This window comes from Eubalaena glacialis, chromosome 1 (assembly GCF_028564815.1).
Source record: "Eubalaena glacialis isolate mEubGla1 chromosome 1, mEubGla1.1.hap2.+ XY, whole genome shotgun sequence".
In the NCBI taxonomy this organism is placed as follows: domain Eukaryota; kingdom Metazoa; phylum Chordata; class Mammalia; order Artiodactyla; family Balaenidae; genus Eubalaena; species Eubalaena glacialis.
Genome location: NC_083716.1, coordinates 175668525 through 175740613, shown reverse-complemented (window position 1 = coordinate 175740613; position 72089 = coordinate 175668525). Strand labels below are relative to the sequence as shown.

At 38.3% G+C, this 72089-nt stretch overlaps 1 pseudogene; it reads right to left on the bottom strand.

Moving 5' to 3' along the window:
* Positions 1-29652: 29652 nt before the first annotated feature.
* LOC133091510 (coiled-coil domain-containing protein 117-like) lies at positions 29653-30506 on the bottom strand (annotated as a pseudogene).
* Between the last annotated feature and the right edge of the window lie 41583 nt (positions 30507-72089).

Below are 72089 nucleotides of genomic sequence, written 5' to 3'. Positions count from 1 at the left end.
AGTCAGAATCTCTGGGACCGGGAATGAGCTTATATATGTACTGGGCCCAAGCTCTCCAGGTGTTTCTAATTGCAGCCAGGGCTGAGAATCACTCATTTCTACAAAGAGATAATGCTTACTTTAAGTACTTGCTGGGTTGTAGGTGAGAATCATGGTCTCTAAGAAATAGACAGGAGGTTTTGACATACTAGCAGAGAATGTGAAGTTATTTTGTATATATATGCATATATGTACACATAATTTTGTACACTCCTCCAATACATCACTTCTCATACTCAATCATTAAAAAAAAAAGAAATATTAGCAGATACTTTTATATCACCAAAAGGGAAGTTATAAAACAGTACATCCTTGATATTTGTTATAAACATTCCATATTCCAAAATGCCACTCTGTGCTCATATATGTGATAAAGGAATGAAGATACACATTTAATTATTATATTTATTATGACCTGCCGCTTAACTTACTTCAAGTTACCATGTAACTTACTAAAATATTATAACATAGAGAGAAGATTAAAAACAGAAGGAAGTTCTTTCTGGCAATAACCTAAGGTCACATTATTAAATAAGACCTGAACAAGGGTAGTAAGAATGCAGCCAACTACCAAATAAACACATTAACTACCAAAGCACCATTCCTTTAAAGAGAATCAAATAATGCTGTAGAGCTTCATTACCATTTCCCCATATTTATTTAATTTGATCCTTATAACCTTTCTGTAAGGCAAGTGATGTTGTAACTCCTGTGTAACAGATGAGGAACCCGAGATTCTGTGTGTGAACAACTAACTCAAGGTGGAACTGACAGCTAGGTTTCCTGGCTGAAAATTGTCCTCTTCCCATTAGTCTGCACTAACAGGAGTGATCTAGATTCATTCAGAGTAAGAGGCAGACCTGCCATTTGCAACTGTGTTGATTTAATAGCTATAGTGATTCAGAAAAGCTGACTAGTGGGAATGACTGGAAATGAGCAGTGGAAATTGCTTTCAATGTATCACTCATGAATCAATGGTTCTTGCTGATTTGAACAGTTGGAAAAAGTTTACTGATATGAAATAGGAAAGGCAGTTGTAGAAAAGCCCTAAGGCTGAACAGAGCTTTGTCAGCTTTCACAGAGGGTTTTTATCTTCTCATTTGACTTCATGAACAGTGAGTAGAGTGAAAATGGATGTCGTCCCCTAAATGAGAACTCAGCAGCAAGATGAAATCTGAGGTTTGGCCCCTGAATTCATAAGGAAATCTTTACATGAATAATTCTAGATCCAAGCACTCCTGTTAAATGCTCAGTGAAGCATGACATTCAAGGATCTTATGCATTTTGTTCCAATTAGCTAGTTGATTTATTTCAGCAATAGGAAATAAAATATTTCTAATAATATTACATAAACGAGTGCACTGTAGTGTTCATCAATGAAAATTACACTATTTATTTGAAAGTCAGCATTCACATGACTTCTTAACTGCAACACAGTTGAGAACCTGATTGGAATGGCACGTGAACTCTTTCTAGAAACCTAAGAGAAGTCCTGTCCAAGGGGGGAGAGCTGTGTCACTATCATCTGAAATCTGAAAACAAGGACTAAGGAGAATAAAAGCTGCACTGGGATGATAGCCTGCAACATAAAGCCCTTTTCGGAATCAGCTTCTCTGATGATTCTCTATTCCAGGCTGTGCATCTGGTGGTTTTCACTCTGTGCTATGCTCCTATGATCCCGACCATTTTCCCAAAGAACCCTCACCTCTGCTTTTTACAGATCTGGTCTTCTGGCTCAGATTCTTCCTTTGTTTTATTATTCAGCTATGGAATTCTTGACTCTGACTTATACCAAGTGGTGTTCATTACTTAAAGCAAAGTTAGCACTTGCTTTTAGGTAAGGCCAATTGTATACTATTTTAATGCACTGACTTCCCCAGGGCCACAAATTTATGTTGATCTTGTGGTATAAGTCAGAAGTGCACATCAAATGAACAGGCAGACTAACACATGTGGTTGGTTTCAATGCTTTTTACACCACGGGAATAAATACTATCTTTAAGTGTTGTATTTTAAAACAGCTTTACAGTTTTATGTTTAAAAAAAAAAAAAAATGAACCCTAAACTACCATAAAAACACAAAGTCCTCATTCACTCCAAGCACTAGTTAGATATGAGAGGGTGGCCTCTTCTCTTGTTACCATTGTTCACATGTGGTTTTCACATTGTCATAGTAACATTTTGTCCTACTGTGCTTGGAATACTGTGTGCTCTCCTTTTAAATATGCATCGTTTTACATAGGCTTTCTAAATACTTACACAGTTCAGATAGTCATAATTTTTGCTGTCACAGAGTTTATCACCATATTAAAGTTCCAAAGTTTGTTTCATCACTCCTAATTGTGGAGCATTTGGGTTGTTTCCAGTTATGTGCTATTACAAATAAGGGGGTTATAAACGTTTTTGAACAAGTAAGCTTAAAAGCTACTTTCCTTAGATAATTCTCCAAGGTGGGGATACTAGCTCAAAGGTCATGACCATTTCACTTAGCTCTTGCAGTGCCTGAATGCTCTCTAAAAATAACATGCTAATTAGCAGTGCCACTATCAATGAAAGAAGGCACGTGGACAACCCTATCCTTTTTTACCTCCATGAATGTTTATACTGTCATGAAAAAAACCGATGTGGCTTCCAAGCTCTGCAAAAACAATAGGCTATGGACACTGTCTGCAGCTACGCGTGCCCACAGGACTCCTCAGAGGTGCATAAATCTCCTTGCGGTTGGCCACCAACCTGCCGGCCCAGTGACAGGGGCCACCGTGTATGCTAATCACAGCCTGTGCACTTGGTGTAGTTGAGCTGGCCTGCTGGAATTCAGTACTCTGGGGACAGCTTGGGGAACAGAGTCAGGGAGCAATACGTTGGAGTTTGAGAAGGAAACAGGCTAGATAAGGTGGCTTGGAATTCTCCCATTAGTCCCAGCTTGGAATTCCTCATGCCATCTCTGTCATACCCATTTACCATTGGTGGTTACTCCCCAGGCCGACCCTCCCCTGTTGCCATGGCTAATGGTCATGCTTATTTCTGCTCTATGCAATCACCAGCCCTGGCTTCTGCCAGAGGTTACTGGCCTGGAAAAACTGCTTTTAAATCAAATGAGATGGGGGGGGTGACCTTAAGACAGAGGAAGTTAATGACCACAGAAACTTTGCTGAATTTCATTTCACCTGCCTGCAGGACTTGGCATTTGAAACCAAGATTAGCTAGAAGGGCACATTGTCTCTTTGACCTCTATCCCTGCCCTCCGCAGAATCTCTGGGGAGCCATCTACACAGGATCAGAAGGTTTCTTCCCCATCTCCTCCACCCCATGCTAAGCAGTCACCTCACCCTTCCTTATTATTTGCTCTTAAAGGCATCAGCTCTGTTGGGGATAAAGAAATAAATTCCCAACTAGCTTCATGGTAAGAAAATGTGTGGAAAATGATTAAACTTTTTTTTTTTTCTTTCAGATTCCAGAAAAATACCTCCCACTCTGCTGGTGGAAGCATCACATAGTGTCTCAGAGTCAGGCATTAGGGGGAGGTGTGAAGGGAGTATGATGGCTCTCGCACCTCACTTGCCTCAAGGAAATAATAATCGCATGGACTCTCAGCTTTTACCATCTTTTCTCACCACCATCAGATGTAGTTAACACGAAGATACATAGAAAAATATCCCCTGGTGGGCCACTAACATTTGACATTGTTTTCCTCTGAGTAGTTGAGTTCAATGATTAAACCTCGTTGAAAAAGGTATTACATTTTTTGGACCCACTTTATTCTTTCTAATCACTTTTCCTTTTCTTTCAAACTTTACTTGTTTCGTATGAGATTGGTGGGGGGCATAACAGAAGGCAGAAATAGTAACTTTAAAATTATCTACCTTATTCCCCGTGAGTGCCAACCTGCAGCACACAGCCTGTTTCGTGTTCTCTGCCAACCACCACAAATCAAATGTCCCACCAGACTCTATGCCCATACATGAGGGAGAACTCTCCAGTAATCAAAAGAATCATATAGTCAGAAGCTGTCTATTATTTAATCTAAAATGTTTCTTTCTTAAATGTATTCTTATTATTCTCTTTATTCTTACTAATAAGATAATTTCATTATCTTGTAAACATAGCTTTCGAAGGGACTTGGATAGATAATATAATTAGACTCACCTATTTAGGAAGGTTTCACAAATGATTCCAGCTTTCAGAAATTATATTTAGAAAAATACTTGCATACTTTTCTACTGAGAATCTTTTTTTTATATGTATTGATTTTAGGTCTTTCTTATTTTCTAATATGGATTTTTTAAAAAATTTATTTTAGGCTGTATTGGGTCTTCGTTGCTGTGTGCGGGCTTTCTCTAGTTGCGGCGAGCAGGGGCTACTCTTTGTTGTGGTGTGCAGGCGTCTCATTGAGGGGGCTTCTCTTGTTGCAGAGCATGGGCTCTAGGCGTGTGGGCTTCAGTAGTTGCAGTACGTGGGGCTCAGCAGTTGTGGCGCACGGGCTTAGTTGCTCCTCGGCATGTGGGATCTTCCCGGACCAGGGCTCGAACCCGTGTCCCCTGCATTGGCAGGCTGATTCTTAACTTCTGCACCAGGGAAGCTCTCTACTGAGAATCTTAAAGCACATACTCTGTTAAAATAACTTTCCCTCCAGGAGTCAGGAATGGTGTATAATTACTTATTTTATTTATGGAATAATTGAGATAACACACTACATTCACTCAGAGGAGCTGATTCTTTCATTGTGTTGTTGTTTTATCTAATATTGCAGTTCTCTGATTCTGAATGTGTACTTTCAATTTTTCTTAACTGGGGTGAAATTCACATAAGAGAAAATTAACCATTTTAAAGTGAACAATGCAGTGGCATTCAGGACATTTACCACATTGTGCACCACCACCTCTACTGACTTCCAAAATCTTTTCATCACCCCAAAAGGAAACCCTGTACCCATTAAGCAGTCACTCTCCATGCTCCCCACCCTCCAGCCCTTGGAACCACCAAGAACTTTCTGTTTCTATGGATTTACCTATTCTAGAAATTACATATAAGTGGAATTATATGTGACCATCTGTGTCTGGCTTCTTTCACTTAGCATAGTGATGTCAAGGTTGGTCCGTGTTGTAGCATGTATCAGTACTTCATTCCCATGTGTTTTTAACAGCATGCGACTCTAATGCTTTCCAGTCTCTAGTGCTTTCAAGCTAATGTTGGCTTGAAAAATAAATGCAAAGATAACAAATCCATGGGGTTATATTTCATTTTCAACTTCTAGAAAGCCAAAGTATTGTGGAACACACAGATTTACCCAAGAGCTGCAGGATGCCTCCCTCCATCGCGTGGCATCCCCATTTATTGGGCCATTCCTAGCGTTACTGAAAGAAATGAATAGCCTATAGCCTGTTGGAGATCTTCAACTTTGAAATGCCTTTAAAAAAAATTTTTTTTTATTTGAAAGAACTTTCTTCCATGGTCTTCAGCCGTGTGATTTACACACAAGAACATCACAGCTTTTGTAGTTAACTCTGAAAAGCCTTTCCCTGGTCCCTTTTGGTGCATTCTGTCAATGACCATAGAGTGACACCTCCACACTATCTCAGGCTGCCTGTCAGGTATGATAACACCTGCAGAGCTGAAATAGAGTTGAAGTCCATCACTGAAACTTCAGCAGGGATCACTTCTCTGCTTTCAGAAAAGTGGCATTTTGGTAGTGGCAGGCAACAATTCCAGGGGACAACTATGGTTCTAAAGTATAGCAATTTAGTCAATAAGTCAGGCTTTATCGACGAAGTGTGCATCTGTAAGAGTGTGTCAAGATGTACTAACAAAAAGATGTGAAAGAGTCCCTGGGAGCTTTATGGGCAGAGAACTACTGTGGGAATTGACTATTCATTGAAAGTGCTTAACAACAGACAGCTGTGTAGAGATGTCATCATAATAGATGCCTTCTCTTTGTTAGTGAGTTATTACAATTTTAGTGGGCCTTTCAGAGTACAGAATGTCTTCCATAGAGCATGATTACTAAAGTTGATTGTTGAAAGCAGAGCTCTCAACCTTTTCTTTGCCAATACACATACAGGAAAAGATATTACAGCAGCACATCGGGGTCAATGGTCAAAGCTGATCACGTCTGGAGATGACTGGACCAGGGGTTCTGGTCCCTCCAGGCCCCATGAGCCATCCCTAGGGCTCAGAGTTCAGTATTTCAGCACACCAGCTTGGAGGCGCTGATCTAAACCATTGTGTGCAATGCAATATTATCCATAAACATTTGTCATTCGAGACTCTTTTCGCACAAGAAGTCTCTGTTTGCAAAAACTGCTTTGCAAACTTGATTCGCTGTCTTGAGGTACTGTCTTGAATATGGTGGATGTAACACAGCAAAGATAAAAAATGAACTCTTGTGTGATGTTTTCTTGAGTCTCTTTGAAACTTGCTTGAGATCTGTGATCCATTCAGTGAGACAGACCTTGGCAGTTAGCAAGCAAATAATTGTCCTCACATTCACATTGACATTTTGATATACATTTTAAAAAGCTGAATGTTTTTAGGATGTGTGATATTAAGTGGAAGGGATTACATATGTGTAAATTCTTTTAATAGTTTTCCACAATTCTCTGAACAGATGGATCAAACTCTCTCATCCAGTGATGACTCTGAAATTAATAAGTTATGAGTTTGAGTGGCACTGTGAGAACAATACAATATGTGATGCTCTGGTTCTTACTGTTCTTTTTGATGGCTGTTTGCATAAACTGACATTCATATTTGGCCCTGCCTGCTGGGCACTGAACCACAGAGCCCCTGGACACATGAAATGACCAGTACCTACAAATTAGTGAGAGGCACCAATAGCCTCTCTGAGCATGCATACCAAGGGATTTGTATTTCAACAGTCATTCTCGTAGTAGCTATGATCAATAAATACTAAAAAATGAAAAAAAAGCATATTGATCAGGGCTAACTGCATCAGAAAAACAGGAAATCACTGTGGATATATTTTATGCAAGTCAGAGCCTTTCCACAATAGAAAGAAAATGGACCTATCATAGCAGGTAACTTAAAGAAATCTGTTGGTCTTAAAATATCTACCAGACTGAAATACTTCTACTACCTTCCTGATGTCTGCCATTCCCTTCTCATCATGCAAACCATTAAATTCTGATAATCTACACACGACAAGCAATTCCAAGTGGCTCCAAATGTCCTTCTTCTGCTATGTGGCCTGTTTAAAGACTGAAGAAATGTGAGGAGAGAAAGAGAAAAAAAAAAAAAACCTGGACATTGTTGTCCAAATACTTCACTTATGTCTGGCATCTAGTTACATTCAATGAAGAGATGAAAAAAGTGAATGAATGAAAAAAGATGCATTTCTGCTTGGGTAAGTCCCTCTTGAGGCTCTTCTGGACTCTCAGGTGATAGTACACCTGCAGAGATCTAGCCTCCTCCCAATTCTGTGACCAAAATCTTTGCATTTGATGTCTTTGTTAATTGATAGGTGTCTCATCAGGAGATAAAGATGGGTGTAAGAATCAGCCCAGGTACCCTGACTTTCCAAGGAGGTACTAGGGAGTCGCTCTGACTGGCCCACCCCTCATTCTAGCAGAACGGGATAAGTCAGAGAAAATGGTTTGCTTTAACATTTTAATCAATCCCTAAGAATTTCACTCCAAATTTCACCCCTCCCATTTGTGCAGGTTGATACTCCTTTATAAGTTCTCTTTTCCTTGTGAAAATGTGGTCCACAAGAAACCACAAGGTTCTGCTTATTGAAAGGACATAAATACGTAAGTTACTTTCAATGCCAAAGTTGTCTCCAAATCCTAAGGAGGGAAAAAACAAAATATTGAAGTAGCTGTTGGGTCTCTATTTTACCTGCTAATGGAGGAAGCATACAGACTCTTCTCCTTGTGTCCACTATACATAAAACTTAGTTGTGTGTTTCCACACAATTTATGCATTGATGAGAAAGAATGTTCAAGCACTTCAATCTTAGAGGAAAGAAAAAAAAGGATAGGAAGATGAAAAGTATAGGAGAGGAAAGGTGTAGCATGGGTCATAGGGAAACAGAGGAAGAAAATGGACACAGAGTTGATGGAAGGGAGAAGCAGGGAAAGGAAAAGGAGAAAAAAATGCAGAGGAGACAATAGAAGTAAAGTAGAACACAAGAGAGGTGAAGCAAGTAAATGGTGAACTGATTCAGAGTTAAGGAGGAAAAGCTGTTTCCTAGTTTATTATTCAACTACAAATGTACATCCACCAAACGTCTACACTTTTTGTCGTACCTAGCACTGGTATTCAAAACACATGGATTGGATGAATGGATATGTTACAGATCATCCCTAAATTCATGCTTGTTCTAGGCCAGTGGTTTTCAACTTCGGAACTATTGACAATTTGGGCTAGATAATTCTTTGTTGTGGGGACTGACTTGTGCGTTGTAGGATGTTTAGTGGCATCTCTGGTCTCTAGCCACTACATGCTCCCAGTCAGTTGTGACACAGGAAAATGTCTTCTGTCATTGCCAAATATCCCCTGAGGGCAAAATCACCCCTGGTTGAGGACCATTGTTCTAGGCATATGGACCCAATGGAGTAAACCCACTCAGTGCTTGAAATATACTTGGCAATTAATGACAATACACTGTAGAGACATCAAGGTACAAATATGTCATATTGTTTTAAATGTTCTCAGGAGACTGTATATGTCCTCCTTTGGAGGAATGCTATAACAATATCATAGGAGGTTTTGTTTTTCCTAAAGTGTTTAGTTGGTAGATACGATGATTCATAATGATCATTAGCAATTGATATACTAATAAATGTCAACAAGTGTCATGTCCATATATGTCGTTTGTTTACTTGTTCATTTTACATCTCTGTTATTACAAAAACTCTATTATAAACTCTATTTTCCCCAAACTCTACTAAACAGTGGGACTATATATTTTTAGTTCCAAGTTAAATCTGGTATGTGCCTGATACTCAGAAAAATTCAATGTGATTTTAATTGTCTCTTACTCTTCTCTCCAGTAGTCACTGGGAAGTTACTACAGTCTACTTTTACTCCATATGAGAAGATCATTACTTGATCTTAAAAAACAAAACAAACCAAAAACAAAACAAAAATACCTTAGCACGTACACAGAGAAGAAACACATATAAGTGGAGACCAGAACTGAAAGACAGAATTCTAAGCATTTTTTTCAAAGACAAAACAAAGCCAAATAATACCAAACTCAAGGTGTACAACGGCAAGAAGAATTCAGAAAGTTTTTCTAAATGTTACTCCCAATTGTCTTATGATCTAAATCATAGTTGTCACTGTAGACCCTCAGATGTTTAGAAAGCAGAAATTGAAGTTATACAATGTCCCATTTCACAGACTAGGAAACCAAGGCAGGGAGCCGATGAAAATAAAATAAATTCTTGTGACATGTTTGTCAAAGAGTATGTCTGATACAGAGAAGCACTGCTGGTTAATCCACATCCAGGCTCTGAATCCAATTTCAACTAAGCTTATCGAGTGCCTTTGATGGGGTCATTGCTGCACCACCTCATTCACCTGTGTTCTCTAATTTACTGCTCAGAAAACCGTGTGTCATCAGTTCTGTCATTCACACTTTAGAGGAGATAGGTTTAGTAAGGTAATGTAATTTTCCTATGTTCAAGAAACTCAGTGAGTGTCAGAATTGGGATGTGGACAGGGTCTTCTAATTCCAAGGTTACGGATTTTCCTCTATACCATGTTAATTTCCATGAAGGGATGGTTGGGGGAAAATGGGGTGGAATTTTCCCCACAAAACACCCCCTCACATGGTTTACATGGCCAGAATCCCTCATTATTCACATCTATGTTCTAGTCATGTGAGTGACATAATCCCTAAGATGGGAGAGAGAACATCCAGGTCTGGAGGTGCTGAGGGTGACTACAAACGTCAGAAACATCTCTGTGGAGGTGGGAAAGCATCCTGGATACCTGTCATTGTGTGTGTGTGTGTGTGTGTGTGTGTGTGTGCGCGTGTGCCCATAGTTACATAACCATCTCTTTGTACAGTTGCCTAACACATTTTCTGATGTTCTTTTTGTACTCTGGTTTCTTTCATTTGGTTACAGACCCCTGAAGGGTAAGGACTCTATTGATTGTTTCTCTTGGGTCTTTTGACAGTACCTAGAGCAGAGCTCTGCCTGTAATAAAAGCACATTTCCTATTATTGTCTGATTTATATAAAGACATTGCTGGTTACACAAAGTAATCAGCTGTGTAGAAATTGGTAATACACATAGTATTATTTCTTCATGTATTTGGGTATGGAAGCATCTCTTTTTAAGTTTCCTAAGATCCCTGTGAATACTATTAAATTTAAAAAAAATCCAATGTTGCATAATCTTATTTATAGTCTAAATAGCAGGAAACTTGGGGAATGCGCGAAATAACACTATTTAAAAATTCCTTTTGTTAAACAGTGCTTTAACCAGAGTTAAAATCACTCACTAGGAGAGGAGACCTTAAAAATTATAAAATAATTGTGCTTAATACTGTACCTCACAGTCTTCCTTTGAATTTGATTATCCTCCTACTTTCGTGTTTTGGTAATCTTACACTCCATGTCACTCATTTATATAATGCTGGGGTCTCATGAGCTAATTAAAAATAATTATTTTCCAAGTATATGTGTTATAAGTTGAGGGTACGAAATCCAGAAATTATAGAAAAGTGTAAGAAAGAAAAGAGTATCATCTGTAGCTCAGGGATAACCACTATATCCCTGGTTTTGGATGGTCTGCCTTTGAGTCTGGTTTCCATATACACATGCATATACAATCCCTCTCCCCTCGCCCACGTGTGTGTGTGTGTGTGTGTGTGTGTGTGTGTGTGCACGTGTCTTTGTCTCTCTCTGTGTATGTGTGTATACTTTAAAAAGTAAACTGGAATTATACTCTTTACAGTTTATATTTTTATGTAACATTATATCATGAGCATTTCATCATTTTTTGTAAACACACCTTTTACTGGATAGAAAATATGCCATCATTTGTATATAGTATAATGTAACTAATTTCATACTGTGAACATTTAACTGGCTTAAAATTTTTGTCTCAAATAACAGCATAAAGAATTTCCTTATTCCCAAATCTTTATCTGCATTTATATTTATCTTCCTTCTTATAGAGTTCTAGAACTCACGTTATTGGTTAAAAAGGCAGAAACATTAGGTTTTCCAGGAAGGTTAAATTTCCTACTACAAATTGCACATGGGAAGGATTATCTAAAGTAACCTCATCAGCATTAAACAGTATCATTTAAAAATTAGTGCTTTTGCTCTGAGAGGCAAATGATAATATCCTATTGCTACTTTAATTTGCATTCTTTTGATTGTTAGTGAGTTTGATTTTTAATAAGTTTATTAATGTAATTAAGAAAACCCAGTTCATTAGCTTCAGTTCAAGTTTTAAGAATAAACACAGGGGAGCTACAGAAGCAAATATCCGAAGGATAATGGTTTCTCCAGTTTCATATAGAAAAATAAAACTCTGGGAATGACAACGGCAAGGAAAATGGTTCTTCTATCTTTTCAGTAATATTCTCATTTTGATAGGTGCTTGCTGGGATCAAGGTGTAAGAAAGGTAGGGGACTTTGGCTCTTTAATCCATGTTTATTGTAACGCTAACAGTAAATATTCAAATGATGATTGTTAGAAAATTTGAACATACTAGGTCACATAGTTGGTTTACTGTAACATGGGATTCTTGAACAAATGAGAAATTACTTTTTCAGTGATTTTATTATCACCTGCTTAATAGCCACATGATGGTTCAACAAATAAACAAATGAACACAAAGTTATGAAAAAAATGTCCTGTAAGTCGAGGCATAAACAATAGTCTTTCAATAGTTGAAAAAATGGGACACCATTTCAATTTCAATCTGAAGCATGGATCTTTAAATTGAGTATTCAGAATAGCTAGCTATCTATCAGTTTAACCTTTCAATAAGCTGATTAACCATACTTCCAGGAGTGGGTTTGGACCTTTTTAGGTCAGAAGAATAAGTCTCCTCCAGATTAGTAGATTGGCAAGAATAAATGACCACTTGGACTTAGTTATGGTTTCCCCCAAGTTGTTTTACTTTGGAATCAGCTAATAAGTATGCAAAAGAGTGATGAAAAATCAAAAAAATATATATAATTGGATGTGGTTCCCACTGCCTTTGAAATTCTTTCCAGAAATCCTGAAGTACAGTAGTTAGCAGCCTATGTGGAGCGAGAAATCTGCCAAAGGAGTCTAGAATTTTGTGCTCACTGAATTTTGTAACTTTCACTTAGGGAAGTTCATGTAGAATTGGAGAGTCCGACTGCTACCATATAGGCAATGTCTTGCTTTTCTGCAGATAATTTCTTCCTCCTTCTATTTTTCACTTATCATTTGGCCTATATAAGGCCCCAAACCTAACATATGTCTGCTGCTTGTGAGTTCTATCATTTCATGCATCTTTTATGCAGTTCTTTGCAGAGCTGATCTAGTTTATAGTAAACCATTTTAAAGTGCCAGTCATAGAGACATATCCATGAGCTATAAATTTAATATCATGAAAATGCATAGTAAATTAGGGCAAGGTAAATTTGATACTAATGTTTTCCTTAAAAATATACATATGTACCATAAATATATATATGTAAATATTATATATTTGTGTTTATACCTTCAAACATAATATATATAGTATCAAAAGTTGCTTCTAAATTATCTTGTTCTAAAATTCATTCTAAGTGGGCAAAGCTATTGCTCTATGAGCTAAAATTTGTAAATAGATGAATTCATTAATTGATTTGTTCATCCTAAAAATATTGAGTTAAAATTTGCCAACTGCCGCATTCATTCACTCATTCATTCATTCATACCTCAATACAACAAACATTAATTGATTCTCTCCTTAAATCAATGCACTATACCACAGTGAATAGGATATTGTCCTTTCACTAAGAAACTCAGAGGAATTTTTGCTAAAAGTGATAGTAGAGGCTCCAGATTTTCTCTGCCTAAGGGGTTAAGGGAATGTTTTCTTTTGGCTGGGGAAATTCTGCATTTAGGAAATTAGGAAACATTTGGACAGCTCTATTAAATGATAATTACCTCTTGACAGGTATCAATAAAATTTAATCAGTAACACTGAATATGTTTAGATGAGCTTGAGAAGAGTAACATACTTGGTATGATATGCATTTGTAAGTGCTAAAATGTTTAGGATATTAATAAGGAAACATAAAACTAGAGTGACCTTTAATCTTGTAATTGCAAATGGAAATACATATGCACCTAATCAAAAGGGCTTGTGCTGCGTATCTAAAAGTTAGGTACATTACTGACTCACTGGGTCTTCAAAATTGAGATTCTATGCCTTAGAGAGCATTTCTATCCATACATCCACAAGTTGTAAGCCATGCAGGATAAGGTGATAATGGACAGCAGTTAACAAGAGGGCTTTCCAGTTACACAGACTTGAGTTCAAATTCTGAGTTAGTCATTTATTAGTAGTGTGACCTAGGGCAGATATTTAACCTCAGCCTGCAATTTCCTTGTTCATAAAATAATAACAGCCACTTCACAGGGTTGTTATAATAATTAAATGAGATAATGTACAAAAAGCTTCAATGACATTTCCTGGCACTGAGCAAATGCTTAATGCATAGCACTATTATTAGACAAAATATCATCATGATTTTCTTTTCAGGTCAATTCTCAAAATAACCAATTTCAAGAGCACCTAAAGATATTGCATTGGTCTGTGCTTTTAAACTAACTAATCTGGGGGCTTACTTTGTAGCCTGTCAATCAAGCAAAATGATTCTGATTATCCAGTTTACCAACCTAATATCTGGGACTAGAAACTATGCTAGCCTTTTTGATCCCCTCAGTCATCCACTAATGAGCTATTTTACATAGAAAAATCCTTTTCGTTTAATAAAGAGTTGCGATATTAATAAAAGGTAGCATAACTTACATGCACTAAGTTATTGGTAATGATCTGATAAGCAAATCCTAAGCAGAACCATTTTTCTCCCATTTGTATTTAATTATTAGTTAACTTATTGATTGCCAGGTGCTGATTTAAACTGCCCAGCCAAATTCCAAACATGAGTGAGATGGGGACTCTCCCATGAACGCTACACTCCCGGGTTTTCCTTCTGACTACTCCCCATTTTAACTTGGCTCCTTTTCATTCCCTCTACTTGTGTACAGTAAAAGAGTTATTCTAAGAAGAAAACCTGTTGAAAATGGCCACGTGGAACCATCTTAGTCATCTTTGCTAAAAATTCATGCGTACATGAAAGAATATATTCAAACTGCAGATGTGGAGTATATTGATTCATAGCATGTTGGAGATTTCAGTTATTCAGAACAGGAGCTATTTGACTGTAAACATAGACATATTTAGGACTGGATGGAAAAAGAAAAAAGGGAGAAAATAACTCTTTATGGAGTTTCTAGTATATGCCAGGCACTACGAAGACACTTTCACATGTTACCACACTTAATTCTCACAAAGACCTTGTAATGTATTATTAGTCCATATTTTTAAGTCAGAAAACTCATCACAAAGAACTAAAGTAAAATTCTTTCCCAAGATCATAGAGCCAGAAAGGCATGGGGCTATAATTTGAACTTAGAACTGGTTGAAAGCCTATCCTTCTTGTACTACACGATGCTGAAATAATAGGTTTGCTTCTCCAAGAGGATTTATCAGTTCTTAATAAGTGTTTATTGGACACCTAGCTGCTGACAAGGATGGGGCTAGGGTGAGGCACAGTGATGTCACTGGGAGATGTAGCCTTTGACTCAAGGAGCTAAAAATCTAATTGGGCATTTAAAAATTTCTCTGACATCTTAAATTTTCTATGTCCATTTACAACACTCAGAATTCACAGAGTACTTAATGGCCTAATTAAAAGGGACACTGATATAAAAAACGATACACTTTTTAGTTTAAAATGTAAGAGAAAATCTTTGTGACCTTGGGTTAGGTAAAGATTTCTTAGATTTAGTACTAATAGCATGATCAATGAAAGACAAAAACTGATAAATTGGATTTTATCAAGATAAAATTTTTGCTCTGAGAAAGACACTAAGAGGATGAAAAGACCAGCCATACACGGGGAGAAAATATCTCCAAACCACAAACCTGACAAACAACTGATATCCAGAATATCTAAAGAACTCTCAAAACTCAACAATAAACAACTCAATTAAAAATGAACAAAAGATTTGAACGGACATTTGGCCAAAGAGGATATACAAATGGAAAATAAGTACATGAAAAAATACACAATCTCATTAGTCTTTAGGGAAATGCAAATTAAACCCGCCATGACGTATCATTGTATCCCTATTAGAATGGCTAAAATAAAAACTAAACTAAACAAACAAGCAAAAAGAAAAAAAAAAAAAAAAAGGCTGACAATACCATATGCAAAGGAGGATGTAGATCAAGTGGAACTTTCATGAATTGCTGGTGTAAATGCCAAATCGTACAGCCATTCTGCAAAACAGTTTAGCAGTTTCCCACAAAGTTAAACATATACTTGTCATATGACCCCTGAAATTCTACTCCTAGGTATTTCAGATGAAATGAAAATCCATGTTCACACAAAACCCTGAATGTATTGTTCATATTTGCCCAAATCTGGCAACAACCCAATGTCCCTCAGCTGAGGAATAGATGGAACTGTGGTACATCCATATAGTGGAATACTACTCAGCAATAAAAAGGAATAAACTATTGATACATGCAAGAACATCCATCTATCTATCTGTCTGTCTATCTTTCATATATACTGCATTTGAATGAATCGCAAATGCATTATGGTCAGCAAAAGAAGACAGACTCAAAGGCTGTATACTGTATGATTCCACTCATGCAATATTCTGGAAATGTCAAAACTATAGAGAATAATTCTGTTCTCTGTTAAGGATGGGGAATGAGTTCAACTACAAAGGGGTAGCATAATACGGGTAGAAGGATGGAACTATTCTGTATCTTAATCGTGGTGGTGGTTATATGACTCTGCATTTGTCAAAACTCATAAAAATATATACCAGAGAGTGAATCTTACTGCATATAACGTTTTAAAAGATGAAAATTAAAATTCAAAACAGAGAAAAAAGAAGGCACTGAGATTTAGGAAATTCAGCAACCGATTCTATTCTTTCTTACTTAGTCTTGGAGGAGAGCGGAAGGCACCTGCAGGGGCTGGGGTCTCGATCTAGGCTTATTTCTTGAAGTATATCACATCTGTACTCTCCAGGATTTGTGCAGGCTAAAGTGACAGTTTACAAGGTCTCGGAGCTCAGAGGCTTTTTTTGCCTCTACTGGGGTTGGCCTGGGATTCCCAGAGCTGCTAGACTGCCTATCCATGGGCAGCAGGTACCCTCAGGAGAATCCAACTAATTCAGTGCAATTCCAAATACAATTTTTTTTTCTACTGCCACCTAGCTCTTTAAAGATAGATTCAACAGAAAAAGTTCTTATATTAGCTAATCCTTTGAAGGTGAGAAAATTAGGTAATTCTGGAAGTATATTACCTTTCTAAGCTGACTAGGGTCCTGTTAAGCAACAATTTCCTAAATGGAATAGCAAATGTAACAAGACTCTAATTTACGATCAAGGCATTAGTAAAAGCAAATAGGATCCAAAGGCACCTTGGCTATTGTTAGAATCTCCCCACAATCACTATCAACTGCTTCCAAACCTTGCAATTTCCAAATGTCTCTCATATACTTCAGGTAACCTTAAGTGCATTTTAAAAGCAGGGAAATTTTAGGTGTCCGGGAGAGTTGCTGGTGACAACACTAAGAAAAAGATGCATTTTATGAATTTATCAGAGGCAAATATCTACCATACACACTGGGAAAAACCTTTATTTTTCCAGGTGTCAGCTTGAGTATCTAACATTTTAATTTACGTTCTGATATCTTTGAGAATAAATGTGTTCCTGTCATCAAAATAATTGCCTTTCCTATGAGTGGAATTTGTAATTGCGCCATCATTCCATATCCTCTAACCTAGAGTGGATATGCCACGCAAGTTAGCAGGCTTTCATCAGAGGGTAACGTCGTAAATCCTGAGTGGGGAGGTCTTTTGCCCACCAATTTTCAGACCATGATGATGATTTCATTTAAGGAAAACAAAACAAAACAAAACAAAACACCTCCAGCCAGATGCAAAGAAACCCAATCCTACTATTCAGAATAAAGATTTTGGTTTCTGGAAAACATGGAGTGAATATGTTACTACAGTGTCTACAAGTTTCTTCATATATTTAGCAAATACCTTCCTCATTAGAGCCATAAAGATTAATAAACTTCTCTCATACAAAAAAAGTATCTTTGAAAAGATACTTTAAATGAAATTTACCTAATTAAGGCCACGAATTGCTCGTTTTTCTCCTTAACCTGGCAAGTTAGCAAGTATCCAAAGAGACAGCCCAAACGACTATAATATCCCTACTTGCTTTTTCTGGTCTTTGTAACGCTCAGACTACCAAGGCTTCCCTTGGGGACACCCAAGCAGTCAGTCCACCAGCATGGATCAAGATCTGTGTAGAAAGCCATTACTTATTTTCATATATTCATGTTCTAATAAATCTGGGGCTGAAGGAAAGCAATATGTGGAGTCTTTCCTTATTTGCATTCATTATTTGCTTTGTTATGTTTTGGGCCCTTTAGCTAATTTGGAATGAATCAAGGAATAATTATTTTTCTTTTTTTTTCAAAAGTATGTTTATCCAGGAATAGAATTATAAAATACATTAAACTCTCAAAATATGTTCATTTTACATATTTATAAAAGCATATTCAAGATGCATAAATAAAAATGAATGCTTTTTTTGTATTTATGCCAACCTAATTTAGACCTTTATAAAACAATAACAGGGTAGGATTATTTCTGAGACTAACCCAATCATGTCTTTGGGTTTCACTATGCATCTGCATGCCTATGCCTGGGTATGCACTTCCTCCTCAGCTTTGCAGGCAAATGCTACCCAATATTTTAATATTATTAATAACTCTAGTGAAAAGTATAAACTATACTGTAGAATTAAAAGGGAAAATGAGAAGCCAACTTTGAAGTATTATAATCTATTTAGGATTAATTTATGAATATAATAATGGGGACTAATTCTGGTACCCCAATGAAGATTATTTGGAATTCAGTGACTTAAATAAACCAGAGGAGTTTTGTGAAGGAAAGGAGCACTGGACATTTAATGTAGACTACAGTGCTATTTGGAGCTCTTACACCTAAAAAAGGAAACTTTTCCATTGCAACAAGTCTTGCTGTTGAAAACTGAGGTAATAGTATGTATAAATGCAAGGTATCTCTTCCCATAACACTTAAAAATTGAGTCTTTTATTTTCTATAACTTTTAAGCTAGAATGATTTCATTTCAAAAGCAACTCTTCTACTTCCATGTAAATGACTCTTGGCTGCGTTCTATCCCAAACCTTTGGTCTTGTATGAAAACTCATCAGGACATTGTCTTCAAGGATGTGCTTGCAGCTCATATTTTCCTTTGTTTCTCTTAAGACTGTTTAGTAACTTTCTTTAGGGGCTAGAGATGAATCCAGTGATCAAAAGCCTTTCTTTCTTGTCTTTATTTTTTCCTTTAACACAAATACACTAGCTTCTATTTTCATACCTGAATAGTTTACTAGAGTTCTCAAAATGCCTCTTTTGGACATAGACTATTGAGAAGGAAGAACAGACCATAATTTGTCTTCTCTCTTGTCTCAACAGATGCTGTCTACTTTGTTTAAAACATGGAGCTGTTATGTACATTACAAAATGTTTACTTACTTTTTTATTGATAAGCTTATTAAACCAAAGTTGTTCCTTTATGCCCTTCCTATCACTAATAATAGAAAAAGGCAACCAAAAGTAGAAAGAAAATATTAGTTTCCCCGATCTTTACTTTCATGAATATTTTCAGCATTTATTTTATATTTCAAGACAAGAGTCTGTAGGGTTATCCACTTATGATACTTTCATAATACCTAGTATCATTCTGTAAACATCCTAGGTACTTGATAAGTGTTTGCTGTTTTTAATTGTTTTAACCATAAATGCAGAATAATCATTATGAAACCTAGAGATCACTTATAGAATATATAGTAGTACTTTCTATGAAGAAAAAATGCATTTTATTAACAGATGTAATTTTACTACATGGCTGATGAGTTTCAGTTTTATTCTTGCCCTCTGGGCAAGAATGATAGCAACTGATTTAAAATCACAGCACCAAGAGTTCCTTTTGTACAAGAAAGCAAGCATTTTGGGGGCAAAAGATGAGTTTTTACAGAAGAAAGAATTTTGCCTTTGGGATCTTACTGGTTTTCTCACTATTTCAACCTTAAGTTAGCTAAATTGAGCCACTTCTGAAATCCTTCACACCAAATGCTCAACCTAAGTTTCTCTCTTGCCTCTCAGGGAAAATGTGGTGGAGTTCATTCTTCACAAAGGAGCCTGGACACATCCCACACTCTACATGTGAAGGGGCATCAGCCCAATCAGCACATAAATCATTTAGCAAGAAATAGCTGTCTTACTAAATTTTACCTCTTCATTAGGTTTTTTTCAGTTCAGACTTCCTTTATATTCGCAAAGCCATTTCTTTCTTTAAAAATGTCTTAAGACTCCTAGGGCATTTGATTGACCTGAGAGGCAGAAGAAGTGGCCTGCTCCAGAGCAAAAAGATCCATTTTCATTTCTTTGGAAATTTCTGAAGTTATAATCTCAGCATTGTCAAAGGGATGGTACATTTCCTCTCAAAAGATAATTGCAACTACAAAGGAATGGAGTGGAAGAAGGAATTGTTCTCATCTGAAATGCCATATTCATGATCTAGTAATGTGAATTTCACATACTGATACTGTTTTAATGGATTTACATGAAAATATTTTAAATCATAATTTTCATTTCAATTAAATATCAAGTGACATGTTATTATGCTAAGAACTGTAGAGAATAAAAATAAACCATTTTGGGGCTTCCCTGGTGGCACAGTGGTTAAGAATCCACCTGCCAGTGCAGAGGACATGGGTTCGAGCCCTGGTCCAGGAAGATCCCACGTGCTGCAGAGCAACTAAGCCTGTGCGCCACAACTACTGAGCCTGCGCTCTAGAGCCCGCGAGCCACAACTACTGAGCCCATGTGCCACAATGACAGAAGCACTCGCGCCACTGAGATTGGCTCAAGACGGCAGAGTAGAAGGATGTGCACTCACTCCCTCTTGCGAGAGCACTGGAATCACAACTAACTGCTGAACAATCATCGACAGGAAGACACTGGAACTCATCAAAAAAGATACCCCACATCGAAAGACAAAGGAGAAGCCACAATGAGACGGTAGGAGGGGCGCAATCACAATAAAATCAAATCCCATAACTGCTGGGTGGGTGACTCACAAACTGGAGAACACTTATACCACAGAAGTCAACCCACTGGAGTGAAGGTTCTGAGCCCCACGTCAGGCTTCCCAACCTGGGGGTCCAGCAACAGGAGGAGGAATTCCTAGAGAATCAGACTTTGAAGGCTACTGGGATTTGATTGCAGGACTTCGACAGGACTCGGGGAAACAGAGACTCCACTCTTGGAGGGCACACACAAAGTAGTGTGTGCATCGGGACCCGGGAGAAGGAGCAGTGACCCCACAGGAGACTGAACCAGACCTACCTGCTAGTGTTGGAGGGGCTCCTGCAGAGGCAGGGAGTGGCTGTGGCTCACCGAGGGGACAAGAACACTGTCAGCAAAAGTTCTGGGAAGTACTCCTTGGTGTGAGCCCTCCCAGAGTCCGCCATTAGCCCCATCAAAGGCCTGCAGGCTCCAGTGCTGGGTTGCCTCAGGCCAAACAACCAACAGGGAGGGAACCCAGCCCCACCCATCAGCAGTCAAGCGGATTAAAGTTTTACTGAGCTCTGTCCACCAGAACAACACCCAGCTCTACCCACCACCAGTCCCTCCCATCAGAAAACTTGCATAAGCCTCTTAGATAGCCTCTTCCACCAGAGGGCAGACAGCAGAAGCAAGAAGAACTACAATCCTGCAGCCTGTGGAACAAAAACCACATTCACAGATAGAGCAGATGAAAAGGCAGAGGGCTATGTACCAGATGAAGGAACAAGATAAAACCCCAGAAAAACAACTAAATGAAGTGGAGATAGGCAACCTTCCAGAAAAAGAATTCAGAATAATGATAGTGAACATGATCCAGGACCTCGGAAAAAGAATGGAGGCAAAGATTGAGAAGATGCAAGAAATGTTTAACAAAGACCTAGAAGAATTAAAGAACAAACACCTAGAAGAATTAAAGAACAAACAAACAGAGATGAACAATACAATAACTGAAATTAAAAATACACTAGAAGGAATCAACAGCAGAATAACTGAGGCAGAAGAACGGATAAGTGACTGGAAGACAGAATGATGGAATTCACTGCCGTGGAACAGAATAAAGAAAAAAGAATGAAAAGAAATGAATACAGCCTAAGAGACCTCTGGGACAACGTTAAACGCAACAACATTCGCATTATACGGGTCCCAGAAGGAGGAGAGAGAGAGAAAGGACCAGAGAAAATATTTGAACAGATTATAGTCGAAAACTTCCCTAACATGGGAAAGGAAATAGCCACCCAAGTACAGGAAGCGCAGAGAGTCCCAGGCAGGATAAACTCAAGGAGAAACACTCCGAGACACATAGTAATCAAATAGGCAAAAATTAAAGAAAAGGAAAAATTATTGAAAGCAACAAGGGAAAAATGACAAATAACATGCAAAGGAGCTCCCATAAGGTTAACAGCTGATTTCTCAGCAGAAACTCTACAAGCCAGAAGGGAGTGGCATGATATATTTAAAGTGATGAAAGGGAAGATCCTACAACCAAGATTACTCTACCCAGCAAGGATCTCATTCAGATTCGATGGAGAAATCAAAAGCTTTACAGACAAGCAAAAGCTAAGAGAATTCAGCACCACCAAACCAGCTCTACAACAAATGCTAAAGGAACTTCTCTAAGTGGGAAACACAAGAGAAGAAAAGGACCTACAAAAACAAACCCAAAACAATTAAGGAAATGGTAATATGAACATACATATTGATAATTACCTTAAACATGAATGGATTAAATGCTCCAACCAAAAGACACAGGCTCGCTGAATGGATACAAAACCAAAACCCATATATATATGCTGTCTACAAGAGACCCGCTTCAGACCTAGGGATACATACAGACTGAAAGTAAGAGGATGGAAAAAGAAATTCCATGCAAATGGAAATCAAAAGAAAGCTGGAGTAGCAATACTCATATCAGATAAAATAGACTTTAAAATAAAGAATGCTACAAGAGACAAGGAAGAACACTACATAATGATCAAGGGATCAATCCAAGAAGAAGATATAACAATTATAAATATATATGCACCCATCATAGGAGCACCTCAATACATAACGCAACTGCTCACAGCTCTAAAAGAGGACATCAACAGTAACACAATAATAGTGGGGGACTTTAACACCTCACTTACACCAATGGACAGATCATTCAAATAGAAAATTAATAAGGAAACACAAGCTTTAAATGACACAATAGACCGGTTAGATTTAATTGATATTTATAGGACATTCCATCCAAAAACAGCAGATTACACTTTCTTCTCAAGTGCACACGGAACATTCTCCAGGATAGATCACATCTTGGGTCACAAATCAAGCCTCAGTAAATTTAAGAATATTGAAATCATATCAAGCATCTTTTCTGACCACAACGCTTTGAGATTAGAAATGAATTACAGGGAAAAAAACGTAAAAAACACAAACACATGGAGGCTAAACAATACGTTACTAAATAACCAAGAGATCACTGAAGAAATCAAAGAAGAAATCAAAAAATACCTAGAGACAAATGACAATGAAAACACGACGACCCAAAACCTATGGGATGCAGCAAAAGCAGTTTTAAGAGGGAAGTTTATAGCTATACAAGCCTACCTAAAGAAACAAGAAAAATCTCAAGTAAACAATCTAACCTTACACCTAAAGAAACTAGAGAAAGAAGAACAAACAAAACCCAAAGTTAGCAGAAGGAAAGAAATCATAAAGATCAGAGCGGAAATAAATGAAATAGAAACAAAGAAAACAATAGCAAAGATCAATAAAACTAAAAGCGGTTCTTTGAGAAGATAAACAAAATTGATAAGCCATTAGCCAGACTCATCAAGAAAAAGAGGGAAAGGACTCAAATCAATGAAATCAGAAATGAAAAGGAGAAGTTACAACAGACACTGCAGAAATACAAAGCATCCTGAGACTACTACAAGCAACTCTATGCCAATAAAATGGACAACCTGGAAGAAATGGACAAATTCTTAGAAAGGTATAAACTTCCAAGATTGAACCAGGAAGAAACAGAAAATATGAACAGACCAATCACAAGTAATGAAATTGAAGCTGTGATTAAAAATCTTCCAACAAACAAAAGTCCAGGACCAGATGGCTCCACAGGTGAATTCTATCAAACATTTAGAGAAGAGCTAACACCCATCCTTCTCAAACTCTTCCAAAAAATTGCAGAGGAAGGAACACTCCCAAACTCATTCTATGAGGCCACCATCACCCTGAAACCAAAACCAGACAAAGATACTACAAAAAAAGAAAATTACAGACCAATATCACTAATGAATATAGATGCAAAAATCCTCAATAAAATACTAGCAAACAAAATCCAACAACACATTAAAAGGATCATACACCACGATCAAGTGGGATTTATCCCAGGGATGCAAGGATTCTTCAGTATACGCAAATCAATCAATGTGATACACCATATTAACAAATTGAAGAAGAAAAACCATATGATCATCTCAATACATGCAGAAAAAGCTTTTGACAAAATTCAACACCCATTTATGATAAAAACTCTCCAGAAAGTGGGCATAGAGGGAACCTACCTCAACATAATAAAGGCCATATATGACAAACCCACAGCAAACATCATCCTCAGCGGTGAAAAACTGAAAGTATTTCCTCTAAAATCAGGAACGAGACAAGGATGTCCACTCCCACCACTATTATTCAACATAGTTTTGGAAGTCCTAGTCATGGCAATCAGAGAAGAAAAGGAAATAAAAGTAATACAAATTGGAAAAGAAGAAGTAAAACTGTCACTGTTTGCAGATGACATGATACTATACATAGAGAATCCTAAAACTGCCACCAGAAAACTACTAGAGCTAATTAATGAATTTGGTAAAGTTGCAGGATACAAAATTAATGCACAGAAATCTCTTGCATTCCTATACACCAATGATGAAAAATCTGAAAGAGAAATTATGGAAACACTCCCATTTACCATTGCAACAAAAAGAATAAAATACGTAGGAATAAACCTACCTAGGGAGACAAAAGACCTGTATGCAGAAAACTATAAGACACTGATGAAAGAAATTAAAGATGATACCAACAGATGGAGAGATATACCATGTTCTTGGATTGGAAGAATCAATATTGTGAAAATGACTATACTACCCAAAGCAATCTACAGAGTCAATGCAATCCCTATCAAATTACCAATGGCATTTTTTTCGGAACTAGAACAAATCATCTTAAAATTTGAATGGAGACACAAAAGACCCCGAATAGCCAAAGCAGTCTTGAGGGAAAAAAACGGAGCTGGAGGAATCAGACTCCCTGACTTCAGACTGTACTACAAAGCTACAGTAATGAAGACAATATGGTACTGGCACCAAAACAGTAACATAGATCAATGGAACAAGATAGAAAGCCCAGAGATAAACCCACGCACCTATGGTCAACTAATCTATGACAAAGGAGGCAAAGATATACAATGGAGAAAAGACAGCCTCTTCAATAAGTGGTGCTGGGAAAACTGGACAGCTACATGTAAAAGAATGAAATTAGAATACTCCCTAACACCATACACAAAAATAAACTCAAAATGGATTAGAGACCTAAATGTAAGGCTGTACATTATAAAACTCTTAGAGGAAAACATAGGAAGAACACTCTTTGACATAAATCACAGCAAGATCTTTTTTGATCCACCTCCTAGAGTAATGGAAATAAACACAAAAATAAACAAATGGGACCTAGTGAAACTTGAAAGCTTTTGCACAGCAAAGGAAACCATAAACAAGACGAAAAGACAACCCTCAGAATGGCAGAAAATATTTGCAAACGAATCAACGGACAAAGGATTAATCTCCAAAATATATAAACAGCTCACTCAGCTCAATATTAAAGAAACAAACAACCCAATCCAAAAATGGGCAGAAGACCTAAATAGACATTTCTCCAAAGAAGACATACAGATGGCCAAGAAGCACATGAAAAGATGCTCAACATCACTAATTATTAGAGAAATGCAAATCAAAACTACAGTGAGGTATCACCTCACACCGTTAGAATGGGCATCATCAGAAAATCTACAAACAACAAATGCTGGAGAGGGTGTGGAGAAAAGGGAACCCTCTTGCACTGTTGGTGGGAATGTAAATTGATACAGCCACTATGGAGAACAATATGGAGGTTCCGTAAAAAACTAAAAATAGAATTACCATATGACCCAGCAATCCCACTACTGGGCATATACCCAGAGAAAACCGTAATTCAAAAAGACACATGCACCCCAATGTTCATTGCAGCACTATTTACAATAGCAAGGTCATGGAAGCAACCTAAATGCCCATCGACAGACGAATGGATAAAGAAGATGTGGTACATATATACAATGGAATATTACTCAGCCATAAAAAGGAATGAAACTGGGTCATTTGTAGAGACATGGATGGACCTAGAGACTGTCATACAGAGTGAAGTAAGTCAGAAAGAGAAAAACAAATATTGTATATTAACGCATATATGTGGAATCTAGAAAAATGGTACATATGAACCAAGAGAGACCCAGATGTAGAGAACAAATGTATGGGCACCAAGGTTGGAAGTGGGGGGTGGTAGTGAGATGAATTGGGAGATTGGGATTACACTAATATGTATAAAATAGATAACTAATTAATAAGAACCTGCTGTATAAATAATAAATTTAAAAAAAAAAGAAAATGGGCAGAAGACCTAAATAGAGATTTCTCCAAAGATGACATACAGATGGCCAAGAAGCACATGTACAGCTGCTCAACATCACTAATTAGAGAAATGCAAATCAAAACTACAATGAGGTATCGCCTCACACCAGTTAGAATAGCCATCATCAGAAAATCTACAAACAACAAATGTTGATAATTTTCCTTTCAAATCTGGACTTCCTCACTCCCTCAAAATTCCAAGTTGATTCAACTAACATGTATTGTGTACCTAGTATGTGCTAGACATTGAGGTGGGGAGGCATCAACAGACAAGAGGCAGCCTGTTTAGAACTTGGATATTTAACAGACATGAGGGACCATGAGATCTGACCCCATTCTTAAATACCTGTAGATTAAATGTCTTGGTTGAATGCATGTGTAGGAGTCAGAGACTTTTGAACCTGTGAAGGTGGGTGAATCAATTTCTTATCTTTATTTCCAGATGTTGATCTTCACTGCTTCGAAAAGACTTGAACCTCTGAAAAAGGAACCAGAAGGATGCTTGTGAAATAGCAGGGGTTTCGCTTGCCTTGGCTCGTTACAAATCTATGAAGTACTGGTTCACTGCCTTGGGTAACCATACAAGATCTCTTTCAAACACCTCTCCTTTCTGTTGCTTCTACTTCCCCTTAAACATCTGGTGGACGATGGAAAAAACACCTTGATTTATAGTATCACAAAACAACACCATAAGAATGGGTAAAATTAAATAAATACATACACAGAGAAAAGGTAAATGTTGTGAATCCACTGACTTGAAATGCATTCTTTTTTTTCCCAAAACACTTAAGAAATTTTATTGAAAACAATAAAATACAGAAACACCAGATTCTCATTTTAAAGTAAAACAGCATCTTCCATAACTTTCCTAGTACTCCACCATTCTTATTACTATTAAAAAAGAAAACCAAGTTCCAGATCCAAAATAATTAATGAACCTGCTGGTAAACATTTTTCTCATGGTTCTAGCTTCCACTCCACTTATTTTTAAAATTTTACATTTGCACCTTTTCAAGAATGAGTAGCAATTTTTATTTGATTAATATCTGTGAGAACTGGACTTAACTTTCTTCATATTAATTTAAAAAACAAAACAAAACCACACACACCCTCATCAAACTCAGAGAAAATACACATTTGTTCATTAACGCTCACCTACTTTAGGTAATTTTTTCTTTTCACATGTTAGCATAGTAAGCCACTGTTTGATCCATGAGGCAAAAGCTGTACAAAGTGACAAGACCTGTTAATTCCCTAGGGAAACCTTAAGGCAAAAGCAAAAGCCTTCCTCTACAAAAGAAAAACAAAGCAGAGGCGTGGGGACTGGGGAGACAGCTCAGGTGAATAAGCATCACAAGGATGAAGAAGACAATTTTTGTACAAACATATGCAAGATAAAGTTTAAAAAGGAGCATTGAGCATCCATGTTTCCTGCAGAAGTAATGATCATGTCAGATAAAAGGACTTGTGAAACAAGTTCTGCTTAGCTCTTAATTAACAGAATCTTGTTAGTTCTCTCCTACATATACCCGTGGTTTCAGAGTCTTGTTTCAGAGCTCTTCCTTCCTCCTGTTCACTGACCTGGATCCCAGGCCTGCCCAACAATCTCTATAGAAGACAGTGTTAGTGTGTTTGGGTCCTTCTTTGGAAAGCTGTCACCTCTCCTTCACCTGACCACTGGGATTAACTCCAAATTCCAGGCAGTCACTTCATGCTTTTGAGCCGTAGCAGAATAAACATTTTAGAGTGGAGATTTCTTTAAGGCTACAAACTTTACAAGTTGGTCCCATTAACAAGGACCTAGGGGCAGGAGTTTTTTAAACGGCATGAATCAAACACTTGCACATTTCAACAGAATACAGTTTACATTCATCTCTAAATCTGAGATTAAGAAACTATTAGCTGGTTTCCAACTGGTTTCAATACTGGTTTGAAGTTTGAATAATTTTACTGTGCAGACATTATTTTGTTTAAATATTAAACATCAAATCTTTTCCTGACTATCCAGACAGAAATAGAGAAAGCAGGAACAACAGGCAGGAGAAGAAACAGTCCAGTTAACAGACTTGTGACTTCTATGCCATCTGTAACAAGGGGAGGGACTTCGGCATGGGTTTCAAAATTGCCTGGGAGCTGCCGCCTAAAGTCACCTCTGCTTGGCGCAAACCATGTTTTCTACACAAGGAGTCTGATTCCTATAAAGGCAAAAGAAACCCAGAAAGCAAAACAGAAGGAACTGGGGTGGTCTCCCATTGTCTGATAAAAGGGCTAATATTACACTCATTTAATAAGTTATAGTGGATATTCTGTAGCACTAAAGGAACTGTCATTTTACTTTGTACTACCGAGTCCTTGCCACGCAGAAGAGCTCTTCCTGAGAAATAAAGAACTTCAATCCTGGTTACCCTCAGAGGACACCTTGAGCCTGGGTAAGGTCCTCAAGATGAAGATTTCCTGCTAGCAGGAAGGTATTCTCTACTAACTTTTAGGCTTACTGCACAATAGTTGAAACAACAGGCAAGTTGGCTATCTCAGTAAATCTCAATGTCACTTGGCCATATGTGCTCAGCTAATTATTCAGTCACTGTTTTCTAAATTAACATTAAACAACTCAACTTGCTTATATAGGCACAACTTTTTTTTTAACTACAGAACTTATATGCTGGGCTTAGCTGATACAGCACTGCCCCAGGATTACCTGAGGGATGCTTCTCCCAGAGCCCATTCGCACATGGTTTACCTCACAATCTTTAAAACTATCACTCAAAGTTAATTAAGCTGTAAACATTACTGAATAGCTGGGCTTATCGATTATGGAAGGGAAACCAAGGAGAAACAGAAGCACAAGGCAAAAAAGCCTCGAAGGAAAAACCTTTTCTTTGTATTTTTTGTTGCATTTTCAGAGGCAAAGAGGGGAGCCACAATGCTACTGGCTATTTAATCAATATAGCTACACTGAATTGACAGCTGATATACAGGTTTCAGAGCCTCTGTTAAATTCCCCAGCATAGGCTTAAGCTACTGCCTTCTTCCTCCTTCTCCCCAATGATATATAGTCACCACTGTAAACAGAGCTCACATCTACAGATGAAGCTGTGGCTCGACTGCCAGGGTACCCGTAGTAGGAGAGCATCCTACTTTCTTAATGCATCTTTTTCAACTCAAGTATCTGAATGATTTAGACAATGTGACAGATGACTTAAAAGTCATGCTTACACATATAGCTTCTATACTTGACTTTGCAGAATGTACTCCTTATTCCTTTAATAAGCCCCCTAGAAAACTGCTTTTCCCTTGAGACAAGTTTCCTTGGCAAAAAGTTGAATTCAAGAAACGGCTACCCAAAATGAGAGTCCCATCCCAAATCACAGGTGGAGATATTACACCCATTTCAAAACTTTCAAGTCCCTATACTGTACAAGCAGGCTCAGGACTGAACACATAAGCCTTCTAAATTTGACAACTTTAGCGTAGAAACTGGCTTCTAGAGTTCCATCTCTTCTTCTGTGCAAGCAGCTGTCTCCAAACTATTGTAAACAGGCAACCCTGTCTGCGAGGTTCTAAGAACAGTTCAGTTCTTTGAGGGAAGGCAGTGCCAACAGCTGCATGCTTAGTTTGGCTCTCTCCTGTGTAGTTCTTAGCATTAGATGACGGCTTTGGCTTATCAGAAAGGAGTTCAGGGAGAGGCTTCCAGAGCACAAGCTCCCTGAAGGACGGCTCACGGACTCAATCATTTTCTTTGTAAAGACTTCATCAAATTCCCTCTTCAAACCTGTTTTCATGGTATCAGGAAGGACAAGGCTGGGAAGACAGTTAATATTTCTGTCAGCTTCAACTTCATCTTCATCAGTTATTCTGTCCTCAATTTCCTGAAGCCTCCTTCGGGCAACTTCACACTGTGGTTCTCCTGGGGTCTGATTCATCTCTTCACAAATAACAACTAACATGCCAGGTGCAGAAAGGCCACTAGTGCACGGATTTACTCCATGACCCTCTATATCCTGATGTGCACAAAGAATCCAGTCATTAGGACCAGCACAGAGCTCTGCTTCAGTTAGCCTTTTCCTTCTTACTGGACAATCCTCCTCCTCCTCTCGCTTGTGTTTCTTTCTACGGTGAACTGAAACACATCGGCGCGCCGCGCTCCCGCCCGGGCTGCTTGGGGCCCCGACTGTGGGGCCAGCCCGGCCCCAGCGGGAAGGCCCGGCCTAGGAAAGCCGGCGGCGGCTGCAGGAAGTCCGAGCCGCCGCCCAGGGGGTAGGCCGCTGAAGAGGCAGCGGAGCGCCGCCGTAGCCGGGGAGACGAGGAGGCTGCGCCCGCGGCCCCCCTGAAATGCATTCTTCCTAGCAACACACCTTCAACCTGTCATTGTATTTCTAAGTTTGATAAATGTGCTCCTTTTTAAATTTACATATGCTGCTTCCCCAAGGCACGAGGACCTGATAATGACAGTAGCAACAATGTTTTGAGGGAAATGGTGCTTTGTATCAATCCAGAACCATCGTTTGAAAATCTATCTTTTGCTGCAGAAGAAAAAACTGCTACTGAACTTTTAACTGGAACTTTTTTTTTTATTACAGAGAGGGTGCTGAAAACAGGCTAAACGATCACTAGATGACTCCTGTTTTACTATTTTACGTTATTTTCTATTACTTTTTCATTTGGAAACGTTATCTAGAGCCTTGGAACAATGTTGCTGAGAAATGCACCACCAACCCGAGGCTGTTCTCAGAGAACTCAAGGTCAAATAGGCACACATAATATTGAATTATAAAGCACCCTGCTGCACTCCAGGTTCAAATATGTGCACCCTAAGTCCTGTCTCCAGTGCATGGAATGAACTCTTTAGACAGCGTTTATACAGTTAAAGACACTGTATCATGCATGCCAAAGACAATGGTGACATCTTTGTCCCCTTTTTTTTTCCTTTTGTAGAATGTTAAATGATCATCATATGGAATTTATTAAGCATCCCAATTTACAGATGATAAGAAATAAGAGTTATACTTATTAGGTAGCTTAAGAAACTACTGGAGAAGCCAAAGGCACAAGTGTCAACTGCTATTCTTTAGATCGGCTTACTTATAATAGGCTTAATACATTTATAAGGTAAAATTAATCTGTTAGTAGAAGATAATTTCCAAATGTCTGAAAAGGAAGATGACAAGAACTGAATAAAAATTCAGCATTTCATTTTAATCTCAGAAAAAAAAGGGTGACTGTGGTGGTGTGGGCCTGATTTTTAGCAGGAGCTTCTTGTCCTGTTAATGCACAGCAATGTCCTGATTACCTCGTTGTTCATCATGTTGCAGGTAGCAGGTTGGCCTGATGATTGCAGAGGACAAGTGCTGCTGTGATAGCCAGCTTCCTGCATTCATCACAATTCTCGTTCCTATACCCACGGTCCGTATCCTCTCAGTGACTCACAAAAGTTCCACTGTCATCATAATGCCAGGCATGTTAATATTATAAATTGTGACCTCTAGTCCAAAAATAGTTATCTTCATTTATTATGAAAAGGGATCTTTTACTTTCATCAGAAGCTTAAACAAGTATAAGTCTTCCCCACTCTGGTCTAAGACTATCACATAGCAAAAACAAATCTTTGTGGCTATTACTTTTGTGTTTAATTTTTCACGTGACATAAACTAAGTATGGCTGTATCCTTCAATGAACTCTCAAGTCCTTCTCTAATGACCTTCTTGGCTATTAATTAGACTTTCAAACTAGTACTTGGGTTCAGACTCCAGTGATGAGAGAAAAAGTTGAGCTAGATAAATCCAAGAGCACAGTCACGTATTTTTCATACTGTGCTTTCCCAGGAGCGGTTCAACTTAAGTAAACAAACCCTCAAAATGGTGCCTCAGCTGTAATAACACCCTAATAGCCCTAGATGGACAGAAAATCAATGCAAATCTCTAGACATTTTGAGCTCTCCCATTATAACAGGATATGCATTTTGCAGGATAACAGAGTAGCTTATTACAGACGGGGCTGCCATTGTCCTGAGTATGCTGGCATGCCTCAGTTTCCCCCCACGTGGTTGCTTCTCGCTTTCTGTCAGGTTGGAGAGAAAAGCCAGCAGCTCAGGATAGCACAGTGGAAAAAAACCACCACTGTGCTCCTGGGGCTCAGCCTTGACCCTGCCAATTACTGGCTTGCTCCAAACAACCAGCTCTCAGCAGGGGCTTCTTTGACCTCCATTTTCTCCTTTTTTCCTTTCCATGATACTTTACGGATACTTCCATTTTCACATTTCACATTGCATTAGAAAAACAGATGGCTATCTTTCAGTAAGATTTCCCTGTGTGCCAAGCTAAGTGATTTACGTACAAATTTATGTATTATAACCTCAGGCAAGTAAGTAATACTATCCTCATATTCCAGTTTTACACAAAGCACTAGGCTGTGTGCTGGGCGTTCTTCCCTCCCTGTATATTCCCAGTACAAGGCTGTACTTTATAAATAAGGAAACTGAGGAAACTGAAACCCAGGGAAGTTAAGGTCACTCAGCTAGTAAATAGACGACCTATGATTTGAACTGATACCCGAAGCCCACACTCTTAGCCATGGTTATCTCCTGCTGCTCTTAGTGGCTTACATATCTGTCTTTTGCTACTAGTCTGCTGGCACCTTGAGGATAGGGACAACATTTTAGTCAATCGTTCTCTCCTTTGTGTCTTGCACAATGTTGGAATTTAGCAATTATATTCAGGCTTGCGCTCATCTTTTCAAAAAAGCTATTATTTGCTCTGCCTAAAGCAAAGGCCCAGCCCCCAGAGCCAGTCGGCCATTCAGGAAACATTTTTGGAGGGCTTCTTTTCTGGAGGAAAGGTGCTGCAAGGCTGAGAACCCACCACACCTAACGCTTCTCTCTGTACAGAGTACCCACAAGTGCACTGGGCCCAGGTGGACATGTTTGTCTCAGGTAACACAGTTCTCCTGGGCCGCAGCTGCCTAGGTCAGAGATCTGGGCCGGGGCATCTTTAGACCGGCCTGTGGCGTCTGAGATAAGTTGCTGTGAGAGCTGCGTAATAATGAAATGAATCCAATCCTCTCCCAAAGAGGTTAGATGTGAGACACACAAAGAAGGCACTAATACCAAGAGACACACAGAAAGAAATCCACTATACAGAGGTCAGGAGATGACAGAAGTCCTGACGGAGCTGGAGTCTGGGGAGAGGGCAGAGCAGTGTTGGAACAGAGGCAGCAAAGGCAACCAGGGGACTGGAGTCACGGCTTGGCTCACCAGAGCTGCTGGTGTGTCCCCAACAATGAGCCTGCTCTCCAGGGCGCACTAGGCTGCAGGCTGCTGAGCCCACCTCCCCAGCTTCCTTCCTTCCTTTGTATCCCTGTCATTGAGATCATCTCAGAATGTCTCAGAGCCAGCTGCTGGGGCAGGGAGGGGTGGGGCCCAGGCTAAAAATAAATGATGAAAACACACGATCCCAATCTTTAAGGAGCTATGATCTAATGAGGCAGATAGAGATGTTCACAGGTGATTATAATCCAAGACTAGATATGCTTGGATGGACTGGACTATACATCAAAGCGCTCTCTAAAAGGGGCTCCTGGGACATCGCTACACGCTCTCATTACAGGCCTATTTGACAGAGCTGGGAATGGAGGGAAAGAAGAGGAAGGGAAAGGGTGGCAACTGGGAAGACGAAGAAAGCAAAAACCCATTATAATTCTGTTCCTATTTGAATTTATATACTTCAGTAATTTCCTGCAGTGCTGAAAGAGAGCCTAACCTTTTTATTAATATTATCTTTAATAAAAACTCTTAGTATATTCTGAGTGAGTTTGGTGTTCATTAGCGTGAGGGACAAATAGCAGATGAGTTACAGCACTGCATCATGAAGCGGGAACCTGCCATGACTTCTTCAAGCCTGAGCTGGGGCATTTGCTCCTCCCCTTCATTTGAGGGGACTGAAATCACGGTCTGAATTACAAGCTGGCTTTATAACGTGCACCCTGGATATCCCGGTGCTGGACCTGCCCCACAGTTACAAAGTGAACAGGGAATCAAATCAAGTCAACCACAGGTTGACCTTTGTATGTTCAAGGCCTAGGTAAGCAAGGGGACCCCTCTCTTTTTTTTCAGATTGCGATCAGTCCAGTCCTAAGATTACGATGGAGAAGGCCACATCCTTCCCGAAACTTAACTGGTCATTCTTTTCTAGCCTGTGACCTAGCTACCTATACAGTCAGAAATTTGAGGTCGCTGAAGGGCAGCTCTGAGAAATAGTGGATCTTGCTGCTCTAGTCTCCTGAGGTCATGGGGGTTGCAAAGTTGGCCTATGTTGTCTGGATGGGTACACTAGGATGCTATTACACACAGCCCATTATTACACTGAACTGAATGGCCACGAAAGCAAATATGTCCCTCAAACTAATAATGGCTCACATTTTGTGAATGCTTATGGAGTGTCAGGCCCCTTGAAGCCATGTCTTCTTCTTTACCACTTCCTCTGAGGTAGCGGACAACAATAACTATTATTAGTCTGACACTGCAGATGAGGAGAGGGATACTTAAGAAAATAAGTAACTTGACCCAAACAACATGGCCGGTTAGTGGTGAAGACATGGGATTTGAACCCACTCTTTTGGACTTAAGAAGTCCCTCTATTTATTGCCCCAATACACTGCTTCCCAAACATCTGAAGGAAGGATTATACTCTCTTACAAAGAGAATGGAGTGAAAACAATGAGTGTCCAGCTTCTGCAATAATGCCAGTAAATTGGTCAGTCCTTCTGGCTGATTTCTACTCAAGCACCAAGATTTTCTTGGATATCTACATGGTTTCTTTCTCTTTCCACCTCTGGAATTCTCTTGTAGTGATTTTTTTTTTTTCTTTCCATCTTTGCAGAGGTTCTCTGATGGAAACACATCAGCAGAGAGCAGTGATATGAAATAATTTCTTCCGCTGCCCAAGATTAGCTATTCACTAGTTTAGTCCACAAGTAAAGCAATGCATATTTCAAATGCCATCCCCTGAGTAGCCAGAGTCTGCTGCAGCTTTAGCCTGCTGAGCCAAAATTAATTAGAGATGAATATCATAATAGAACAGTATTGATCGTAGCATATCACTAAGAAGTGTTGGTCTGTGTTAATTAACATGATTCACCATCAACACTCAGTATCTATATACAATCAACACAGGTATTTGTCTACATAGACCAATATATTTTTTAGTGGTGGCAGAACTCACCTCAGAAATGATCCATAGATTCAAATGCTTGCCCCTTTTGCCTCTACCCAAACCCTGCTCACCACACACACACAGTGGGGTGGCCTAATTGCCTCCATATTGGCTATTTCAAAACACATTGTATAGCATTTGGAACATATGAATATTTGGAAGCCAAGAAATAGAAAATGTTGGCATAAATGAAGCAGCATCCTGGGGAACAGACTAGAAAAGGATTCCTAGGCAAGTTCAACCTGCCTATAATCTCCCTTTCTCCAAAAGAATCTGAGTATTTCTCTTTTATTTTCATGCAAGCTAATATGTTACACTGCCTGCCATTTCAACAATTAGAAATTCAATAAAAAATACACAGCCTCTTTTAAAAGACAAATATCTCCTCGAAAGTGAGGGGGCTATCAGTCAATCAAATTTGTCCAAATTTCTTTTTATCCCATTTATTTCAGACAAACTGCAATTAAGAATGTGAGTTTTGCCTGAGTGTTGGGGAGGGAGGCAGTACGTTTTGTAGCCCAGGCTCATCCTTGACTCCAGGAAAGAGAAAAAATTCTTCCTCTCCCACTCCTCTTCCAGAGGGCTTCATGGGGACATCCAACTTCTACAACTCAACTGGGTGATTTTATCCATTCCCTACTTTAGCTATGTTTTGGATTAAAGAGGCTTCCGTGGACTGGCTTGAGTAGTTAACCACTGTGTGAAACATGGTTTCCAGAGGAAACCACGCTCTGAATACTGAACATCTAATAAACCAATCTTTGGCACAGAACTGTTTGAAACTGGGGACTGTGTGTGCATGGCTTCAGGCTGTCTCTTCCCCCTCCACCCCACAATATACTGATCAGACACTGACTGTTCAAGCATGGAAATGCATGTCAAAACAGACGGCTGGAATGCATAGCATGGCTCTGTACACAAAGCTGAAACATCTGGATGAACTGTAGACTAACTATGCTATCCAGATGTTTTAAAATAATTAGTAGGGCCGGCAGTACTTTTCCAACATTGACATTTTTACCTTTTTTTTTTTTTTTTGTATTGAGTAGCCCTAGTCTTTGTAACTGCAATGTTCCTTACTAAAACCCGCCTTTGTTCCAGAGAGGCAGGGCTTACTGAACTCAGTGGGTGCATTAGGCACCGTGCGGGGATTAATTCTGGGTTCTCTTGTAAGATGCAGACTTGGTGTGGATCAGGAAAAGGGGAGCAAGGTGAGTGGCCCGTCTATAAAAATTCCTTTTAATCTTTTTCCTCCCTTTTGGCACTCTACTCTGAACCAGAGGCTTGATCTCAGCTCGATTTCAGCTATCTTAAGCCTCTTAACTTTCTGTCCTCTTTCTTACGGGTGTCCTGTGAAACCTGATTCAAAAGCAGGATGTACTCTATTGCAGTTTTTCTCAAAATACGATCAAGGGCCACAAGCAGAGAAACTCGCTGGCTGTTTAGTGTGAATGCTGATTCCTAGGTCCTACTTGATCTTCTGACTCAAAGTCTCTGGAGGATATGTCCTGGGAATCTGTCTTTTAAATAAACTCTCCAGGTATGTCTAGTGCAAGCTTAAGAGAACTACTGCATTATATAATGCCTTATTCTGATTGTTTCGACTCATGAAACTTTCACTTCAATTTTAGTAACCTATAGAATCTAGAAATCAAAGTAATGTAAGAACAGTTATAAATCAAAATATCAGGGTGCTTCTAAAAATGGAATGCAAGCAAGTTAGGAACTTGATAATTCATCATAAATACTTGTTCTAGAATCTATTCTGAAGTGTGTTGGGCATTTTTCTCTCTGAAATCTGATTTCCATGTAAGATCAATAAGGGAATATTTATATTGTTGATATGGTGACCATTTATTATTTGATTTTTACAAAATCCTTGCCTCTAAGCAACTGACATTCAAAACAAATCATTCCTTCATTAGCCATAATAATACTTTATTGCCTCTGTTCTGAAGTATTCATTTTATTTCCATTATCCCTATTGTATAAAACAGGCACAAATCTAGCAGAGCCCAGTTTATCACAGGCAAATTGAACGGAGAGGCTAAGTAAATGCCATCTGCTAGATTTCCCCCTCAGATTAGCAACCAGAAGAGTTCATCTTCTCTAAGAGCCCCCGGTTGGTCTGTGGGAAGCAGTTTGAGTGAAGAAGGTCTGCAATATGGAGCTACAACTCTTCCAAAATCATTGCTAAGCTAATTTATTACAATTGAACCAATTACCAAGTGAGTTGTTTGGCATCAAGGCAAACCACTTGGTGAGTAAGGAACTTTTCCACATTTTCCTGGGAAGGGCAGAGGGAGACCGTGGGGACAGACTGCATTTCAGAACCTCCTCAGGAGAGCTGGCTCTGTAGAGACACAGGCGCTCCTGGAAATGAAAAAAGCTTCACGAGACCATTTTTGGTGTCCGAACTCAACTCTCTGCATGGAAAATGGGAGGTTACGTGAGTGGCTTACGGACAGCAGATTGTGTGGCTGGGTTTCCCCTGCTGGCAGTGACTCTCTTAGCCTCACATGGCTTTAGACCAACAGCTGGAGCACAATGAAGGACTTGGGGCTCATCAGATGTTTCTGCAGAGGGACATGGCTCTGGGTATCCCTCAAGGCTGGACAAGTGTGAGCGGCCTTTGCTATCACAAATAGTTTTCCTATTTTTTTTTTTTCCTTTGCTATCACAAAATAGTTTTCCTATTTTTTTTCCCTTACTTAAAATGAGTGCTACTCTGTCTTTTCTATGAGAATGTAAATTTCATAAAGAGCTGGCCATATCGTGGGTACTCAATAAATGAATCAACTTCAAGATAAAATAAAATAATATTAAATTGAATTTTTAAAAATAGTGTTACTCACATTCCTAAGTTTCAAACTCAAGTATCTAGTTGCATTTGGGTTCTCAGGTTCCATGAAATGGCCCCTCTACCTAATGCTCTGCATGCAGTAGGACCTCCACTGATGCCGGTGGGCTGCCTGGCATAAGGTTCTTTTCCAGAATCAGCCTTGGAGCCACCGGTGGGTAGATTTTCTAACATGGCTCCAATCCAGCCCCCACTTTTCACATGTAGATTTATCCCGGGAATCAACGGTGCAGAGTATAGTCACTGCTGCTTGCATTTAGCTATCTCATCTCTCCTGGCTCACTTAGGAAGCATCTCACTTCTGTTTATCTCAAATTCAGCTTCTCTACTTCTGTTAGTCACAGCAATTCCCCAAACGTGGTTGGCAAAGAGCTGTGGGACTGAGGTATCAGGCCTGTTGTTTCCAACTCTTGTGAGGTTCTGAGATGAGGTTTGTTTGATTTTCTTTTTAGAGCTTTGTTCACCTCGGAGATGTTAATTTCTCAGAACTGGAATGCACTTTTCCTCTCAGGCAAATCTTATCTAGAGAGAAGCCACTAATTGCGAAATTAAACGGTGGTTATTATTTTCCACTGATGGCAAAGCCCGCACTTTATTAAAGAACAAATAGAATATTGCTTTATGGGAAATTTAGAATAAACCTACCCAAATGGTATACACGGGTCTCCTCATGGCTATAAAAGCAATGTGCTTTATATATTTACTTTACGTTTATACAATTAACATCAGGCATTCTTCTTTACTTTCATTTGTAAGTACATTAGTACATTGACATTTTTGTCATAAAAAGTAGAAATGTTTTATGAGTGTTTAAATATACACATAAAGGTTAAAAGCATTGTTCTCTGTATTTAAAAAAATGCCTACAATACAATAATTACTCATCTTGAAATGTCTACTGAACATAATACCTATTATGCTGTTCTTTGTTTCCGCTTTTCATCTTGAAAATGCTTCCATATTCAAGTTAAATTCTCACTGCATCTTTAAAAGTCTTTTTACAATGTAAAAGTTATTTATGCATCACAAAAAAGGGGTTAGACAATATGACTTTCAGTAGCTCAGACTCTCATGAAACAATGCAGTGTTAGGCATAGTGTCTGATTTTCCCACAGAGGTATAAATCAAAGTTTATAAAGAAAGAGTTCAGTTCTGGCCCTTGTAGCTTTTGTCCTATGTGAGCACAATACATACAACCCTAATACTGTCAGCTGCTGCCTAGTTCCTGGGTCTTGATCATCCCCTTTCCCAGCCTTTGCTGTAGTATCTGCAGACATCTACCCAACCTGTGGGTCAGAAACTCAGTCACACATTCCAGCGGTGCCTTAATTAAATCTTGTGATATTCCGGGAATTAGGTGTCCGAGAAAAACTTGGGTGTCTAAGTTGGCTGCTGAAAACACAAGTTTCCACTTTCTGAACATCTCATCGACCACTCCTTGCTTCCTCCCATGTCTTCACCTCTATCAGCTCCCCCAACACAGATACCTTCTACCAGTCCAACGTGGTGCCTACCAAGTAGTCTACTCTCCCTACTGGGATTGACTCTCTTCTCTGAATTGTCTGCTAGGCTAAGGCCCCATTATCTTGATAACTCCTGCTTCCTTAAGGCCTTGGATGGATTCTGAATTGGAATGATCATACTGGCAAGAATAGTCCCTGGTCCAAGCTTCTCACATGACCAGACTCCCTCCTCTACTCCCACATCTATGCATTCCACCCCACATTATTAATAACCAGGAAAACATGCTGGGTGGGAATAACTGCTTCTTCGGCCCAGGTCTCATCTGGTCCTTTTCTGCCCTTTACTCAAGCACTTGCTGCCTTGGGTCTTGCAAACCTAGAGCAAGGGTTTGCTGGTGTTAGGACACATTCTAAATAACTCATCAGTGTCTAAAGGAACCCCAACACTTTCTCTACATGAACATGTAAAGAAAACTATGTGATCGCTATTTTTTAGTAATGTGCCAAAATACGATCCTAGAGGGCTGATATCTTATAGCAGGGATTAGCAAACTATGGTGCACAGACCAAAACCATGCTGCTCCCTGTTGTTTTAAATAAAGTTATATTTGAACACAACCATGATCATTGCTCATTCATTTATGTGTTGTTTATGTCTGTGTTCACGCTACATTGGCAGACTTGAGTAGTTGCGACGGAGACTGCATAGCTCACAAAGCCAAAAATAATTACTATCTGACCCTTTATAGAAAAAGTTTACCAAACTCCACCTTATACTCATCCATTACTTCATCTCTCTGTTTGGATCCTAAATAGACTCCTACCTGAGGGGCTAGAACCCAGGTACCCAGATACCTACTTTGTTGAATTCTAAGTTATTTTCACCCAAAGGGGCAAAACCTATTTCAAATTAGTGACATCTGACTAAAGATATTAGCATATGTGGGGGGAAAACCTGCAAAGCTCAACTCAAAGACTTCTAGAGGAAATTACTTTAAAAAATGCAGCCTAGAGTGAGGCAAACTTGAGATACATTATGAACAATTATTGTAGTCCAATGGGAATTCAGAAATAGCAATCCCACTCCTTCGTCGGTGTTCTGTTTGCAGTTCATTTACTCTGGTCACTCCCTACTGCTAGACAAATTCAGCCTCACTGGATTGGAGAGGGAATTAGCATTGATTTTCTCCCATTAAATATTACATAGGCATGCTTATAAATGGTTACATCACCAAGGCTTGCAAATAGAGAAGATAAAAAAAATTTTTTTCTTAACTTCATTTGCTAAACTGAACCTGATAGAAAGAAAGCAAAATTTCTCATGTAAATCAAATGACTGGATATGCTGACATTTTGTTTCACAAAGCAGTCTTTCTACAAGGTTACACACATAACTACTAACATTTAAAATGGCAGAAGGAAGGGGTTTTACACCCTATTGTGTCAAGTTTTATTTTTTCCGCTGTACTGATTACAATAAAGGAGTCATCACTGTCAATAGGCAGAGCCTGCTACATTGCTTTTATCAAACGCCAGGAGGTGTAAATACAAACTGTAAAGGAGAAGAGAAAGATCATAACTCACTGTCTGTCAGTGAAGCTATTAAACATAATCAAAGACTCAGAGTGAACTCACAGTGCCTTTCAACACATTGCTAAAGAATCCTTTTCACTGTAAAACTAGCATAAAATGTCACAATTCTGACACTGCTGTTGGAGAAACTTGGTTTAAGGCATTTAAAACAACTTCAAGACTTCAAATGAAGAGGAGTTACTCACCATAGAATAAGTCACACTGCATTTAGCCTGGACACAAGGCTCCTCAAATTGTAATCAATAACTGATTAAAAGTTGATCTTTCAGGGCATTAAAATCCAAAATTTTAGGATACTTGTTGGTGATTAAAATATGTCGCCGTCGAATGAATGCAGCCTCATATACGTCAACAACAAAATCATTGTTTGTTGTCTCTTATGAAGTACAAGGACAATGATTTATTCTCAGGAAGTCAGTTGGACCATGAGGTAAGGTACATGGTTCTATATTGAGAAGTGAAAATCCTGCCCATGGTGTAGGATTCCGGCATCTTGAGTGAAAGGAACAGATGGGCAGGACAGTGGGACATGTAGGTCCAAGAGAACAAATATGACAGTCCCAAAGTTTCCTGAGTGTTACCTGAGTAGAGCCTACCTATTTTCTGCTCATCAGTCTTTTATTCTTTAAAAAAATTTTTTTTTTTTGGCTGCACCTCATGGCATGTGGGATCTTAGCTCCCCGACCAGGGGTAGAACCCAGGCTCCCTGAAGTGGAAGCGCAAAGTCTTAACCATTGGACTGCCAGGGAAGTCCCTCATCAGTCCTTTAAAGGCATGTGTCTTCAAGGTCAATGTTACAGTACATCCGTCTATGAGAAGGTTGTGATCAAAGGACTTTTATGATTAATCATGTGAGTTCTGTGGGAAGCTTAATCATGACTATTTACCTGTCGAAGCTAGACTTCTAAGACCAGCCCTTGGCCAGCCTCACAAAAATACATGCAACTTAGCTCTGTCTGGCTTGTTGGTGGTTTACACGTGCCCTTTGGACTCTAGGTTCTGAAGCATCACCTACGTTCACTTGCCTCTCCATGCACACTTAGCATGGAACCTAGAACACAGCTGTTGCTTACTAAATGCATGAGGCATAAATGACAGCAAGAATGATTCTCATCATTTATTATTAAGCAGTGTGAGAACACAAAGATAGAGATGCTGTCCAAGGAAGACTGGCTTTGGCTGGCAATATCCACTCAGCCCCTGGCCCAATGAGTTTGACCTCAGGCCTTTTTACTATATATTCCACAAAAGTAAGCCACAAATACTGCCACTTATTGTGCGGTCCAGTGTGACTAACTTATAGAATTCTGGCCGCACACCCTGACTTCAATACCTGCCTCTGGCTCCTTCAAATTTGTGGTCGGTTAAGTTTCTCCTTCTGAAATTCTGGATCATAGTTGTCCAACTTCCACATAGCTGTCTACTTTTAACCTTCCTTTAGCTGTGGTGCCTTCTGCTATCTCAACTTAAGAAGTCCCCACTCTAACCTCTAACACTTTGGCATTTCTCAACCCCTCACGCTACTCTACTATGACAAGGAGGGATTCTGACCCGGAAGGAATAATCTAAGAAAAAGCTTCAGGGAGATATTTTAATTTTTGTTTCCTTCCTTGAAGCCTTATGGATCTTTGAGAATTTCTAGCAAAGGTGGGAGCAGAAGCTCTTTTCATCAATGATGAATTCCCAGGATTTTAACCCTCATCTCAATGGATAACTGGTGGCTTGCCTTAGGTGATCTGCATGAAAGTAACTCTCACCCCCCCAACTGCCAATCTTTATAGCAAAGGCTGAATAGGTTATTTATAACCAAAGCGTTAAGTATTATTTAACACCCTCTGTATACCACATTGGGCTTCCTCTGTTCTTCCCAAGGAGCTCACATCATAGTCTACCTTGTACTATATTTATTGCTTAATTTTCTTTTTTGTAATGCTTTGGTAGCTACTTGGGGACAGCTCTTTTTTCTTATTCATTGTATTCCCCAGAACATTAGCAATAAAACTTGTACAAACAAAGATACTAGAAATGCTTACTAAATGTGAGAAGAGAAAAAAGAAGCATATGCAAACATATCAAATTCTAGTTTGGTGAAACGAATATTAAACTATTGGATTAAAATGAGACTTTTGATGAGTTTCTGTGTCTAGTTTTAATAGTCATTATCAGAATTACGTAAATACGTGTCCTAAAATCCTGTAAATGCAATAAATAACCTCTTTCTACTCCCTACCCCTCACTTCTTCATGCTTTGATCACCTACAAGTTATTTTCTATTGATGCTTCCCACTCTCCATGATTCTTGCCTAATGTAATCCCAAATGAAATTATGCAGGAAACTGTGTCCCCTGCTCTAAGTTTATAGAGTGTTTATGTGGATGTTTTTTTTTCTTCACTTAAAAAATATTCACACTTAGGAGTAAGGATGGGCAAAAATGGGAATTAGGTGAGTTTCTCTTCAGCCTCTTCAACCTCTAGTTGTTCTTTCTCTCTGCCTGCAATGGCTTCCTACTGTTCTTTGGATGTTCTGTCACCTCATCTCATTATGACCCTCTCTCAAACTGAACCTCTCTAGTTCTCCTTACAAAATCTGCTCTCAGCCTACTTCTGTTGGAAAGATTCCAATATATGAATTAGTCACATGATGTTAATGAATGATAGCAGCTTAAGGCATTTGCTGGCTCAGAGGGATTTGCATTTTGATAAGGGTCAATGCCCTAACCCCTAGGATCAAATTGCTAATGGTAGAATTTAATAGTTTGGGAATGGCATCAAGGGTTAGAAAGCCTTCCAACCCCATCATATTGGCTGCCAGCTCTAAAAGCGCAGAGAACATCCACTCCCACAATGCTGTCCCTCTTTATTACCATAAATAATGAAGAAGTTATTTTCTATATAAGTCCAAATGCTAACACTGACACTGTTGAACTCAGTATAAAAGGGAAAAATGTCAACACGGTGGCTCCAAATAATTTTGGATTTGGTGAGGGGGGAAATGAGAAGAAAGGAAAGCAGGAAGGAAGGGGGAAAGACAGGAAAGGAGGACTGTCAACATAGGAAATGAAAGAAATATCTCTTTAATCTGAATGCTATTATACTATATTATTAGATATACAGAATGCATGTATTTTAATGCCACTTCTGAGATTGATTTTATGTGTTGATCTAATTTTTTCATAAAATAAAAAAGAGATTGATTTACAGTCTGTGGGGAAGGGGGACTTAAAAGACACAACAAATTTGGGGGCTATTAAATGTAATATGTAAAAATTGAAAAACAAATTTCATAACTGAAGCTCTGTATCTTAAATTAATGTACAACAAGGAATACTGATTTTGGCAAACAGATGCAACAAGGTTATTTACCAAATTATTATTAATTGAAGTGTATGACCAATTTGTCATTGCTAAGAATAGTGGAAAAGCAGTTCTATAGTCACGTATTTTTGAAGAAAGTCAATAAGAAATGAATTTGCTCAACTGCAGGAGAATTTAGCTGTATTTGTTGAACTCATGATTTTTTTTGATCTTTTTGGAAAACAATAAATCACACACTCATAGAATATGGTACAATTATGTAGATATAAGAAGATATAAGTTATTAGAGAGAAGAGACATAGCAGATAATATGAGAATATACATATGCACAATTGTTGTCCAGTGAGAGAGACTAGAAATAATAGAGGAGACACAATATTTAAATTCAATATTTGGTTGAAAAATTTTCAGAACTGATGAAAAACATGACTCCACATAAAATGGAAGCACACCATATGCCAACAGAATAGATTTTTAGAAATCCACACCTAGACAGGTGGAAAACTGCAGAACACCAAAAATAAAGAGATGGCCAGAGGGAGGACACAAACCAGCTACAAAGGATGAAAATTTGACAGTACTATTATCAACAACAAACATAAAGGGAGAAATTGACAATAATACAATAATAGCAAGGGACTTTTTTTTTTTTTTAATTTTGGCCACACCATGTGGCATGCGGGATCCTAGTTCCCCAACCAGGGATCGAAGCCATGACCCCTGCAGTGGAGGTGTGGAGTCCTAACCACTGGACTTCCAGAGAATTCCCAATAATAGGGGACTTTAACACTCTACTTTCATCAATGGACAGATCATCCAGACAGAAAATCAATGAGGCAACAGTGGATTAAATGATGCAATAGACCAGTTGAACTTAATAGACATCTACAGGACACTACATCCAAAAATAGCAGAATACACATTCTTTTCAACTAAACATGAAATGTTCTCCAGGATAGTTCACATGCAAGGCCACAAAACAAGTCTCAACAAATTTAAGAGGACAGAAATTACAGCAAGCATTTTTTCCAACCTCTATGATATAAAAGAAGAAACAAATTACAGAAATAAAAATGGGAAAATAACAAACACATGGAGACTAAACAACATACTACTAAAAAAAAACAATGGGTCAATGATGAAAACAAAGAGGAAATTAGAAAATACCTTGAGACACTCCAAAATCTATGAGATGCAGCAAAAGCAGTTGTAAGAGGGAAGTTTATAGCAATACAGGCCTTCCTCAAGAAAGGAAAAAAACTCAAATGAACAATCTAACCTACCACCTAAAGGAATTAGAAAAAGAAGAAGTAAACAAAGCCCCAAATCAGCAGAAGGAAGGAAATAATAAAGATCAGAAAGGAAATAAATAAAATAGAGATCAAAGAAACAATAGAAAATATCAATGACAGCAAGAGTTGGTTTTTTAAAAAGATAAGCAAGTTGATAAATCATTAGCCAGGTTCACCACGAAGAAAAGAGAGAGAGGGCACAAATAAACAAAATAAGAAATGAAAGAGGAGAAATAACAAGTAATATCACAGAGATACAAAAAATTCTAACAGAATGCTACGAACAGTAATATGTCAGCAAATAGGACAACCTAGAAGAAATGAACAAATTTCTAGAAACACACAACCTGCCAAGACTGAATGAAGAAGAAATAGATAATTTGAACAGACTGATCACTAGAAGTGAAATTGAATCTGTAATACAAAAACTCCCAGCAAACAAAAGTTTAGGAGCAGACTGCATCACAGGAGAATTCTACCAAACATTTAAAGAAGAGCTAATACCTATCTATCTCAAACTATTCCAAAAAACTGAAAAGGACAAAACACTCCCAGATTCATTTTACAAGGCCCCCATCACCTTGACACTAAAAGCAGACAAAGACACTACCAAAAAAAAAAAAATTACAGGCAAATAGCTTTGATGAATACAGATGCAACTCCTCAACAAAATATTAGCAAACCAAATCCAACATACAAAAAGGATCATACACCCTGATCAAGTTGGGTTTATTCCAGGGATGCAAAGTTGGTTCAATGTCCACAAATCAATCAATGTGATACTCCACATTAACAAAAGGAGGGATAAAAATCACCTGATCACCTCAATAGATGCAGAAGAAACATTTGACACAATTCAATATCCATTCATGATAAAAACTCTCAAAGATGGTATACAGGGAACATATCTCAACATAATAAAGGAAATTTACAACAAACCCACAGCTAACATCATACCCAACAGTGAAAAGCTGAAAGCCTTTCTTCTAAAATCAGGAATGAGGCAAGGATGCCCACTCTTGTCATTTCTATTTAACATAATATTGGAAGTCATAGCCACAGCAATTAGACATGAAAAAAGAAATAAAAGGCATCCAAATTGGAAGGGAAGAAGTAAAACTGTCACTATTTGCATATGACATGATACTTTTTAAAAATAATTAATTTATTAATTACTTTTGGCTTCATTGGGTGTTCATTGCTGTGCACAGGCTTCCTCTAGTTGCAGTGAGCGGAGGCTGCTCTTCGTTGCGGTGCGCTCCTCATTGCAGTGGCTTCTCTTGTTGCAGAGCAGGGGCTTCAGCAGCTGTGGCACACAGCCTCAGCAGTTGTGGCTCATGGGTTCTAGAGCGCAGGCTCAGTAGTTGTGGTGAACAGGCTTAGCTGCTCCGCGGCATGTTGGATCTTCCAGGATCAGGGCTCGAACCTGTGTTCCCTGCACTGGCAGGCAGATTCCTTTTTTAAAATAAATTTATTTATTTATTTTTGGCTGCGTTGGGTCTTCATTGCTGAGCGTGGGCTTTCTCTAGTTGTGGGGCGTGGGGGCTACTCTTTGTTGTGGTGCACGGGCTTCTCATTGAGGTGGCTTCTCTTGTTGTGGAGCACAGGCTCTAGGCGTGCGGGCTTCAGTAGCTGTGGCACATGGGCAGTAGTTGTGGCTTGTGCGCCCTAGAGCGCAGGCTCAGTAGTTGTGGAGCACAGGCTTAGTTGCTCCGTGGCATGCGGGATCTTCCTGGACCAGGGCTCGAACCCATGTCCTCTGCACTGGCAGGCAGATTCTTAATGACTGCGCCACCAGGGAAGTCCTGACATGATACTTTATATAGAAAACCCTAAAGACTCCACCAAAAAACTATTAGAACTAATAAATGAATTCAGTAAAGTTGCAGGTTAAAAGATTAATATACAGAAATCTGTTGCTTTTCTACACACTAACAGTGAACTCTCCAAAAGAGAAAGTAAAAAAAACCAATCCCATTTACAATCACATCAAAAAGAATAAAATATCTAGGAATAAACTTAACCAAGGAAGTGACAGACCTATACTTTGAAAACTATGAACCACTGATGAAGGAAACTGAAGGTGAGACAAAGAAATGGAATGATATTCTGTGCTCTTGCATTGGAAGAATTAATATTGTTAAAATGGCCATAACACCCAAAGAAATCTACAGATTTAATCCAATCCTTATCAAAATACCCATGACACTTTTTCACAGAACTAGAACAAATAAAATTCATATGGAACCACATATGACTCTGAATTGCCAAAGCAATCTTGAGAAAAAAGAACAAAGCTGGAGGTATCAAACTCCCAGACTTCAGACTATACTACAAAGTTACAGTAATCAAAACACATAGATCAATGGAACAGAATAGAAAGCCAGAAATAAATCCATACACTTATGTTCAATTAATCTTTGACAAGGGAGGCAAGAATATACAATGTAGAAAAGACAGTCTCTTCAATAAGTAGCACTGGGAAAACTGGACAGTTACATGTAAAACAGAGATTAGAACATTCCCTCACACCATATACAAAGATAAACTCAAAATGGATTAAAGACCTAAATGTAAGACCTGAAATCATAGAACTTCTAGAAGAAAACAGGCAGAACACTCTTTGACATAAATTGTAGCAATTATTTTTTGGATCTGTCTCCTAAGGCAAAAATAAATAAATAAATAAACAAATGGGGCCTAATTAAACTTAAAAGCTTTTACACAGCAAAGGAAACCACTGAGAAAACAAAAAAGATAACCTACAGGATAGGAGGAAATATTTGCAAACGATATAACTGACAAGAGGTTAATATCTAAAATATATAAATAGCTCATACAACTAAATATATATATAAAAAAAACCAAACAACGGAATCAAAAAATGGGCAGAATAATGAATAGATACGTACCCAAAGAAGACATACAGATGGCTAACAGGCACATGAAAGGATGCTCAACATTGCTAATCATTAGAGAAATGCAAATCAAAACCACAATGAGAGATTACCTCACACTTGTCAGAATGGCTGTCCTAAAAAAATCTACAAATAACAAATGTTGTCAAGGATGGGGAGAAAAAGGAACCCTCATACACTGTTGGTGGGAATGTAAATTGGTTCAGCCACTATGGAAAACAGTATTCAGGTTCCTCAAAAAACTGAAAAGAGAACTACCATGTGATCCAGCAATTCCACTTCTGGGTATATACCTGGAGAAAATGATAACACTAATTCGAAAAGATACATGTTCATAGCAATATTCATAGCAGCACTATTTACAGTAGCCAAAATATGGAAGCAACCCAAGTGTTCATCAACAGAGGAATGGATAAAAAAAGATGTGGGGTGTGTGTGTGTGTGTATATATATATATATATATATACACATATATATACATATATAGGATGGAATATAAGCCATAAAAAGAATAAAATTCTATTTGTAGCGATGTGGTTGGACCTAGAGAATAAGATGCTTAATGAAATAAGTCAAAGAAAGACAAATACTATATGATATCACTTATATGTGGAAATTAAAAAATAAAACAAATTAATGTATACAGGAAAACAGAAACAGAGTTAAAGATATAGAAAATAAGCTATTGGTTCGCAGTGGGGAACGGGAAGTGGGGAGAGGGAAGATAGGGGTATGGGATTAAGAGATACAAACTACTATGTGTAAAACAGATAAGGAACAAGGAACAAGCCATTATCTTGTAATAACTTTTTTAAAGGAGTATGAGCTGTAAAAATACTGAATCACTATACCTGAAAAATATAATATTGTAAAAAAACTATACTGCAATTTAAAAAAAGATTCTCAACAACAGTAATGGAACCCAAAAGCCAACAGAATAAAATCTTCAAAGTGTTGAAGGAAAAGAATTTTCAACATAAATATCAAAACTACCTTTTAAGAATGAGAATAAAATAGAGGCATTTTCATTAAAAAAAACAAAACAAAATAACCAACAAAATAGAGTTTTCTAATAATAGGCAATCACTAAAAGAATATTGATGTTATGTATTGAAGGAAAATGGTCTCAAAAAAGACAGTCTGAAATGCAAGAAGAATGGTGAGAAGAAACTGTAAATAAGCAGATAAATCTAAACCAATACTGTCTATATAAATAAGCATAATCATCTCTAATGCAGGGAGGAAAAAAAAGATAAACCATAGTGTGAAAGTTAGGAGAGAGGGTAAACAATAAATATTCCAAGATCCTTGTATAGTTTTAGGATAGAATTAATACATTGATTAACATTAGACTTTATTAAGTATGCATGGTAAAATTCCTAGGGCAACCACTAAAATAATACATTTATTATTACGTGTATATATATGTGTATATATACACATATATATACACATACATATATATATGTATGTGTGTATATATATATATTCTTTTTCTGGTTCTTTTCCATTATAGGTTATTACAAGATATTGAGTACAGTTCCCTGTGCTATACAGTAGGTCCTTGTTGTTTATCTATTTTATATATATATTACTGCGTATATTTTAATCCCAAATTCCTAATTTATCCCTTCCCCCCCTTTCTCCTTTGGTAACCATAAGTTTGTTTTCTATGTCTGTGAGTCTATTTCTGTTTTGTAAATAAGTTCATTCGTATCACTTATTTTAGATTCCACTATAAGTGATATCATATCCATAAGCGATATATAGCAATATAAGCAATATCATATGATATTTGTCTTAGATTATCATACTAAGTGAAGTAAGTCAGACAGAGAAAGAAAAAGAAACATGGGGCTTTAAAAAAATCTTTCACATATTAGGCCATTAGGCAAGTCTCAGTGTTGAAAAGTCAGTACACATAGACCAGTTCCTCTAACCACAGTTCAAATACATTAGAAGAGAATAACCAAAGGAGCAATACAAATCTCCATGTAGTTTGAAATTAAACACACACACTTCTGAATAACTCATAAGTCAAAACATTTTTAATGGAAATTAAAATATTTAAATGGAATGATAATGTTATATTGAAATAGTGCTCAACGAACCATCGCAACCTTGTATGCTTATAGATAAGCCATCAAATTAAGATGTTAGAAAAACAGAATAAGTACCAAGAAAGCAGAATAACAGAGATAATAAAGATGAGTTTTTTTAAAACAAGCAAAATAAGAAACAGATTAACATAGATGTTCAACAATAGCAAAGTTGTTTCTTTGAAGAACTGTTAAAATAGACAAGCTGGTGGCCAGACTGATGAAGAGAAAAAGAGAGAAGATATAAATTAAAAATATTTGGAATATAAATGAGAACATAACTATAGATACATTGGTGATTTTAAAAATAATAAAAAGACATTCAGAGAAATGTAATAATCTGAAAACTCAGACAAAATAGGAAACATTCTTACCAAAACTGATTTAAAATATAGAAAATTGAAATAGTCCTATAACTATGAAAATATTTCAATTGAAAAATGGCAAAAGATAAGAACAGACATGTCTTAAAAGAGACATAATTGCAATAAATATCTTTAAAATGCTCAATTTCCTTAGTAATCAGGGAAATGCAATACAAAAATTATATACATTTGGTTGTTTCCTTGTTTGGCAGAAAGACAAGAAGTTTGACTCTACACGCTTGTTTAGGCTGCTGTGGTTTGATGCTGGCCCGTGTTTAAATTGTTTTAACTGCTTTAGAAAAAATATTGGCACTATTTTGTAAAACTGAACCTTCCTAAACATAACCTTCAGCAATTCCTTTCCAAGGTATATACCTGAGAAACTCTTGTTCATGTGCACAGAAGACATTGCTTGTAATAATAAAAAAAAATCTAAAATGTTCATTAGCAGGAGTATAGATAAATAAATGTGGCATATTCATATTGGCATATTAGTGATGAAAATGAGTGAATTGAAGTTATAATAACAACTATGTATTGATAAATTTTAAAAATAGTATTCACAGAAAAAAGCAAATAATGAAAACTACATGTAGTATATAATTTTTAAAAACAAGGAAAACCAAGCAATACATTGTTTAGGGATATATACATGCTAAATCTTTTTCTTTTTAAATAGCAAAGAAATGATAAAACAAAATTAATGATCTGATAACAGCAGGAAGTAAAAAGCAGAGTAGAGAAGAAGCAAAGTAGATATGCAATGGTGTTAGAATTATTTTAATTTTCTAAATTGGGTGATAGTTTCATAGATATTAATCATAATATTCATAACATATATTTCAAACGTATTTTTTTAAAGATTTTTTTGATGTGGACCATTTTTAAAGTCTTTATTGAATTTGTTACAATACTGCTTCTGTTTTAAGTTTTGGTTTTTTGGCCGCGAGGCATGTGGGATCTTAGCTCCCTGACCAGGGATCGAACCTGCACTCCCTGCATTGGAAGGTGAAATCTTAACCACTGGACCGCCAGGGGAGTCCCTTCAAATGTATTTTTGAATGTTCAAATATTACATAATATAAAATTGAAAAACAGAATTATATCATTTCTGTGGTCAAACTTTTATAATAGCTCCTTATTATTTACCAAATGAAGTTCTAAGTAATTAGCATAATGTTCTGGATGCAACGTCATTCTGCTAAATTTTAGTCTTCTTTCTGTAATGTTAGAACAGATTTCTTTCCCTCACATATACTGCCACATACTCATAGTTTCATCTTGCTGCTTTACAGTTCTTTAATGAATATACAACATGTTTTTATACTCCTGTATCTTAAACTATTTCCTCAGCTTTCAATGCCTTCAGTTTCTGCCTCTGCTCATACAAACCATTCTCATCTGTCAGGGCCCAGGACTTCCTCATCTCCCCAGTGAGGACTGACTTCACCAGTGTCAGTTCTCCCACTCCATATTATCTGTACCTCTATTGCAGTTGTAAAAATTAATAAACAAAAAGCTCAAAGAAAATAGTTGGGAGGCCATAAGGGAGAGCTCTCACACCCTACAACACTAGCACAGCCCAAGGGTAAGAAGAAAAACTTCCTTTTCTTGCTGGGCAAGGCCTCAGCCAGTGAGAGACTGTCACAACTCAGCCAACGAAGAGCCACTATACTTCAAACTTTCAGTTCCTCCAATGGACTCTCTGTTTACTACAGCCCTCCCAACTTCCTTTTCCCCTCTTTAAAAGAGTTCTCCTCTCCTTGCTGTGCGGGCACTTGCATATGGCTAGCCGTGGTTGCATACTCCAAACTGCGATTTTTTGCTTATCCCGAATAAACCCATTTCTGTGGGAGAAATAACTGGCAGTCTATTTGTTTTAGGTCAACACAGTGCAATCTGCATCCATCAGGTAGGAAATAGCCAAGCCATAATGTTGAAGCAACTGTCTTTCATACTACAATGGATAAAGACTACACTTAAAGCAATCTTGGAGCAACCCATTCATCAGAAAGTGAGAGTACAGAGCACTGATAAAGTGACCTCCTGACAAGGACTAGAACATAGCCAGAATGGCAGATGCACAGAACAGCATCGATGGATTAAATTACCTTAGTAGGAACTTTTAGAGTCATTACAGAGTCTGTTCTCTTAGCCTCACCTGGCTGAGAGATATTATCAGTTTCTCAGTAAGGACAAACTGGAAGTATATATCAGCCCTCCCCTCTTTAGCATTAATATTTTGTGGCATATAATTTTCCTTATCCCATTGTGAACCTTCATATAGTTTCAATAAGCTCCCAAGTTGCCTTCATACAATACTGAATTAAATACTCCCTGTTGCCAACCTTGTTATAGTTTGATACCTCTACTCCATATTGCAATCAAGATTTTGGTTGCCATATGATTGAAGAGCAGCTTTTTTTAGAAGCCTTATTTCTGAAATGGTGAGCTTCAAGCTACAAAGATGATTTACTGTGATTCAGAGGTAGTCATTTAACAATGATACATCAGATTTGGGGACCTGAGGCAGTGGGAATGGTCCATCCTGGCAGGAGGAGTATTCTATCACTGCACTGGCATTATTTAAAATTACAGTGTGTGGTGATAATAAAAAGAAGACTTTTAGTCAATTTTGTAATTTTTTAAATTCTCTTTAAACAATGCACCCCCTTACTGCCCACATCTCTGATGGACATTCTCACCACATCATCAGCCCACCTGGGTGTTTACTTTTTGTTTCTCTTACCAGATTATAACTTCTTTGAGGGCATGAAAGAGACCTAAATTACCTTCGGATCACAAAGCCTAACATTTAGTGGATTCTTAATGTATGCTTGTTGAAGAAAGGAATTTCATTTGTTAGGATGTGCTTGGTGACAAGTAACCAAGCACCCAATTTACACTGATACTGACAACAAAGCAGATACATTGAATCAGGAGAGAAACTTGGTTCAGTGACCCAACAGTGTTATCAAATACCCACTTTCTTTTGCCTCTCCATTCTACTTTCTGGGGTGTCACATCACCCATACAGACACAAACTGGCTTCCAGTAACTCCAAAGGCTACAAAAGTCTTCATTCATGACTGAAGAAATCAAACAGTAATTCCAGAAACATCCCCACAAGGGCAAGGAAGCTTGTTTTCCAAATCTTGTTCTCCATTCTCATTGCCCTGGCCTGGGTCATGAGCTTACCCCTGAATCAATGGCTCCTAGAACCAGGGAAGAAGGGAGCCCCTCCCAGAAACTGGAAGGAAAACTGGAGTTTTTACCAGGTGAAGTGGGAATGGAAGTTGAGAGGCTACCACAGAGCCCACCAAAGAAATAAAGGATAATTGGTTGTATAGTGGAGTGTGAAAGCAGCTTTTCGCTTGGAACAGAGCTTATGATACTGGGCAAAATCTAAAAATAATCAACTATATATGAACCATTCCTAGAAAATTTTTCATTATTTACATATTTGATTATTTGTATTGTTAATATTTTACTTTTCAGAGTATTTGCATAAAGATGATCTTATCTGTTCCTTGTTATCATGCAGAGGGGTAGTCAGGCAAGATATTTCTACTCTGTATCCTTTTTATTCCAAATTACTATGTGGGCTATTCCTGTAATGCATTTGCAAAGTACTTAAAAAAATAATAAAGTTATTTATTATCATGCTATGGTAATATTGTCTTTCCTGCCATGTTTGATTAAAAGAAAGTCCACAAGAGTTTTATTCAGTATTATTTTGCATCCAAGTGACAAAAGAAATTTTCATGTACTGAGGTATAGGGAAGTCATTCTGGCTTATATATGAATTAACTTGAATTTTATGCTAACTACAATAGCCTGTTTGTGGCCTATCAAACATACATTGTACATCTGCTTTAATTATTAAAAAAAAGGGCACACTGACCAGAAGTAAAGAATGTCCATGTTAAAAATAAAGATTAAATGCCTCCCTCCCTGGAATGCCAATGCTGGTACTCCTTTGATGGTAAGGCTCCCTTCCCAGGTGCCAAGGCCCTACTGACTCACTGGGTATGTGCTGGTCTGTTTTTGTTGAAACCTTGAAGAAATGTATCCCTGACTTGTTTAATGGTCTTTGTTCTGACAAGATAGAAAACTGTATTGAAAACCATGCTTCTCTGGAGCAGTTTCTCAGAGTTATCTGAGAGGCTGTCTTCTGGGCTGTAGTCCTCAGTTTGGCTCAAATAAAACTCTTTTCTATTCTTATTATAGATTGTTTATTGATTATTTTTGTTGACACGAGTTAAGAATGCCAGAGAGGCCAAAGACATCTCACTGTAAGGTGCTTTCACTGGTGTTCAAGGGTAGTATGTATTAACATTCCTGGAAAAAAAAATAGGCCAAAGAACTCTGAAAATTCTATATTTATACATGTTTCACTTTTAAGCATGAAGTTAGGGAGACTGTATATACCATCCATCTTTACTGTTGCAAAAAGTGGACTCCTCAGAGCAGCTATTATGTGTTCCATTTACCCTAATCTGAGTAGCCCCAAACACATTGCTTTGTAAGTTTCCCCAACAGAATTGCTTTTAATGCAATGTGGACTATAAAAGAAAAAGGTTGTTTCACCGTTCAGTCATTCCTTCATTTCACAAATATTTATTGAACTCTTGCTATGGGCTAATCTTTGGAATGACGGGGAGCTTACAGTCTAGTGATATGGAGGCTGATACTAAACACAAATATATATAGCGTTAGCCAAAAAGTTCGTTCGGGTTTTTCCGTAACATGAAAAACCCGAATGAATTTTTTGGCCAACCCAGTAATATGTTAAGTGGAGACAAGCACTTAACATGTTATATATATGGAGAAAATAAGGTAGGGTAAGAACCAGAAAGGAGGGAGAAAATGCTAAATACCTGGAAAGTATGTGAGTGAAGGGAACACAAATCACTTCCCCACACTTTTCTTAACATGGGAAATAAAGCCAACTGGACCACAGTCCTTTCGACACTAGCTTTCAGGAAGAATCCTTAGCTTTGGAACCATGGACAAATGTTTCCTGATTCCCATCTCTACCATTTTCCCCCATGCTTTCCTTCTTTGGACCAAGGAAGCTACTACATGTTATGGATAGCTCTCTGATCTTTTATCTTAGGGAATTATTTAAATTTTTCATCACTACACCAAGCTGTCCTATAAGTTACATCAGAGCTATATGTGAATCATAAATTTAGAAATTACAGTTGTTTAGATAAAGTTAGGAACAACAACTTAATTTAAAAATCTCCCCATTTGCTAGGTGCAATTTAGAATCATAGCTAGTTTATCCTTTATCACACGCCCCCAATTGTTACAGCTTCGGCAGCTGAAAGAAAAAAATCCAACCTTGAGTAAGGAGGGCAGGGGGGAATGAAACCTGGAGTAGAATTAACCAGCAAGAAACTTAAAAAATAGGGTAGATTGAGCTTAGGGCGACAGACAATTTCATGTCTAACCAAAAAGGAAGGACTGCTTATAATGCTGTCTTAACAGTTATACGTTTCAATCCAAGAGCTATCAAGGGAAACCTGGAAAGATAGTGAATGTCAGAAAATGGAAGATGTCAAGGATACATGGGGTTCAAAGGCAATTATTTCTTGGTTTCAAATATAGACAAGAGTTGGTCCCACAATGGAAAATACACAAAGAACAAGCAATCAGAAGGGAGAGTTTGACTTTTCTCTGAAACTTCTAGCTAGTCTGAAAGGCTGAGAAATCTCGAGGTGTTATATGAAATCTCTCTTTTCAGAGGTCTAAATTGTAACCCTGTCTAGACAGGGGTTCTTAACTATTTTTTGTTTGTGTATCCATGTATGTGTGTTTCACATAGAAGATATTAGGGGTATTTGAGGTTGAAAGAAGAAAAAAAAAGAACATCACTATAGTAACTTCTGTTTTAGGAAAATCACTTGAGAAAAGCTAAAGATGAAACTGACCCCATCTTCAGGGTGTCTGCTGAGTAGGTCCTGTCATTCTCATTGTGTTCATCATGATGTCTGATTATACTGCATTTTAAAAACGAATTTGATCTTATCACCTAATTTGAATTTTTCACTCATTAACCCACATCCATATATAGTTGCATTTAACCAAGGAAGATTCTCTATCAGTTAGAAATGTTGCCTCTCTAACTTGTTGATATTATTTATATTTCCTAAAATGAATGGAGTTTTGTTCTTTTTAAAACACTTTTTTATGAATTATCTCATTAGTTCCTGCATGGTTTTTCTCTTGTTTTTTTATTGTGGTAAAAAAAAACCCACATAACATAAAATTTACCATCTTAACCATTTTTAAGTGAACAGTTCAGTACTGTTAAGAACATTCATATTGTTGTGTAACATCTCTAGAACTTTTCATCTTGCAAAACTGAAACTCTATGCCCACTGAGTAACAACTTCCCCGTTCTACCCCACCTCAAACTCTGGCAACCACCATTCTAGTTTCTGTTTCTAAAAGTTTGGCTACTTTAGATGAAGCATTTGAGTGGAATCATGCAATATTTGTCTTTTTGTGACTGGCTTATTTCATTTAGCATAATGTCTCAAGGTTCATTCATGCTGTAGCATATGTAAAGATTCCATTCTTTATCAACGCTGAATAATATTTCATTGTACATGCACCATGTTTTGTTTATCCATTCATCTGTCTATGGACATGTAGGATGCTTTCACTCCTTGGCTATTGTGAATAATTACGTAGATTTTCTTACCTCCCTGTCTGTGTCATTTTAGAACTCAAGTGCAAGAGCTGAGAGCTGACGCTACTGTCATTATAAATTCTTCTCTCTAGTCTTCCCTTCCTACTGAAGGCTTCTTGAGATGAGCAGGGGAAACATGGGATCCCAGGCTCAGGAATCTTAGCACAATGCTTTGGGGGTTTGTAATCACGAAGACTTTATGTGTCAATTCATGGACTCTCCAGTCTGAGAAAGGCATTTCATTTAATCAATCAACCTATATTTAAATTTCCTTTCCAAAATTCCTGCCAAGTGTTTTTCTGACCATGCTGGTAATTGCAGTGATGGATTAAGTCTGAAGCACAACTGCCACCGTTCGATTGCTCTAGCAGAGAATTCTTCTTCAAGCTAAGCCGACATGCAACTTCGACTGGCTCTCCTCTGCTATGTAATGAGTGTTTGTGTCTCCCCCCGCCACCCCAAATTCATATGTTGAGACTCTAATGAGATGGCATTCAGAGATGGGGCCTTTGGGAGGTGATTAGGTCATGAAGGTGGAATTCTCATGGTGGGACTACAGTCCTCACAAGAAGAAGAAGAGAGCCAGCCCTCTCTGCTCTCTGCCCTGTGAGGATACAAGGAGAAGATGGCCAACAGCAAACCCAGAAGAGTGTCTTCACCAAACACCAGATCTGCTGGCACCTTGATCTTGGACTTTCCAGCCTCGAGAACCATGAGAAATAAATGCTTGTTCCTTAAGCCACCTAGTCTGTGGTGTCTTGTTATAGCTGCCTGAACTAAGACATACTCTCTGGATTTATGAGGAATGTATCATAGAATCACAGAATGGCTAACAACCCTGGAAATGGTCTCTTCCAGGTCCCTCTGAATAAAGGCTCATTTCACTTCCTTCTGAGCAGCTCTTCAAATCTCTGAAGACAGGGCCATATTATGTCTTCCCTTCTCCTGGCTAAACACTGCTGGCTCCTAAAATCCCTTTTCAGCTGAAGTGGCTGTGGGCCCTTTGCCCCTCGAGTTGCTCTTTTCTAAGCACACTGCAAGTGACCTGTATTTCTTTTAAACAGTAAGACCCAGAACTGGACAATGCACAGCCCTTCATGCTGACAAAGATCTGTTCATCCATACCTTTTGAATATGAACATTTGATCAGCTATGAATTCAATGAATACTGATGAAGAGCTTGAGCTCTGTGGTCAGGAAGACCTGGATTTAAAGCCAAGCTCCCTTTAGTTATGTGACACAGGGAAATGAACTAATCTCATTAAGCTATTGTTTCCTCATTCATTTAACAGAGATTATATAGCACCTACCTCACATAACAGAATGCAAATAAAGTACATAGCACAATGCCTGGCACACAGTAAATACTGAAGTAATGTAAGTTCCTGTAAGTCCATACTTTCCCACTTATTCAAAGTTGCCACAGTGAGAGACAAGGAGATCTAGAGAGTTAAAGGAGAAAATAATTATGGAATAATATATCTTTTTATCTGCATTTCTTATAAGGATACTTTTATCAAAGGAAAGAGTGGACATCGTTAATTGCTTTAACCCTGTAAAAAGGGATTTGTTAGAATCAGTTACTTGGTTTTGTTCAGTTTGGAGTCCTAACATTTGGAATTTATTCTAGTTGAGTTCATGCAATTCTTTGAATGTATTATTCCGGTTCAGAAACAACCTGCTAATATTGCATGAGCAATAGAGTTAACTAGATTTTACACTGCTCTCTCCTTCTCCCATCAATACCACCTTGAAACCCTAATGCATTCTGAAGAAGGAGCCCTACATGTTCTGCAGGGATGACAAGATATATATATAGTTCACATCTTTATTGGAGTATAAATGCTTTACAATGTTGTGTTAGTTTCTGCTGTACAACAAAGTGAATCAGCTATATGTATACATATATCCCCATATCCCCTCCCTCTTGAGCCTCCCTCCCACCCTCCCTATCCCACCCCTCTAGGTGGTCACAAAGCATCTGAGTTGATCTCCTTGTGCTATGCGGCAGCTTCCCACTAGCTATCCATTTTACATTTGGTAGTGTATATATGTCAATGCCACTCTCTCACTTCATCCCAGCTTCCCCTTCCCCCCATGTCCTCAAGTCCGTTCTCTACGTCTGCATCTTTATTCTTGCTCTGCCACTAGGTTCATCAGTACCACTTTTTAAAATTCCATATATATGCGTTAGCATACAGTATTTGTTTTTCTCTTTCTGACTTACTTCACTCTGTATGACAGACTCTAGGTCCATCCACCTCACTACAAATAACTCAATTTCGTTCCTTTTTATTGCTGAGTAATATTCCATTGAATATATGTGCCACATCTTTATCCATGGGATGACAAGATATTGATGAACATTTTCCACGCATGATGAATTATCTTTTGACATAACTCTTTTCAGTACTTGGGCTACATTGGGATGCTACTCACATCTTGGATGATATAGAATTTTTATTTTTCTTAAATATGGCACTAAAAAATATTTTTGGTGTTGAATATCCATTTGAAATGTCTCAAGAGGCATGGTTATATAGTGGAAAGCATGTGGATTTGGAGTTTTCTGTGTGGGATATGAAGTCAGTCGGCTGTGGTTCAAATCCTGGATCTTCTACCCACTAGTTCCATGACTTGGACAAATTATTTTACTGATGCTACTGTTTGGTCTCTCATAAATAAAATGGAAGTAATAATATTACCTACTTCAGAGAGTTGCTGTAAATGAAATAATGTATATGAAATGCTTAGTACAGGGTCTGGCTCAATAAATGTTTCTTCTCCTCCTCCTTCTACTTTATCATTATCATCATCATCATCACCCAGATTCATAGATGACTTTAACATTTACCAGGTGACCACTGGCAATTTCCTTAACCATCCTATTCCTCCATTTTCTTGCTTTTTCAAAAGGTATAGTTGTAAATACTTCATAGGATAATTGTAAGATTAAATGAAATAATATAGCTAAAGTACTTGGGACAGAGTAGAGGCTCAGTGAATCATCATACATTACTTCTTTCCCTTCCTGTCCTCAAGCCTTTTTTCATTCTTCACTGATATATATCTATATCTATATATACCTGTAGAACTATATGTAGGAGAGATGTATTCGTTTCTTTGTTTTTGCACAGCTAGTTTGAGCCAGTGAAAATGTTTCTCAAATATTATGCTACATATTATCAAATATAAGCAGTCAGTGCTAAGACAGCAAGGGTAGAGAAGATCGAAATTCACGCTCTCATTACTCTTGCTCTTTGGTTGGCCCATTGAGATGTTTAGCTGTTATTGGGGCAAGAGGTCTCTAGACAGTCTATTGGAATTCCACCTGCCAAATGCTGGAGTTAGCAGAGACCAAGAAAATATATTTAAAAGGCATGGCTCCCAGAATTTATTGGCAAATCCAAAGTAATAAAAAAGGAAAATTTGATATAACCACAGGCTCTTCACACTATCATTTTTCATCTTTACCACATCCTCTCTAGCTGACCTAAGCTATTTCTCAGTATGGTTTTGGAAATCGGAAGGGGGGATTTAATGCCTTGCTTGAGCATGCTTTCACTTGGCTCAGGCTGATTTATACTTAAGATTGTATTCCTTTCTTCAGGGACAGTCAGAACATTGTTAGAATGAGTGTTTAAAAATCTAAAACCATGTGTAAACTCAGTTACTTGGAGAGTGAGAAGATGATGGCAGCATAAACAGAAAGGGAAGAGAAATAAAATACTTCACACATTGAAAATAGAAGGGCAGGAAAATGCCAATTGTTAATGAGGTATTTGAAAATACCTGAAAATCAAGTAAAGAAAGATGGATGGAAAACACATACAAAAAAGAAAAATCAGAATTAAAGATGCAGAAACAACACAATAAAAAGAAGTCAACTGGGAACTCCTGGGTGGTCTAGTGGTTAGGACCTGGTGCCCTCACTGCAGGGGCCACCAGTTTGATCCCTGGTCAGAGAACTAAGATCCTGCAAGCTGTGCGGCCATAAATGAATGAATGAATGAATAAATGAAAAAGTAAATAAATAAAAAGAAGTCAACTAACTCTGAATACATCATCTGTCTCCTCTTTATATTATCTGCTTGATTTAACAGCAAAGAGGTCCAGCAGTGAAACTGGAGGAAATGGCTTGTTAAGGAAATTTTAAAAGAGAGCCTTTCATAATTCATACCCAGTTCTCTAAGATCCATATTTGAATACTTTTAAAGAGGGATCACTGTGGCTGTTAGGATGACATGCATAACTTTTAGTGCCCTCAGGAATAAATGGATTGTGCCCTTGATTTCCTGACCAAGGACTCACACAGACCCTCACTCAAATAATTAGTTTTTTGCTGATGTCTGGGTAATCTCTGAAGTTTTCCCACACCTATAGGCCATGTCGACAGCAACTGAAAAGTTGCTATTGCCTTAGAGCAATAACGACCTGGAAATTGTGTTAACTTGATGTTATAGTAGCAGCCAAAAGCAAATAAACTTGTGAATGGGTAGAAAATGAGATCAAAGACCACTGTTCCTTTTTTTAAAATTTTACATTTGGGTGAATAATGACTGGACCAACATATGTTTACTTCTTTACTGACTAGCTCTAGAAAACATCACAGGGGAGTTTATTCTGCAGAACACTCCCTGGACTCATGTTTCTGAATCTTTGCAGTCAACAATAATTTTTATAGACCCACAAACATGACTCTTAGATGTCAATAAACCAATGAGTGAAATGTCCTGCCTATGCATAAGTGGCAGCGATGCTGCTTAAGGACTTGAGCAGCCTGGGCTCTTCTCTGACTCACTCTGTGACCTTGAACTTACGCTGCCTGCTTTTTACTTTCCTGGCCTGGCAAGCTGAGTAATATGACTTAGGATAAACCAGGAAATGGCAAAATGCCTGGTGCTCTCAAGTGAATTTAGTCCAGTAACATCACCATAGGAGTGGCCTTTGCCCAGCACACTGGGGGAGAAGAGGGAATGACAGGGTCTCCTGGATCCTATCAATCACCACAGAAGCTCTCCTTAAGCCCATGAGACACATGATGAAGCATCCCTATTAGCTGTGTTTGTGGGACCTGAGTCAAAGATTATCGGCTCTAAAGAATGTTGAGCTCAAGAGTAGAATGCCATTCCTCCATTCTCACATTGACTTTACCAGCAACAAGCTTTGCACTCCTGGCAAATCATTTGAAATCTCTCTGTACCTCTGCTGTTAGTCTGTACAATGAAGCAATCATTACAGGATTGTGGCAATCAAATTGTATTGGATTGAAAGGGTTTTAGAAAGTTAGAAACTATTTAAACAAATGAGACACCAAGAGGTAGGTTACCATGATGGTTAAGAGCACACTGGAGCCAAAATTCCTGGATGAGAAACATGCAGGGTGGCATCCCTGTACGTGAATGTGTAGATGCCCACAGGCTCCCCTCCTGTGCCTGCTTCCAGGGACCTAATAATAAGAAAATCAGGTTCTCTTCCCACCCCACCCAACGACTCCCTTAAAACTGCCCTCAGTGGGGTCACAGATAAGCCTCCTTATGGCTAGATCCAGCAGACTCTTTTCAGTCATTTACCAGCTATGTGACTTCTCTTTGCCTTACTCTTTTCTGGTAAAAAAGGGGAATAAAAATAGTTTCTAATAATGGTGGGTGCAAGCCTTTATACGTGTGTCCAAACCCATGGAATGCACCACATCAAGAGTGAACCCTAATGTAAACCATGGATTTTGGGTGATAACGTTATGTCACTGTAGGTTCATCAATTGTAACACATGTACCACTTTGGCAGGGGACGTTGATAGTAGGAGAGGCTATGCATGTGTAGGGGCAGGGGGTATGTGGGAAATGTCTATACTTTCTGCTCAATTTTGCTGTGAATCTAAAACTGGTCTAAAAAATAAAAGAAAAACAGTGTCTATCTCACAGGGTGTTATGAGGATTAAAAAGTTTATATTTAAAGAGTTATAGCATACCCAACATACACTAAAGAGCATACCATACCCAATGTACAGTAAACACTCAAAAAGTGTCAGCAGAGTTTTCATGAATCTCTCAGAGAATATTCTTTTCTTTCCCTTTATCCTTTCATTTAATTATCTTCAATGTAGGGCCATGATAGATCATTGTTATGTCAACTGAGTACCAACACCTCATGAATAGGAGCAATACCTTCTATTAAAGAACATTAGGTTCTGCTTACGTAAATGACCAATTCAACTGATTCATTTGCCTCCCTTTTCTATCTCTTTCCCCCTACTTCATTCAATTATGGGTTTCCCACCAAACTGACCACATTTTAGTTCTACGCAGAAACAGTAGGGATTTACAATGGAAGCAGCTATTCTGCTGAAGTTACAGCCACACCACTATCAGATTCAGCAGTTTCCACCCCAGCAGCTTATTTCCAGGTGAAGTTAAATCCTTGCCAGCGGTAGATCTTACTGCGTGTCAGCTTCACTGCTGTGTGAAGGCTCACCAGGACTTAATTCCGGCCATCTGCTGAAAGTTTAACACTGTAATTGTCTGGAGTGAGTGCTGTGAATCCAAATAGGTTCCACGCCTAATTATGTCAGTACTACTCACAACTCTCACTGTTTTTTTTATGTAGTGCTCCAAAATGAGGAGATTTGACAGAAAGTTTTACCATAATAATTTACAATATCAATAAAGCTCATCCACATGTCCAATTTACAATTTTATGCCTCAATGTATTCTACTTTTGGCTACATGGGCTGTGTGGACTAAATTTACAGAAATACTCAGATAATAAAACGTCTGTTCCAATTAAAGGTATTTTGCATTTGTTTTATCACAATGGTATCAGGTTTGACATTGAACTTAGAGTTTTTGTTCTTGGCCATATTCATATAGAAAAGCATTATATAGGTTGCAATTCTATGTATAAAACACTGCCCTTCCAAGTGAGCACTGCAAGGCTGAACAAGTGTTTTACCAAATCACTGTAGGTCAAAAGGAAAATGAAAGTTTGAGTAAGTTTTAAGGGCTGAGGAATGGGGAAAACAAAAGTCTTGGGAAAAGACAATTGACAGTCAGGGCGAAGGGGCCTGGGAACAAAACCACTTAAGGGTAGAGAACCATCAAGCACCACCGCTCTGACTCAGAGGCATTAGCCCATGATTTTCCATAAGCAGAAAAGAAAGCAGAACAGAAAAAGAGAGGGGGCCTCAAGATGGAAGCCTTTGGTTTTAAATCATGTTGTGCAAATGGGAGATGTCCATAGTGAAACAGACTGGTTTTCTTCATGCACAGAGAGGGTGACCTCCAATAGCCCTAGAGAATAGTCACATGAATCCTGACATTTTTAAGAAGGAGGTATTAGGAGGAGATACAATGGTGCAAAACAAAAGATGCTGGCGTTACCAACTCATCTGCAATGATAGCAAGCTAAAAGTGAGTAATCCTGACTCCATATGGTAAGAAAATCGTTCAAATGCAGGAAAGAAGGGAAAGTGCCTGGTTAGCCGTGGACATTGCTGATCTTGGGAGTACTGAGGAGATGGAGCTTCTAAAAACTGAGTCTGCAGAGAAAGACAGAGTCTGGCACACACAGCAGGTGTTCAGTATATAGTTCAGAATAAATAAATGAAGCTGTGTGTAGCATCAGTAGACTAATACTAGCTCACATTTATTTTTTTATTTTTTGAATTTTATTTTTTTTTTATACAGCAGTTCTTATTAGTTATCTATTTTATACATATTAGTGTACATATGTCAATCCCAATCTCCCAATTCATCACACCACCATCACCCCCTGCTTTCCCCCCTTGGTGTCCATACGTTTGTTCTCTACATGTGTGTCTCTATTTCTGCCTTGCAAACCTTGTACCATTTTTCTAGATTCCACATATATGAGCTCACATTTATTGACTACTAATGAGGTGCAAATTTTGGTTAACTTATTTAGTCATCTGACAGATGAAAAAACAGCTTCAGAGACATTAAATATTTGCCCGATTTAATGCAGCTCGTCACCGGTGCAGCTGAAATTCTAACCTAAGGTTGATTACAGAACATCTTAATCCTCATGGTTTAGTGGTGAAGACTGTGTTCACTGGAGCCATTTTTCCTGGGTTCAAGTCCCCACCCTACTACTTACTAGTTTGAGTGACTGACATGCTCTCTTACAACTGTTTGTTCACCTACAAAATGGGGATAATACTGGTTGGTTGCTGCGGGCTGTTTGCATTCTTCCTCCAAATTCATATGTTGAGGCCCTAATCCCCAATGTATTTAGAGATGCAACCTTTGGGAGGTAATTAGATAATGAGGTCATTAAGGTGGAGCCCCACTGATAGGATTAGTGGCCTTATAAGAAGAGGAAGGGACCTCTTTCTGCCATGTGAGAATATAGGGAGAAGGCAGCTGTCTGTGAACCAGGAAGAGGGCTCCCACCAAGAACTCAATCATCCTGGCACTGTGAACTTAGACTTCCTGCCTCCAGAACTGTGAAAAAAAAATTGCTGTTTAAACCATCTCCTTGGTCTACAGGATTCCATTAGAGCAGCCTGAGCTAAGACCCTAGTACTTTCTTTCATGGGTTTGTATGAAGATTAATTGAGATAGTATTTGGAAAGCACTGAGTAGAAAGTATGGTGTATTGTAAGTACTCAATAAATGTGAGCTATTGATATCTTTAAAAGCACCAGCTACTGTTTTCATGTGTATTCCTTTCATGTGAACAGGAGCAAAATGACACATTTTTGACCAAAAACTGACAGTTGGAACATCTTTCCAGATGCTGAGATTTATTCTCTTACATGTTAAATAATAACACTTACATTTTCTATCCATAATGTCTTGTGTGGAACCCATGGACAGACACAGGCAGTGCTGTGTGACATGAAGGACATGACATTTGGAGCCAGAAGACCCGCTTCAATCTCAACTCTGTGAGTGGCTGTGTAGCCTTCGACAAACCAGTTATATCTTTAAGCCTCAGTCTCCACCTCGGTAAAAGAGTTCCGAATAATACCCCTGTCAGGTGATGATAGGTTTGAAAGTATTTTGTAAACTGTAAAGCACTGTACAAATATTAGTAATTATGTTCACATCGTGAGAAGGTTTGAAAAAAAGCAAGAAAACAACGCATTGCTGGTGAAGTTTGAAGAGCTTTCTAATTTGGGAGTCGTTGCCAACGCCACTAAGAACGGAGACACACGGTACTAAATTTAGCGTAAACCAAACAAAAAATGAAATGTGATTCAACCTCGAAAAAGATGTATCTCGTTATGCATGAAGAAAGGACTCTGAAATAGAGTTACAGAAACCTAGAGAGCAACATTGTGGACGGGCGACCCAGTGGTTATAGTAAATCAGAAAATAGAGTTGAGCTTTTCCAATGTCATACAGCGTTTAAAAGCGCAGTTCTATTTTAGGCTTTTCTCAAGAGACAGTGGGCTCCTTTCTTCCTTTTAGAGCCTAGACATTGCTGGTCTAGTACCCTTCTGGGCACTGCAGGTCATCTATAAGGCCAGGATGCCTCATTCACCACACACACACACCCCCTCGGGAGTCTGTCTGTGAAGAAGAAATAGGGTCTAATTGGAGACCTGGGGCTGGCGTGGTGGGCGCTTGGCCACAGCCCACAGCTCTGCAGGTCAGTGGAATGCCCCTTAGCTCTTTTCACTCTTTTCATGCTTTTTCTCAAAGGGATTTTGCTCGCTTTACCTCTGTATGTGATTCTTTTGGATTTGCTTGAATCTGATCTGAATCTCAGTATACAGTAAGCAGGTCGGAAGGAGAGACCATTGAGAATACATTAGAGAAGACGGAGGGATACGGTGATCGATGAAAATGAATCATAGTATTTGGTAAGGCAACATGTTGAAAAATAAACCCAGACTTGTGGTTGCCAAGGGGGAGGGTACAGGGGAGGGAAGAATTGAAAGTTTGGGGTTAGTTGATGCAAATTATTATATATAGAATGGATAAACAACAAGGTCCTAGTGTATAGCACAGGGAACTATATTCAATATCCTGTGATAAACCAGAATGGAAAAGAATATGAAGAAGAATGTAAATATACATATAACTGAATCACTTTGCTGTACAGCAGAAGTTAACACAACACTGCAAATAAACTATACTTCAAAAAAAAAAAAATTTAAAAAAGTAGTTAAAGAAAAGCCTCAGACACGGGGAGAGGGAAAGATATATGGATCAGACGATTGTTACTCTCAGCAGAAGGTTCCATGTCTGCCCCTGGTGAGGTGTGTCCCTGTACACAATTGCAGGCTGTCACCCTCCTCTTATACTAATGAATATAATGACATATAATGAATATATATCACTGAGCCGGTGCTTCAGGGGCCCACACACTCCTTCCACTTTCCAGATCTCTTCCCTAACTCTATGGCATCATCCTTGTGTTCACTATTTGCACCTGCCATTTTACAGCAGAGAAAGGGTAGTGGTGAGGGTGTCAGATTATGCGTGCTGATCAGCTGAATCCCTAGTATATATTAAGACACCATCCTTGAAACAATTCAGCAGTTACTAAGCAGATGAGTAACTTGTGACTTATGTTGCCTGCGTGTGCAAATGCAGTATATATAAAGAGAGGGGTTTCTGTTTATCTGTGTGCCACATCAGTTGAGCTATTTGTAATGGCACCACAATATATGTTGAATTTTAACTTAAGTTTGTACTTCTACTTGTCATTTTAGTTGTTATTTTACTTGTCTTAAAATATACTTAGATACAGCTTTGACATGAAAAATATTGTGTATGCAGAAGATTATGTCTGCTGCATACCAGACAATGCAATTAAAGGCACTAGAAATAGCCAAATCTCAGGAATAGATTATAGGATTTTCAAAGCCAGGAGAAGCTAGTGTGGCTGATTCACACATCATGAAGGACTCTCACTCAGGCACTAACTTATCAAAAGCTTCTGGCTAACTTTCAAGAAAAGCTGTCTAACTTTCATCCATTTATAACACAAGTGAGCAAAAAACAAAACTACATAGAGCCAAAAAAAAGCATACGTGGCTTTTGGGGTCCTGTGATTTGCCTCAAAATTTTAATATCAACCCTAAGACTGGGAAATGTCAAGATGAAGATCCTGTGTTAGAAGAAGTGGCGTGTCACTGGGAAGCAATGCAGAACTGTTGGTGGCCAGTGTGGCAAACAAACTTATGACCATGAATGATGGAGACCACATTCTTTCATTTCTTTTTCCCATTTGGAATGGGAATGTCTATAAGGGTTATCCTATGCCTGTTCCACCACTGTAATTTGGAAATAGATAACTTTTTTTCTAGTGTAGCAGGTTCATAGATGAAGAGGAAATTTGCTCTATGATGGAACATACCCAGCCTCACATCTACTTGATTTAGGTGATTTACACAATGAGATTTAGGACTTTTAAGCCAATGTTATTTAGATGAGATTTTAGGCTTACATCGATGCTGTGCTGGGTTGAGACTTGGGAGGATGTTGGGGTAGGATGTATTTGCATGTAGGATGGATGGGAATCTTTGAGGACCAGAGGATGGACTGTGGTAAGCTAAAAAAAACTGGCAATCCCCCCAAATACGTATTTTCTTTCTAATCCTCAGAACCTGTGAATATTACCTTATATGACAAAACAGTGGTTATTACCTTATACAGCAAACAATATGATTAAATTAAGGATCTTGAGACTAGGTGTCTAACTTGGGTTATCTGACAGGACCCCTAAAAATTTCACAAGTATGCTTATTCGAGAGGGGCAAAGGGAATTTTGAGATACACACACACACATAGAGTGGAGAAGGCATTATGAAGACTGAAATGATGTAGCTACAGTCCAAAGAACACCTGCATCCACCACAAGCTAGAAGAGGCAAGGAACGGTTTCTGCCTAGAACCTCAGGAGAAAGTTCAGTCCTGTCAAAAACCTTGATTTTAGACTTCTGGCCTCCAGAACTGTGAGGTAATAAATTTCTGTTTTTTTAAATTATCAAGTTTGTGGTAATTTGTTTCAGCAGCCCCAGGAAACTAATGCAGAAGACAGGGACATATAATAGTACAGTATGGCATTATCAGGACTTAGGAAGTAAAAAAATAAAAATTAAAAATACACTGTAGTATAAATGCTATTTTAATTTAAAAGTAGAATGAATGAATGAATGAACAAATAAATAAATAAAAGAAATGCATGTGGAAGACAATATGTCTTGGTTGCTTGGGTAGCTTAAACAACAGAATTTTTTTCTCATAGCTCTGGAGACTTGAAGTTTGAAATCAGGGTAGAGCATGGTTGGTTTCTGGTGAGAGCTCTCTTTCTGACCTGCAGTTTTCTTACTGTGTCCTCACATGGGAAAGAGGGAAAGAGAGAGCCCGGATTTCTTCCTCTTTTTAAAAAGACACTAATCTCATTAGGAGGGCCCCACCCTCATGACTTCATCTAAACCTAATTACCTCCCAAAGGCCCCACCTCCTAACACCATCACACTGGAGGTGGGGGATGGCTAGAGCTTCAACACATGAATTTTGGGGAGTGTAAACATTCAGTCTACAATACCATATAACATGGTGTTTCTGAAAACTGAGAGGTTAGGTGATATTTAATCACATTTTTCATATTTATATAGTGGGATATAAACATTTAACCGTTTGTTGATATGAAAGTAGCTCTTAACCTTGAATTGATCATTAGACCCATTCAGAGTGGGGAATACAGTTCTCTCCAGGAAAGAACACAGGCAACTCTCTTACTTCACAGGGATTAAAGGGTATGTTCTAAAGGAAAGAATTTATTGTCCTTGAGAAGAAGAAAACATTTTTTTTCTTTTATTAATGGTGTCAACTCTGGATTTAGTAGATTTTCAAATATTTCCAGATAACCCAAGAATCACTAATGATAAGGAAATAGGGCTTTGGGGGGAAGAGAATAAAGGGATGAAAGTATGAAGAAAAGGGAGGCTGAGGAAGAAGGGTAAAGGGAGAGGGAGTCCCAGCCCGGCAAGTGGTGTGACAATGGCCACTGCGAGGGGACAATGCTGAACCACAGTATGCTAAAGGCATGACCAATGCTTACAAAGGGGCACTTTTTTAGGGTCCCAGGAACACTTTGGAGCAGGTCTAGAGATCAGGCTACCAGGTCTTTGGGTGGGTACTTGACCACAGGAGTGGAAGCCATGCCTGGCAGATTCTGAAAGTCCCTGTCCCACCACCATCCAGTGACCTTAGGACATGCCCAGGTACTTTAAAAGTAAAAAGAAGCTTTGGGTATTGGGGGGATAGTAAGGACAACCTTTGACTGCTGTACTTCACAGTTAAAATGAAGCCCTCAACTTGGGATAGAGCAGGATGGATGTTCTTTCACATTTTTTTTTTTTTAACAGTGGATACATATAATACTTTAAAAATAAGAAAAACCGTACAAAAAGAAAAGAAAAGCCTTATAAAATGAAGTAAAAGAGGATTCTATATATCTACCAAAGGCCATTTGTTGAATATTTTAAAAGAAGGATGAGGAAAACTCCTTATCAATGGCATCACATCATTGGTAAAAGGCTAGCTGGCTAGTCAAGTAAGTGCTTAGCCCAGAGTCAGTTCTCTGAGCCCTGGGACTTTAAAATTAGAAGAGGCTGAAGATTAAGAGAAACTAGAAAATGAGCTCTAAAAGTAAGAACAAAAGCTGATGGAGATAATCACTGATAGCTCCCAAAGGACAAAGCTTAAATCCATCACTTGTAAAACTTTACTTCACACTGGGGCTTTGGGGCTTTGTGTTGTTAATGATATCTCTTAAACTCAAAAAAAAGTATAGATGCCTGTGCTGGGCAATGAGCTTCTGGCCTAGAGCAAATCACTGTGATTTAATTGCCTGTTACCTGGTATAGAGAAAGGGGTTAGATGTTTATGATGACATAGCTTTATACCTGCACTCAATCAGTTGGTTTGTGAAGAACATACACCTTCTCTACCCTCAGTCAAGGGTGAATGAACATGGGACATAGAAATGATAGAGTGCCTACATCAAAGAGATATTAAAGACCAAATGCTGAATGTTGCTTACATGTAGATAGCAATGAATTTAAAGATGCCTGAAATTCTTTTAGACTGCATTCTGCAAGGCACTAGGTATAAAGTCAGATAGA